At 31.9% G+C, this 66,959-nt stretch overlaps 6 protein-coding genes across 6 annotated transcripts; 3 read left to right on the plus strand and 3 right to left on the minus strand.

Annotated features, from left to right (window-relative positions):
• Positions 1-10,970: 10,970 nt before the first annotated feature.
• Positions 10,971-15,383, plus strand: LOC125077632 (TNF receptor-associated factor 4). The gene is made up of 7 exons (XM_047689613.1): positions 10,971-11,108; positions 11,382-11,533; positions 11,856-11,977; positions 12,814-13,007; positions 13,095-13,255; positions 13,850-14,104; positions 14,317-15,383. Exons 1-7 carry the CDS (start codon positions 11,067-11,069, stop codon positions 14,642-14,644), a joined length of 1,254 nt encoding a protein of 417 aa, XP_047545569.1. The 5' UTR covers positions 10,971-11,066; the 3' UTR covers positions 14,645-15,383.
• Positions 15,384-19,060: 3,677 nt separating this feature from the next.
• Positions 19,061-35,165, minus strand: LOC125063834. The gene is made up of 14 exons (XM_047670484.1): positions 34,885-35,165; positions 33,690-33,878; positions 33,296-33,599; positions 32,906-33,164; positions 29,707-29,891; positions 28,551-28,799; positions 28,217-28,414; positions 27,962-28,103; positions 27,235-27,405; positions 26,983-27,134; positions 26,706-26,836; positions 26,332-26,468; positions 25,444-25,572; positions 19,061-24,926 (listed from the first exon to the last, which is right to left on the minus strand). Exons 2-14 carry the CDS (start codon positions 33,854-33,856, stop codon positions 22,477-22,479), a joined length of 4,674 nt encoding a protein of 1,557 aa, XP_047526440.1. The 5' UTR covers positions 33,857-33,878; positions 34,885-35,165; the 3' UTR covers positions 19,061-22,476.
• Positions 35,166-35,553: 388 nt separating this feature from the next.
• On the plus strand, positions 35,554-39,379 carry LOC125078014 (iduronate 2-sulfatase). Its single transcript, XM_047690159.1, has 4 exons — positions 35,554-35,796; positions 35,885-36,362; positions 36,433-36,708; positions 38,636-39,379. Exons 1-4 carry the CDS (start codon positions 35,590-35,592, stop codon positions 39,202-39,204), a joined length of 1,530 nt encoding a protein of 509 aa, XP_047546115.1. The 5' UTR covers positions 35,554-35,589; the 3' UTR covers positions 39,205-39,379.
• Positions 39,380-40,648: 1,269 nt separating this feature from the next.
• On the minus strand, positions 40,649-45,243 carry LOC125078015 (GDP-fucose transporter 1). Its single transcript, XM_047690160.1, has 5 exons — positions 45,017-45,243; positions 44,574-44,775; positions 44,271-44,496; positions 43,552-43,844; positions 40,649-41,289 (listed from the first exon to the last, which is right to left on the minus strand). The coding sequence occupies exons 1-5, from the start codon at positions 45,082-45,084 to the stop codon at positions 41,071-41,073; spliced, it is 1,008 nt and encodes a 335-aa protein (XP_047546116.1). The 5' UTR covers positions 45,085-45,243; the 3' UTR covers positions 40,649-41,070.
• Positions 45,244-45,719: 476 nt separating this feature from the next.
• Positions 45,720-54,904, plus strand: LOC125078016 (membrane-associated progesterone receptor component 1). The gene is made up of 3 exons (XM_047690162.1): positions 45,720-46,152; positions 46,513-46,662; positions 51,175-54,904. The coding sequence occupies exons 1-3, from the start codon at positions 45,834-45,836 to the stop codon at positions 51,294-51,296; spliced, it is 591 nt and encodes a 196-aa protein (XP_047546118.1). The 5' UTR covers positions 45,720-45,833; the 3' UTR covers positions 51,297-54,904.
• A 6,739-nt stretch (positions 54,905-61,643) lies between these two features.
• Positions 61,644-62,643, minus strand: LOC125078017 (cytochrome b5-like). The gene has a single exon (XM_047690163.1). It carries the CDS (start codon positions 62,528-62,530, stop codon positions 62,141-62,143), a length of 390 nt encoding a protein of 129 aa, XP_047546119.1. The 5' UTR covers positions 62,531-62,643; the 3' UTR covers positions 61,644-62,140.
• Between the last annotated feature and the right edge of the window lie 4,316 nt (positions 62,644-66,959).

Genomic DNA, 66,959 nt, shown 5'->3' on the forward strand with positions numbered 1-66,959 from the left:
ACAAGAGTGTAGTTTCTATACTTTATAATAAATATTGAGATTTCGTGAAGCTACTATTATTGAATAGGTTTTATCGTAAAGGTAACACTTGGATGTTGTAAGTCTTAGCCCCAAGGTTAGGTTAAGGAATGAAAAGAGGATCGGATCCGTATTTATTCAGGGCACATCTACTATTAAATAACCCCTTTTACTATTCACGTTGTAACAAGTATCTAAATATGTTTTGGTTTTAAATATTACAATGAACTTAAAATATATTCAAGCAATTATAATTTCTGGGCTAAATTATTAAAACCATGTTACTGCGCCATGAGAATGCTTTAGGGTGCTTGTGCCCAAATCGCTTCCCGACTAATATATATTTACACGTACTAAAGCGTTCCGCATAATTTCCAATTGATTGATTCCCGCACCGGTCCTTGGGAAACATGTTAAACTCGATCCATTAACGTCTTATATCTATACTTAAAATTAAATATTTCTCAAAAAAGGTTGTTTAGCCTTTATAATTGCAATTCGATGAGAAAATACAACTATTATGCCTAACACATTCCTACGATATTGCTGCCCGCCATTATTTGTTCTAAATAATTAAAAAATTGTTGTTACATATTTCGTAATTATAAAATTCCATTATTAATATTGAAATTAAAATTCAAATATCCAGTAAATTGACAAAAAATATAATTAAAATAAATAACAAAAACATTATTGCAAGGTTACCTCGCACATATTTGAAATATTCCCAAAAGCATTTAGCAAGACTTATTGTGTGAAACAAAATATGCATAATTACATCAAAATATTTACTATTGTTTTAATTGAATTAAACTGGACTGCCATATTAATCCACTAACTTTATGATATTTTTTCGCATTATATTTTTTTCTATTTATAATTGCACTACCTATTCATCGTATTTTTATTTTTTATTTTAAATAGCATTTGTCCGTATTTAGTCATATTTTTAATTAAATATTTCAAGTATCACACATACTAAGATATACACGTGAATTTTTCGGTTACGCGAGACGTGAGTACGACCGGCGACGGTTACGTCTTAACTTATACTGAGGGCTTTGAGCTTTTGAGTGGAACGGTAAGCTTGTCTCTATTACGTATCACGGTAACTATCGTTAGAGATACCATCTGTCATTTATCCGTGCATATATAATTGTGTTTTCAATGTTTTATTTTATTAAACATTACTGATTATTAAACTTCGGAATTTTTTATTTGATATTATGTTATATATTTAACTAAATTTGTTTATAAACAATATTAGGGACGTTATTATATTATATTTAATAAATCAAAAAAAATATATAATAATAATGTTATCGTATTAATATTGTTTCTTTCTTCAACAGAATGTCTCAACTTAATGAAAAGGATTAAAGTTTACACACCACGCTATTTTAGTATGTGTCGGATACAAATGTAGCAAAAATTCATCCGACAGGTGAGATATATTATGAACACAAATTAAGCACATGAAAACAGCGCATTGTGTGTGGAATGGAATCCGTCTTGTTCGTTTAAAATTCACATATCACATTAAACTTTTATACCATATTAATGAATAATAGTAATTACTAATATCCCTAAAAGTTGGTGCTAGAAGCGGGGACGACAATATCCAAGGTTCAGAATCAAATCCGCAACTTTTATATGGCTAGATGGTATGTAATATTAAAAGGGCTTTATGTTAATATATTTAACATGTAATGGAACCCTTGCTTTAAACAATGTAAATATTCATTATCTCGCTGATGAATTGTTGACTCTACTTATTAACAAGCTTAAAATTTGCTTTTCCGTTTTTACTTACTTCTTCAAATAATAAACGAAATATTATTGTGGACATAATCATATTTTAAAAATTTATAAAAAAAATATAAAATCATAATTATACGAAGCCATTTTTTTAATTTAGTAATACATAATTTATATTATATCATTATTGTTTAATCAAAACTGTGAATAATTTTCTGTAATGCTTTTAGTTGGAAATAAATCATAAATGTTTATAAAAAAAAAATGAAATTTTAAACGCTACATTATTTCTTCGTTAAAGGAAGTCATAAAACGACGCATAATGTATTTATTATTAAGTAATTATCTACTAATTTTGTTACCACTTAACTTTCTAAGACAAAATTTCAAACACATACTTGAATAATTAACAAAATCTAAACAAATTCTATTATGTATTATTATAGTTGTATTTCTAAAATGATAATACAGTATAGTGCAGGTCCGTGTGCCTCCATTGTTCTAGAAAATGTAATTTATAAGACAATAAACTAAGCCTTAGAATAATTCAAGAACCGCTACTTCAAATCTCGTAATCAATAAGCGGTCTACTAACTTTGAATATAACCGTTATCGATGCTAAAGCCCCGACCACACTTACCGCACCTATCAGGGCATTACACGCTGTCGGTGACGCAAGATTGTCTATGCGAAGACGATACCGTTAAACGAGGTTGATCGACCCTGATCGTACGCTCTACAAAAAGTAACCGATACTTGTATTAAGGCACGCGTTACTACAAGCTATACAATTTGTTAAAAAAAAAATACATTCAGCTCTCATTAGTGTTGTTATTCTGTTCCATATTAGTCAGACATCTTGAACTCCTCAGAGAACTCGCTTGTAAGTCTTGTGCTGGTAAAAACAGATGAATACTTTTTAATTAAGAATCGATTTTTTTATGAGAATTCTTCATGCCATTCTTGGGTTTCGGTCGTAATTCACAACACGATACAAATATATCAAGTGTATGTTATGTTAAGTTTTATAGCATTAGTACCTGAACAGCTTAGATCGTATAATTAATTGATACATTTTATATAGTAGTATATAATTTATTTTTAATGGAGACAAGAGACAATATTACTTCACAGTACTTTCACATTGGCTTAAGCGTTGAATATATAAGTACCGACGCAAACAAAATAATAAAAAAAATACGAAACATTTGCATAACTTAGATAATAATGCTAATGTAAAATGTTCAACTTTAAAACTGTCACTTGATGGAGTTTTACAAGTATTATTACAAAACTTTAATATGAATGTAGTTTCGTAGAACCTTTGCTTGCGTAGATCTATTAACACACAAATACGCGCCCCTCCATGTTTAATTAATTAGTAACAACAAAACTTAATAACTACAAAATAATTTATATTTTTTTGCTGTCATTACCATTAGTCTCACGCACACTATGACATTGTAAGCACGAGAGTCACTCACTCAAACACACCGATAATAATTTACTGTGGAGGGGCGCGCCTTCGTGACTGAATAGATGTATAAACTATTTTGAATGGTCATTGTACAAGATCAATTGTTCATAAATCTGCAATCACTTATTAAATGTTATCTACCGCGAAGGCCTAGAAACTCTTTAGTTACACTTTCATATAACCTATACCTATATAGTAATTAATATTTAAGCAATGTATATCAGTTACACGGTTTTTTGTCATTATGTTATAATATAATTTTTCGTAAGACATGCCTTGTCTAATGAATCCGACATTAATTAATTATCTTTGAAAAATAGTATGTAATACCAATAATTCGTTTTATTAATATTAATAACAGTTCTTGAATTCACAATTTCATACAGAGGTAGGTACAAATTTATCTCATTACGTATCATCCTCTTTTGGATCTGATTAAAAATAACGAGCTTCAGTATCGAGTACGTCAGGATCAAGATCAACATCGATACGAGAACGAGAGACGTTTGCGATAAATCGTAAAATCGTTAGTCGCCACATCTCTAGCGTCGTCCCCGACTCGATTGTAAATGGCCCTTATTAGATGACTTGGTGTAATTTAACTTGTTCTGACCAGCCATCCATTTTTATCAGAACCTGGGTATCGATCTTAACAAGATTGGCTATCTCTGATTTTTATCTTAAATTAACTGCGTTTATACAGAGAATGTTTTTTTTTTCAAATCCGCGAATGTGTCACCTGAACCTAATGGCTAATTTAATCGTATTTGTATACTGTATTGAATGATAAAGTTACAATTTTTTGTAATTTCCATAGAGTTATAAAGTGATATATATGAGTCGAATTCATAGAATTTGTTTTTTTGCCTGAATATGTTAAGTCCTGTGTCTATAATTCTACTGGCTTACTCGTCAATTCTTATCTCGAGCAATTCTAAGTATTGCTGTTTGATACTAGAATAAATAATGACTGTTACTTATTCAACTATGTATGCTCATTATTTCTCATAAACAATGTTTAATCAAAGAAGTCTTACCAGTAAATTTCTTACTAAATTCTATAAAAAATAAGAAATTAATAATATCACAAATTGTAGTTTTCAACACTTTATTTTTAAGCCACAGCCACACTTTATTTCCATTTAATACCTTGTTAATCTATCGGCTCACTTGTAAGGTCAATCGATTAATAAAAATAACATGTCATACGGTCGTAGTCGACATCGATCAGGAAGACATAACGTATTAATCATAACATTTTTAAATTTCCACAAAAAGGTTACATATATACTTTTATTTTGTTAAATATAATTCCAAATCTTTTCGATTTAAAGATGTCAGAGATATTTTCATAAAAAGAAGTACCTAAATACCTATTAATATTAACTTAAGTAATAATTAATTACAAATATTTAAATGAAGATAAAATTAATATAGGTAATTTAATTTCCAGCGTAAAACCTAGGCTGGTGGGTTATTAATAAGATAGCATTTTACGGAGCTTTAAGCGTCTGCCGGTAGTTATAACTATTACATAATCACGTTAAACTATTCTCGTAGTAAATTACGCAAGTCACACGCGAGATTGCATTTAAATTGTAAATTTGTTGAAATGTGTTACAATGTTAAGTGTCTGTTTCAAAGTCGGTTACGATATGAGAATTATTTGACTGTATGTAAAGGTACTTCCTTTCTTTATAGATAATAGGTTTATCTCAATCAATCAATATATTTACAATTAAATTAGTTATTGTATACATAAACAAAATTAGTAATTTTATTGTAAATTAAATTATTATCTGTAAATGTCCTAAAAGTCTATAATATTATATTATTTTGAAAGGATTAAAAGCTTATTCCACAGCGGTCCTCAAATACGTGTTGATGTCTAGCGATATTTTCCTTGACTGTCAAACTTGGGAACTCTCAAGAAAAGAGCGTACTTATTTCTTAAAGGCCGGCAACGCACCTGTAACCCCCCTGGTGTTGCAGATGTCCATGGGCGGTGGTAGTCGCTTTCCATCAGGTGAGCCTCCTGCTCGTTTGCCCCCTATACCATAAAAAAAAAACAGGAAATTATTTATAAACTCAAATTTAGCATATTATACCAATTCATTCCAAACCAATTGTAAATAAAAAAAATGTTTTAGATTCAAATGTCCAAAAGGAATACAGATATACCGCATTATAATCCAAATCAAAAATGAACCCCTTAATTTTAAAAAATAAAGTCCAATAGCTCGTAATAGCCAGAACTACGTCATAGTATTAAGAGATTTTTTTTGCATGCACTTATTACCATAGGATACCTGCTGTGATCCTTACTGCGGGTGGTGTGCCTTTATCAGGTAACAGGTAGTTTTGTACACAGTTATGGTGCTCATATCAATACAATCTAGTGAGTTATTTTAGTACAAAGATTAAAAAAAAACTAGTACTCGCCCAGTAGTCGAAACTCGACTACAATAAATATTTATAATTTGAGAATAGCATATATTAATTTTCAAATTTCGAACATTTCTTTATTCTTATTTCCATTTTTTAATTATTATTAATACTAAAGCTCCAAAACAGGCAAACGAAAATAAAATTAAAATCTATTGACAAACATACGAGAAAAAGTATTGAATTGTTCTGTCTTTGCCTATGTATATATCCATTTTTTTAAAAGGTATTGACTCGATAGAGCTAGACAAAAAACGTCAGTACCATTCTCTCATTATATCTCCATATTCCATTTGCGAATGCACTAATCAACGTGTTAAGCTTATAAGATTATTTTAGCATAGAACTAGTTTTGAATTATAGAAAATATTTTAATATATTTTATATTTAAAGAAAGTAAAAGAAGTTTAGTTCATTAATTAAATCGATAGCGTATCCACCTAACATCTTTATATTACAAATTTTTATGTTTTTTTTTTTCATATTACACTGACTTCATCCATCAGAATAGATCAATAAATAACATTTGCATACAAAAGGCAAGTGTCAATAACACCGAACGTTTAATAAATAGGTAAGATTGACTATAATACTATGGTACTGAATGACGCATAAGATATTACACCGAAGCCTTGGTAAAATAATGATGCACGCGAAAATTGATACATGTTTATAAATATTCATTGATTTTTCGATTCATAATATTTCGTAATAATTCTTTCGACTATCTATAATTTGATTTGTTTCTGGGGTTTTATCCACGAATACTTTAACTGTGACGTTATCTTTAAAAACCCCTTGGAGAATTTCATCTACGAAATACGATCTATTTATTGATCAAGATAACGTATTATTATCACGCCTCAAAATCGGTTAAGCCTTAGAACAGTCAATCTTGGGCATGATATTGACAAATGTATTTAAAAAAATCTTCTTCTTTGATTTAAAAAAAATAATGTACATACTTAATATTGATTTAACTTTTTCATAACGCTAATTGGTCGCCCATTTCGCCAATGACCACTTTTTTTAAAGCATAATATTTAATTAATTTTTAGTTAATATATTTTAATGACAGCTTCATGTAAAAAGTACAAATAGTTTTTAAAACCCCTGACCGAATTATGTTTTCGTAACTTCTTGCGTGAGTATTTTTATTCATCGTGCAAATTGCAATTATTTGATTGCAAACAATGGTGTACTAACTTCATCATTGACATAAATGGTAAAGTAATCGCGAATAAGCAGTACGCATACTACTCACCTAAACTATGACATTATTAACGTACTCGTACATTAAAGTAGGCAAAGTAGCTACGTGTCAATTCTATTCTATTGTAGAGAAGGTTTGGAGTTTATTCAATCACGCCTGTCCAATGCGTGTTGATCGTTTCATCCGTTACACGCAGGTTTCCTCACGATATTCCTTTACCGCTAATAAGAAATCCCAGCGCTTATAAAAAAAAGACCCATTCATTCGGGATTACCATTACGACAAACTAACCGGTAACTTAATTAAGTTGCCAAAAATATGAAATCCAAAGATAGCATTTGGCACGTACTCGTAATGTATGTACCTCATTCCTATGCAAGCACTGACTGATGCAATAGGAACAATGCAAAAGATGTATGCTTAACCATTTGTTACGTCCGCGAAGTTGCTCAAGGATTTCGCTTATGAATCAACGGAACTTATACCTCAATTTGTTGGCATGATTTCTGCGCAAGAGTCGTGTTCGGACGGAATTATAAAATGGCGTTATCGGCTTATGTAAGCCGCTCAGCTCTATGGAAGGTTGCTTAACACGACCTACGCTGAATTTAATACTTGCAACAAATCCAATCAAAAATAACCCTTCTATATAAGATACTTAGAGTGAAATTCAGTTGGTACTTTCCTTTAGAAATGTGATTTAGTTCAGTTTTAAGGAAACAACGTGCCACACTGACTGACAGGTAAATGGACAGGTAATGTCTAGGTAAATCAAGTACAAGAACAGTGCGGCTTTATTTGAGAGATGAGCGGAATGATTTTAATACTCCCTGGAATATTTATGCTCTTACTAACTAAGTTATTTCAATTTTTTTAAACTTCCTTTTAAAAATAGACTCATTTAAATAATAGAATAAGTAATTCAGTGTTCTTTTATACAATTAAAATAAATATTACATATTTATTTATGATTTTTCTTTAACGAATTTAAAAAAATATACTTTATTAAAATAGGCTCTTATAAGTACTTTTGAATTGTCATATTACAAATATTCCTATGTCACCTATACAGTTCAGCAAATGTGTACCTACTACCAAAGAGATTCTACATTACAAGCTAAAAATGGCGATACATAAAAAATATGTCCCGATTATGGAGGGACTGGCCCATTACTGCCGAGAGCAGCTAAGACTAAGTGTAAGGCAAATAATTCCTTTTCAAGATCACATTCCACGTCAATGAAGAAATTGTCTAGACTCAATCCAATCCAATAGGTAATTATACCGACTGGACTGGTCCCCGTACACAATTCGGAAAATACTTCTAAGCAAAATAAACTTTTTAATTAAAAATCTATATACATATATTACGATATATTAGAAAATAGCTGCCAAGTTTAAAACCGATATGTAAGTTTTATTAATAATAAATCTTTGTTTTAAATATCGAGTTATTAGAAAAAATATGTTTTAGATACCTGTCTTTTTCGCTAAACCCTTTGAAAGCCAAGGAAACTTACAATGTACATGTCCAGGTCGTTTTCAAATTGAATCTTGCTGCTTTTATCAGAAACTAGTCATATTATACCACACCGACGAAAAACAGTCAATGGTGTTAATTAAAAAAAAAAAAAAAATTAAAAACCAGTTAGCAATTCTTAGTTTATATATTTATATTATTATTATTTTTAAGTAAAGTTATTGCGGCAGGGCGAGGAATATATATTTATAACTATTGAGAAGTGATCACTCCACGATACAAAGCGTATTTAAAGCGTATATAGGTGCATATTGTAATCGTAAAACAAAGTAACTTCCCGCAATCTGTACGCTTAGATCTTTTAAACTACGTAACAAATATTTCTTCAAAAATCTAAAAGTTTTACGTAGCCCCCTATTGTACTCGTATGAAGCCGGGATTATGAATACACACAGAAAATTATTAAGCAAACGAAAACTCAATGGTGCTTATTTTTACGGGCGTAATAATCAATTAAGATTAACGTTTTCTTGCCACTAATCATCTTTTCTGGCGCTTATTTACGCTAGTTTATCGTAAATAATTCTACCAATACCTCGTATAAACGCAAATATTTCACAGATTGAAGAGCTTAATGATAATGAGTAGAAACTAAGCAGCAGTATACTAAAACAACAAAATAATTAAATTAATTTAGAATAGAACGTTTAAATAAAACAAAAACAATTACAACTATTTTTTTTAATAATAATGTTCATAAATGTAGTTGAATATTTAACAAAAAGTGAGAAAAAACTAGAAATTTCATATTTATGGAACGTTGAATGCCAGGATATTTTCACAGAGACGTTTTTAAGCTTAGCACAATTTTTTTTTTTTTTTTCGGGAAACATGCAGCATAGGTTATAATACACAAACATTTGATACCAATATCAGTCTAACATAAGCCAACAAATTTTCCACTGTTACATTAAAACATAGAGTGAACCTACTAAGAACAAGTAGTTAGCAGACAATCAAAGTATATAAAATAAGGTTTTATTAAAAATTTATTAAAGTGTAACAAAACAAAAAAAAACATACAAAAACAATAAGATATTATTGACAAATATATTTTGAAGGCTCCTGAAAACTTAAGTAGTTTTACGTTAAAGATGTACATTACTGTAACATTTAGTATAATTGTCACAGCAAACAGCTATTTTTGGCATAGTTCGTTCTACATAATGGGACGTCAAAGTATGTTTTAATCCGGGAAAGATATATGGACACTTGATATAAATATTGTTCATTTAGTACACTGAATCGCCATACTTTTCAATTTTTGTTTTTGCTAATTGAACAAAGTACTGGTATGAGCCAAACGAAGCCGAAATATTGTTGAATTAATTTTACGATTCACGCAATAATAAGGACTGAACCATGTAATAATTATATTTTTTAGATAAATTAAAAAATGATTACGAATATGAGACAGAACAACTGTTAAGGTATACAATTGTTCAGCTATTTCATTGTGAGAAATATTAAAGGGGCTAGTTATCCATGTAAATTTAACTATTAATTTTTATGAGAAATATCTCTTTAATCTGTAGAATGATAGGAAATATAGATGAACTAGGACTGGAACTGGTTTTGAGCTATAGCTTGAAGACAGCTCAAACGGTCTGTAAAGATAATTAATTTTAGAATTTAGTTGGACTTGACAAATTAAATTAATACTAGTAAAGCTTTAGATTCCCCAGTGCAAACCTACGATTGAGAGTTAAAAATATTAGGAATTTTGTATTTAGGGATACAGCAAGAGTCACCAACACAACAGTAATCATAAAAGTATCTACATATTATATAATATAAAGAAATTATTTATAAGCTTAGATATATACATATATCTCTTATCACCACCCAAGGAAAGAATAAAGTTGGTATTACAAATAAGAGCACTAGATTTATAGAAAAAAAAAATGTTATAAGAGACTTAAATAGGGGAATTCGTATGGAATTGAGAAATTTAAGAAAGCTTTTTAGGATTCATGCAATGTTTTTATAACATAAATCTTAATAATAAACTTCAATAGCGTTGCTCATGGTACTGGCATACGTCAAATGAGGTCACACGGCGCACCATTTTAAAAGTTTAATAAAAATTTAAACGCTAAACAAAAATGTATGTGTTTCTATTGAGTAGTCAAATAACTTCAAACGGGAAAATGGACATTTCATATATACCTTCACTTTTATAAAATATTTCACATGCATACAATATACAATTCTTCACAATACATATAAAGTATGTTCGTAATAATATAAATGAATTTTCTGGAAATTTGATGCGCATTCTATTAATACAAGGAACAAACATAAACTTTTTTATGTGTTAGTAATTCTTTTGTGGGACAATTTATACGCTTTTACAACAAGATACCAGAAAACGTGCTATACGTCTATGTTAAATTCTAAATTTGAATATATATATTGTAACGACAGAGGACTTTGAATGAAACTTAGCACAGTAATCACTGTCCAGTACAATTCTCAGAAATATAATTACCTATTACCCTACTCTTTGACACTGACACTTGACAGTGACTCAACTTAGTCAGTATGACGTTTACATACTGTTTTGGATAAGTTGAAAAAAAAATACTCAAACTTAGTAAAATTGATGTAGTGAAATGGATCCAAATAAAATTAAAAATGCATCAGAAGGTATTGCCGTAAGTATAAAACATGATTTAGTTATAGCTCTTAAAACATAAAGTTTACTATATAAAGTTCGTTAGTTAAACACACCTTAAATTTAGAGGTCACAGAATTTAAGTTAGAGTTAAATATGTAAATGCAATAACTATATTGTGCCCGGTATAAGAATCTCAAAAAGTTGTTTTTTTATAAATAAAATTATGAACATTTTCTTAAATTAAAAAAAGACTCATGTTAAATACAATGTTTAATACATAATTATAATTCTAAATATTTATGAATTTCAGCCTATGGGTATAACAACTTTAAATGAAGCAGTGCTCAGTAACCAGCCTGAATCCAGGTATGAATGCCCAGTATGTCTGAACTGGTTACGGGATCCAGTTATAACCACTTGTGGACACAAATTTTGTAAAAGCTGTATTACTTCATGGTTACAGTGAGTATACCAAAGACTAACTTACCATATACTTATACTATATACTTCTCACCCTTCACAATAATAAGATTTTAATTTGCTACAACCTTATCTTAGAAGAATAATTAGACAATTGTTAATTTTATATACATATACATAAATATTGTATTATATATTATATATATATAAATAAATAAATAATATCTTTATATAGCACTAGTATAATTTTCTATTTTCCTTCATAAATGGAATTGTGGTGTGATGGAATAAGTGCATCGCTTATTCATATAGCATGAAGTCCCAACAATTTTCAATAATCATAATTGTTTGTATATCATTTCAGAAACAGTGGCCACTGTCCAATAGATAATATCAATCTCAGTATGAAAGTTGATATTTTTCCTGACAATTATACTAAAAGGGAAATTCAAGAACAAAGAATGTCATGTCCTTTTGCAGCTAAAGGTACTTTTATCTTCAGTTTTAATAAAAAATAAATAATAAGTAAACACATAGACTATAAAAATATCATGAATTTTAATAACTGAAATATATGTTTAACTATTTATAATGACTTCGGAAAAAAATTTATTTATACTTACATAAATAAAGAGCCAAATTGGTTATTTTTAACATAGCAGCCAATCTCAAGGTGTGCACAGGTTAATGGTGTAAAAAATTATGTTTAAACAATTGTACTGTTTTCTAACTCTTGTGGCAAGGTTTAACACAACATATCATTTTTATTCCTGTCAGAAATAGTATAATAATATCTGCCTCAAAATAAAAGACTTGCTAATTCAAAAATCTTTTCAATAAGCAGGTTACAATATTTACAGGTCTTAAAATTTATTATAATGAGAATGTAGTTCCAGCTCATATGTCTTATCTAAAAATAAAATAGTTTGTGATTTATACATTGCGTAGGTTATCATGTTTCTGATGACAGATCAATAAATTGTTCAGACATAATACACAACAAGCACCTGGGTACAAACAATGCACAGGCGATTTCCCCTCCCTCTCAATAACAATATTAAGAGACCTGTGGTGCCTCACCGTTTGAGCAAGACGACGATAGGCGAGTATTCTCCCGACGCGTGACACCCGGGTTCTTTAAACCGCCTGCTTGGATTTAGATGGAACTGAAGGTGTTGATGGATTTTTTTCTGAATTTATGTCCCATTACGAGTTAGGGAGTAGAAATGCGCTTTGTATTTGCGCACCAAATTATCAAGCGCTTAGTGTAGCAATATGTGCGCAGTTTATTTGTAATGCTTTATAGTAATTAATTATTTCAGGTTGTGCGGTCAAAGTGACCCCACTCGATCTAGATACACATATTGCTGTATGTGAGTTTAACCAACCCGAGGCTTCTTCTCAATCAAAAGTCAGGGTTCCATGCTCGTTCCAGGCCGTCGGTTGCAAGGAAACCTTTGATAGTCAAGAAGATATGAATGCCCATTTACATAATGACATTCAAAACCATATGAGTGTAAGCTTAGAAATATGAAAATTAATAAATTACAGATTGCTTTTTAACTTTTATTTACTTAACTTATCTTTCTCATTATATTTTTAGTTCCTAATGAATGCATATTCCAAGATTCAAATCGACAGTGACATATCTAATGCTAGTATTGATGCCAAGGAACAAGAGGCCATGTGTCTGTGGGAAGCACCGGACAAAAATGGGGAACAAAGCACCTCTGCCCCACTCAGTAATACTAGCGCTCTTATAAGGTAAACAAGATCTTAAATCAACTTAAAATACATTTTTATATAATTTTCAGGTCAAATGAAATCCATACAAGCCTTCAGCATTATCCAAATTTTCATTTTCTTATTTTGTGTTATTACGCATCGTAAGGAAACCTGCATGTGTCTGATAAAATCCAATATTAAAATTCACCCTCCCCAACCATCCCCTCTTGAGGGGATAGTACAATTTTGCCTAGTAGTAGGACATTTAAGGATTGTTACTCTGCGTAACTTTTTAACATAACATAATTTAAAATCTAATTTAGAAAATTATTTAAAAAAAATTTACCTTGTTGTTATTGCATTGGTCAATACTTACAGCTGTAATTGTGTTACAGCATGCTTGTAATTAATAAACAAATTGAAAAGAGACAGTTACTAAACGTAACTGACAATGTCTTCTATAAATTACCAAAAAGTCTGTACAGAAGGATTGTAATTTTATTTTAGAGTTATCCAAAACAAGTCATACATTTAAAAACTCTTGTGTTAATTCCCAATATCTTTCGGCCCAGGTAATAGACTCATGCCTTGCTTAATGCTTAATCCTTAAGAAATGTATTACTTAATCCCAAGGGCACTGTATGAGAGGGTTGTAGTATTGGAACAAAGAAATCGTGAGCAGGATATAGTAATAGCTAACATGTCGAAGCAGCTCTCTGCATTCGCGGTGGCGAAAATGAAACAAAACAATGACATGCTTCTCCGCTACTGTATGGGAAATTATATCTGGAAAATCGACAACTTCAAGACGAGATTAGACGCCATGTTGAAAGATCACTTCAAAATGTTGTACAGCCCTGGATTTTATACGTCACCAAATGGTTACAGGTATTTTTATGCATTTTTATATTGAATATATATCCAAAATGAATCCTTTTTTTCTGTAAAATATTATAGATTTTATCCTTATCAGTTTTCAAGAATATATATATATATACATATATATCAAAAACCTCTGTTTTAATATTATTGCTTATATGCAATTTGTGATCGTATTGTAATTTAATCATAGATGAATCACAAATATTTTTAAAATTCAGATTCTGCGTCCGTCTAAACATATCCCCACAAAATCCTCACTGCTTCGCGCTCCACGTGCATCTGATGAAGACTGAATACGACCACTGCTTGGAGTGGCCGTTCAACGGACGCATAACCTTCGCCATGATCAACCAATACGACCCCGACATGACGCAGAGGGACACCATGATGTCCAACTCCAGCCTGATAGCCTTCAAGAGGCCCACCGCTGAAATATGTGTTCGCGGCTTCGGTTACACCGAATATGCGGTTGTGAGTGATGTCATTAGGAACGGCTTTGTTAAAGATGACATGCTCATAATACGTGTTAATATCAGGTATGTATGACGTAAGGAGTAATTTTATGTTTGTTCTCAATTATTTTATTATATAATCTGCGTGCCATCAGAATAGGATGTCTTTTTGGAACGATACGCGGATACGCGCAGTCCGACCATCAGGGAGTAGCGTCGGCAAACTCTGCGAGACGTTTTTATTTATTTGTTTGTATGATATATTAGTATTTTTTCACGGGATTTGTTACTCAATTATTGTAAAGATTTAAAAAAAAACTATCATGCAAAATAATTCTGGCAGTTAAACATACATACCTACATAGAAATAAATTATAATCGTATAAAACCATGTGCCCTGATTGGTTTCCCAGAGTCGAATAGTTATTATTTAGAAATTCTTTGCTAACGCTCCTTCACTCGAGAACGGTCATTTTCGATAAACATACTTTGACAAAGTTCCATCACATTCTCATGGCGCGCAGATTACAACAGTCTTATGTATAGTCTTTAGTTATTTTTGTGCAAGAATGTAAGATGCAATATTTTGATCTGTTATTTTTATATTATAATGTTCTAAGACTTATAAAATGTATTAACCATTGTAACTATGTCCGTCCATTAAGACATTAATACAATAACTTTATAAAGTTTATTTAGCTTGTTGTAAATCATATTCATATTGTTAGTAATTAAAAATATATTGTTTAAGGAGATTAGACAAGATCTGTTAGAATATTCTTAACGTAACATTCCCATGTTTTTCTATTTATATAGTAAATCAATTTTAAGAATGGTGCACTATATATGTATATTTAAATATTATTAAAATAATATTTTCGTTTTATTTTTATTGAAATAAACGAATTACCGAACATTAATCAAGTTTTTATTTCATACTGGTGCTGTTAAGATTTACCAAGAAATAAATCGACACGAAATTGTTAGTTTTTTTTTTTATGTACTTGAATAAGATAATGGTTCGCTTTTTAACCGATTTTTAAAAGGGAAGGAGGTTATCAATTTGGTCGAGAGTTTTTGTGTCTGTTAACCCAGATTTAAATTTGGAGTTTGATATAATATTTTTTTGTAGAATTTTATATTATTTTAAATTAAGCACATACACTCTAACACACTTAAAGTTAAATTGCGTGTAATTAATTTATCTATGTATTATAAAACGTTTTCTTGACATCAGGTTGACTGTATTTGATATTATTAAAGGCACAAATTAAAACACATAATATTTTTTAAATCACATTTATTGTTATGCAAGAATTACAAAACATTAACATACAGCTAATCCTTAATAAAATATAGGAATATCGCTTACAATATAAACGAATGTATCGTCCAAATCCATATCACATTCAACCATCACATTTTTCGTCTGAAAACATTCATTAAGTAGCAACACCAAATAGTCTTTTGAAACTTATAACACCAAAGATATAGCGAATTTAAATAAAAATATATATACTCAAATTTGTTATAAATATATAATAAAAAAAAATCAATCATTCACAACCAAATAATATATAAATCAAAATAATTATATTTTTTCACACAAATAGCAAGAACTTAATAAATACAAACAGATTATTCCATTGTATAGTATAACATGATAATACTACTACTGAGTCGAAAGAATTCATTTTATTAATAACTATACCGATTTATCTCACTTTATTTATCGAGAAATGGTTGACATGTTTTTCAAAGACGATTCGATCCACACGACTGTCAAAAAGTATTCCCAATACAATAGCAATCTTCGTCGAAAATAACATAAGATAAACAGGAATAGTTTTTAATGATGTTATAATTAATTAATTTAAATTAAAAATGCTTAAATCGAAAAAACGACATACTCGTTCGAAATAAAAGAAAAATAGCAAGACTAGTAAAATGCAAAACAATTTATTTTAATAACTTTTTATTATAATTAATTTATTACTCCGAATATATTTAATAATTTATAATAATGGCAACTTTGAGAGCCATTACATTATAACTGTAAATTTCGACACATTATTTAAATATCAAACCTTGTCACTTCTTTCCATACATTTTACATTACAATATATTTTAACGCTGTAAAAGTTTTTTAAATACCTTATATAAAAAGACTAACTCATCCAAAATAGCTACAAATAATTATGTATCAATGTATCTTAAAATACCTTAATATTTTTTTATTATGTAATTTATCCGATTTGGCGATATTCATGGGAACCTCTTACTTCCCATCGGTGGTTATTTAATATTATTTGAATGCAAAAATATTTTTTTCTTCATCTCTCATTCTCAGTTACAAATCTAGCGTCCAATAAATAAATAATGACTTAATTTAGTTTAACACTTAAAACATGGAATTCAGGAAGACATAGGGGGATCAAATTGTATTATAATTGCATATTAACTGATAATAAAATGTCTCTTTTATACGGAATGTTTGATAAACCAATACACGGATAATAACTGAAAGTACAGCGTCAAATAAACCATATAAAAATAAACGGATCCATATTAAAACTAAATCTAAACGTATCACAGTTACGGTAAATAAAATGCGCGTATCTAACACTCAAAAAACATTGATTATATTGAAGCTGTATGTCTTATGGTCACTGGTACAGGGCCGGATCTACCGTATGGCTTTTTGGGCTTCAGTCCACGGCCCCGTGGATTCAAGGGGCCCCAGCTAAGTCAAAGTCAAAAATAGACCATTATGCGATAGAATCCATCGTTTTATTAAATTAAGCAGATCGTATGGTTTGCGAATCCTGCAATTAATCATACCCATTCAATTAATTTAATTCAAGTCTACGTGGGGTAGGTGTGTCTTAAGTGGGGCCCCTAAGTAGTATTAGCCCAGGGCCCATTAAACTCACGGTCCGGCCCTGCTATTGTATTATTTATATTTATATATTATAAGTGCCACAAGTTAAAACGATTAGTGTCGATTACAAATGTATAAAATATACTAAATCGCAATGTATCACTAAGAAAGTTATTAATATAATTATTATCAAATACTTAATTCATATTGAGAAACAATTAAGACGATTAAAAACATACGGCATTATTTATATATCTCATTAAACATACTTTAACTATTTTACCGTCGCTATTATATCAAATTTGAAAGTACATGTTTATTAAGCGGCGGTTACACGATGAGAAAATTTTCGTGCGGACGCCGTGGTTGTCGCGTAAAACAAATTATCGCCTCATGCGTTCCAGTCAGTACAAAGTTTCGGTAAGTTATTTCGGCCGCGCAGTGACCATGGCAGCTCGCACGGTTAGGTGATTCAGAGGAATTTAAATGTTGTTAAAGTATATAGAATTCAGCTATCACACAGTCGCCGGAGACAATTTTGGTATTGTGTAACCGCAGCTTTATAATACGCTTAAAAACATTACGATTTATATCCATGAGAAGAAAGCACACATATAGATTATAGAGATATTCCTTCTCCTTCACTAGTCTTAGCCACATTAAAGAGCAAATATGTAGAAAATCTTAGCCAACTATTCGCCGTATAAAAATAACTGTTCTAATCTTATTGTACTATTTGATTAATTGATATTTCTTAAAAACTATATTTTAAGATACATTCAATGTTTGTTTTACTGATATCCATATATATATATATATATTTTATATAGGTACTGCACAGATTACGTTTTTTTAAATTCTCAATGGATCTAAATTTGTGATCAGTCAAATTCAGAATTATGTACTTTAATATAGCTTGATATTAGGGCATCAATTGTCATATATTGTTTTGTCTTTTTTATAACTAACTTGAGATAAATAACGACAAATGTAATCGTTAATATAAACTAGTAATATAATGTCCACGTCCATATAACTACAAAACTACTGAGACCGATGCGAAATTGTTTATAAACTCAACCCCCATAAATTATTTAAACATTTTGCTGCCGCCAACATCTATACGCCTGACACTAACAAAACCTATATCTCATCACTTAAAGTCACCACAAATCATAGACAAACGTCTGTAACGTAAAACCAGATCTTAACTTCGATGCTTATTGACTGTGGCTCCTACCTTCACACTTCACGCGGTACGGTGCAACTGGGTTCCGAAGAGGCAGCAAATGTTAACAAATCCTCAGAGGGAGCTGCTAGAGTCCCCCGGGAAGTGCATGAGGTTGTCGCCGCTGCAGCTCGGGGTGGGCGAGGAGGGCGGGTCGAGGGAGGCGCGGGAGGCCGAACTAAAGCTGCTCGAGCTGAGTTCTTCTGGCTCCGCTTCAAATCTCCCGGCTATTCCTGGAATTTGTAATGGATTTTTGCTTAAATTTTGTATACAATACAATCATAAGTTACTTTATTGCTTTTAAAGTTACACGTGTTTTTGTTACAACGTTGTTAATATGTTATAAGATAACATCAAATATTTGGAAAAAAAAAATTGACATTAAATTTTACAAAAAAAAAAAAAGTTTATTCTTTAGTGTTTAATATTAAAACATTCACGAAGGTCTAAAATAACTAACAAAATTACGAATATTTTCTAATGCTTGTGTGTAGTCTGAGGTAATCTTCAAAACTACAGATATAATCATTATCAGAGGGAGGGAATATTCCAAGGTAGCATGTAATCTTTAATTTATCAAAATCGGTACACTCTATCAATATTTATAAAATCTTTAAGTTATTTGTGAACCGCTATATTAGACACTAACAATATTTTCAGGACTTTTTGAAATTACCCTAGAAGAGAAAACGTAGTCTTCCTTCCGTTAATAAGGAATAATACAAATTTAAGGAGGGTAACACCAAACACGGCTAGTGGTAAATAAAACGGCAACGTTGGTTGTTGAAATATTGTTTTTAATTTATCTAAATATCTTTAAACACTCCATAACATTATCAACATACAGTTACAGTGCTGCCAAATCTAAAAATTACATGTAAAATTTTTCTACATCAGAATTCCGAATGCATTACATTATGGAGATAAAATATTTCAAGAACAATAAATTTTGACTTAAAACATTATTGTAAAATTTCAAAAATAAATCTTAATTTTTAGGATTAATAATTCTCAAAAATTTCTAATTAATAATAATCTTAAGCGGTGATTTTAAAATTTTTTTTTTTATTTATTTATTTATCGATTGGACTGTCTTTCATTTTATAACGATGTGGTAGTTGTTTTAGTAATGTTACATTAACACTTACAAGCGAAATATTTCGTGTACTTGAGAAGCGAAAAACTAATAAACGAAAAAAAAATTGTCTATATCACAATTTAAATAAATTAAGGAATCGACTTCAAATTTGGAACTCCTCTAGTTTTGTTTACATGTACGTAATAAATGAGGGACAATCCACTATGATATAAAATGTTGTATATAAAATTGCACTACTGTAAGTTCAATAGATCTTATAATATACGAAAACTATTTCCAAATTTAAAAATACAAGTATAAGTTTATATTATTTATATCATACATATATTAATCAAAAAAATATTTACCATAAAAACAAAAAACAAAAAATAAATTTTAATATTACATAAATTAAGACAATACATAACTGAAAAGAATACTTTTATATAGAACCTTTTGCACTTACAGTAGAGATGGGATTGTAAATTGAATGGATAATTTTACTCACCCGATATTTACTAAAACATTCTTCCAAATATTTCAAGAATTATATCAAGAAGTAAAACCATTAAGGAATTAAGAAGGATATACATATTATCTGTATTAGTTGAAGTCAGTTAAAATATCAAATATTAAGCTATTTTTTTAACAGAATTACTAATGAATATATAATATATTAATAAATACATTACATTTAGTACAAATTGTATTTTATTTTATTAACGGTTTTTTTTAATGTGAAATAGTATTTTCGACTCATCATAACGCAAAAACCTAAACGCCTAATAAGGTATGATGAAGATCATATTGTTTGAAGATTAAATGTAAGGGTCAGCAAAATAATGATTATTTAATGACCTTGATTGTAATAAGGACATTAATGTTATGTTTCTTATTATTGTAACTATTTTATAATATTCTACTAAATTCCATGAGACCATTTATCATATTTTATTTATCCTTAAAGTGTATTTAATTAGATATTAGTTGGGAAACTTAGAAGCTTTATAATATGTTAATAATTTCACCGTCACATTTAGACTTTAATACTTTAAACTAAATACCCATATGAGTCATGGTGTTTTATATTGTACATTATTATTATATAAAATGTGTAAGAATTTATTTATCTTATAAGTACACAAAATCCGAAATAAATTATAGTTTGTAAAATTATTTTTATATTTTTAAACTACGATTTCTTCGAAAATTGGTTTTTGATTTTATACGGATTTATTTTCTGTACAACGAGATTGACATGATGAGGTATAAGCCGTAGATCTAAAATACTAAAAACTAAAATTAGTATTAAACTCGGTGTACAGTGCCTATGATATGTTTTTTAAACAATTATAAAAAGTGCACCTGGTTACCACAAAAAATATGTTACAAATTTCACAATTTTTGGTCATTCATATATTTTTTTTATATAAATAAAATAATAATATAAATTAAACTATATCAATTCAAATAAAATAAATATATACAATGCACCTAAATGTGTTCTAGTAGTAAAAAAATACCCAAAAATAGGTACATAGGTACTTGTCGTCAACTAAATTACATAGAAAAATAAATATTTGTCATGATTCAACATAATATCAAATATATGAATAAAAACATATTAAATAATACTAGTTGCGAACTATTATACAAAAAATTTGTACATCTAGACAGCAAAAGTAATACGGTATTATATACCCAAATAATCGACTTAGTCGTTCGGAACTCTCGACCCAACATTTGATAATAATACTGCAGGTATTGCAGATATTCTGAAAGAAATTCGATTTATCGTGTTTAACATACTTCCGAAAATTGCTGGAAGGACTTGTAAGAATAAAAAATTAATTGTTGCTAAGCTAACTATAAATTAATTTATTGACGGCTCTCCGGCTCTGTACACTCACTCCATGAGTTTAAGTGTCTCGGCAAGTGTGAGCAGCCGGTGTAAGGAGTTTACTTCACTTATTAGTGTGCCTGCACCTTTATTTAAGAACCTCTATTATACTTTATAAATAATAACTAAAATAGAAGAAGACGAATACGTATCGTGAATATATTGTCCCAATAGTGAATATCGTTACATACTCTAGAGATTCTATGCGCATAAAAAATCATGGACAGCAATTATTTGCTAGGTAGCGTAGTTTTTGTCTTTACTGGCCTCGATGTTTCAGTGAGAACGCACCGCTCCACGAAGAAAAAGATTTGACTAAAACTAAATTATCTAAATAAATTAATCAAAATAAGTACTAAAAGAGCACTGAACTGAAGTTAATAAAGTCGATTTCTTTATAAGACGAATTTATTTAAAACAACATTTTAATAAACACCCATGTCAAAGTGAGTTATTGAAATTTTCTAATATTATTCTACAACCTTTTTATGTTTAAAATAAATAAATTCATCTTAAAAAGATATCTTTTCGATAAGATTTTTTATAATTTTTCCTACATTTTTTTATTTTTTATTTTAATTTTTTATTCATAGAATGGTTACATCACACCGCTAATTCTTGACAATAATAAAGAAGCGACTTAATGCAAGAACTATCAGTAATGTAAACCACACATTTCATAATCACGTAAAGATTTTTTTTTGTATTTTATCTGTGCTTATCCACTTCAAATTTGCTTTGCTTAACTACAATCACAACAGCTGTGAAAAATTCATCTAATAACTTTATAAACATAGCCTATTTTAATAATGAAGCTCAAATTATGAACACTTTTCGAATTATTTCTTCTTTCTACGTGCTTTTTTAGACTTAGATTGCTTTGTCAATTGCAAACTAGCATTAGAAGCTTCGAAATTTTTCTTTTCCTCTTTGTCGCTATCAGTAGATAATACGGGAGAGGCGATATCATCGTCAGACGATTTTTCTAGGTCATCTTTATCTATCTTCGCTTCATCTTCTAATTTAACTTCCTGTGAAGTTATCTTGTCGCTTTCAACAACACTGAATCCTTTCTCTTTTCGAATGGGGACTTTTTCTATATCTATTAAGTTAAATGAACTAGATTCAATAGCTCTAGTCGTGGTTTCTTTAATGGATGACAATATATCGTCTATATTGATTTTGCATATAGGGCTAGTTATTTTCGGATCATTAACTTCTAGAAGACTATCTTGCATTACTTCGAGTTTAAAATTATCTAAGCCAAAATCCAAGGTTTCTAAAGGAGGTAGATCATGAGAAACTGCATGGTGTTCTTCAACAAAATTAAGTTCAGAAGGTGCATCACATTCTGCTACCATTATATCCGTTCGTTTACACAGCTCGATCAACTTCTCTTGTAATGATACTTCTGATTTTTTATTTTGTTCTAAAATCGTTGCTTCATCCTTCGGATAATCTTTTTCCACACATTCCAGATTAATTTTAACTTCTTCGATCTTTCGTGTAGTTTTAGAAGCAGCTATAGAACTCCATGACTTTATGGGTTTTTCAACTTTCTCGATATCATGACTTTTCTTTTCTGATAGTTGAGGAGATTTCTTATTCGGTTTATTTGCTCTGGTTATTTGAATTTCAGGAAAATCATCTTCAGTTGTGTTAATCACATAAACTTCTTTTTCTTCATTTTCATTTTTTTCTTTTTTACGACCATCTAGTTTTGGTGAAGATGACTTACTTTTGACGGATTTTGATGACTCTGTAGACAGTGATGTACCGGGTTTGGGTTCACAAACTTGTATCTTTTCTGGTAACAATATTTCCTTGTTTTTAGAATCCTTAACAATTTCTTTTGTTTTACTATTAGAAACTGACTGCAGGCAAAGTGTAGTATCAGATACTAAGTCATCGGTACTTTCACTGCTTCTGTTTTTGGTAGCAATGGCAAGAGAAGCATCTTTCTCAAATTGATTTTCAGTTGATTTAATTTCTTCAAAATTATCTTTTCTTTCAGGAGTTCGGCTTTTGGATGACCTTTGCTTCCTGAGCTTTGATGAATAAGATAATTCAACGTCTTCTATAGGCGCAGAAATTGAGACTAAATCATCACTTGCTATCTGTTGTTTGTCTTCGATCGCATGTATTTCAATAAAACTATCCTCGTCTTCCTTAGCTAGTTGTTCTTCAGTCTTCTTCGCTTTACGACTTCGCTTTGATTTCGCTTTTACTTCATCTATTTTACTGTCGCTTGCTAAACGTGGTCTGTCTTTGCTCGAAGCCCCTTTCTTATCCGGCTCACTTAAAAGCATATCCCACGCTTGTTCCTCTGTCTTTATTTCATTTACATCCGAATCAAGAATTGCATGTTTAGACGATTCTTTGCTAGTATTTTTAGTTATTGCAGAAAAATTTAACTTTTCTTTCTCTTCAGCAGCATAATTTTTAATACTTTCGTTTATTGGTTTCGGATCTTTCATGTCTTTACGTGGTTTAATATCTTTTGACATAGAAAGTTCTCTAGGTTTCTGATCAAGTTTCAGAGGTTCTTTTTCTTTTTTAGGCAAATCAATATCTCTATCTCCTAAGCTTCCAGCCGATTTAATATCATCCGATATTTTATTCTTAAGACTAATTTCACTAGCGGCACTATCGTTATCTTTAACATTAACCGATTTGGTGGGGGGAGATTTCTTAACTCTAGGTCGAGCCGCCGGCTGAATATCATCCGACGGTCGACTCGGTTTTGGCAGTGATTTATTTTTATCCTTTCTCTCCGTCTCGACAGCAGCCGAGGCACTATCACACGCACTATCACACTTCACATTCCCTCCACACTCAAGATCTCTATTTACAAGTATTTCCTTAAAGTCTAAATTAGGTCTATCCGATTCGACGGCGTCCAGCTCCGGCTCGCTGGTCACCGGGACCTCATCGTAGGAGTCGCGGCCGAGGGAGACGGTCAACTGTGCCGGGATGACGACGTCCGTGTTGAGCGGCAAGGGCTCGTCGTCGGGGGACAGCTCGCGCGGCGACACGGTCTCCACGGGGATGGTGGTGGAGCGCGGCAGCGGGCGCGCGGCGAGGTGCGTCGCGAGCGGCAGCGGCGCGGGCGCGCGCAGCACGGGGCGGAACGCGGCCTCGTCGTCGTTGCAGCGCGTGTGCGCGTCGGCGTCCAGCGGCGGCGCGCGCGGCGTGCGAGGCGGCGCCACCACCGTGCCCTGCGGCGCCACGGCGCGCTCCACGGCGCCTCCCCCCGCAAGCGACTCCGAGCGCCCCTCTCGCGGCAGCCCTATACCAAACCGAAGGCGACCACGTTAGTCTACGGATTTAGAAATAAGCGATGTAGTGGACGAGTTAATTCGAAAGCCAAGAGGGGGTGTCGCCGGGCGCCTTTGGCTTCGGTATAGAGCTGGCCGTGCCGGGGAGAGGACGCGTGCCGGTGGGGACGCGTCCTCTCGATTCGAATGTTAATTAAGCGTTCTTCGGTCACCTCTCCACTTGCGATGCTTCACTCTTGTGCACTACACCATTTTTTCACAAATGTGATGTGATGACGTGGCAGACGGATACGCAAAGAAAAACCCGTCAGAATTAGCGCGTTTTAATATATTTTAAGCAGTTGTTATAACATTAAAAAATTACGGAACATTATTAATTGATGAAACTTATTTATGTATATAATACATACTTACCTGAACTCAAACAATATTTTATTTTGAATAATCCCGTCACCGACCAATAAAACGAATTCGATTATAAACTTCAGATAAAAACATTCATGCAAGGAAATGACAACATTTACATACCATGGTCCTCTTTCATAGCCTCTGCGAGATCTTCTTTGAGCTGGACATCGCAAACGGAAGTAGTACGCCCGGTTTCCGCTAAAAGGGACTTGCGACGAAAACTATCGGAAGGGGAGTGTTCGAGTGAACCTACAAACATACATTGCTAATTTTAATAACGTTTATATTTCAATTTAAACGGCCACATTTAGATTTCAAATAAAATAATGTATTTGAACTATTAGTTTAACGAATAGTAGAGTTTAGAAAGCAGTGAACTGAACAAGCATTACTAATTAATAGCTATATTCATTCACTATATATCTTAGGACTAAAACCAAAAACACTCAGTTTACTTTAAAGCAACGCCAATGATATATCTGCAATTTTTTTTCTATAATCACGAAAACATACTTTAAGTATTTGTAGCAATGTTTAATAAACTAAGACATTCTCCCGACTGACTGATAATTCTTACAAGTTTTAGCCATTACTCAGACAGAAAAAGTACAGTCATACTAAAGTGTACTAACACGACGCAGCGAGCCACCGTGGTATACTCACTTGAGACTAAATTAAGACCAAGACAACACGCCGCGTGCGCAGCGACGACAGTATCCTCGCGCACGTCGTGACGCTACAGCTAAAGCTTACTTACTCGACTTTAGGGTAAGAACGACTCATAGCGAGATGCGTGCGCAGTAACTATAGTTGTGTTTATATCTCGCTGCCCACAAGGTAATAAAACATGGATACCATAGACATATCGTGCGGTCCGCGAGCTATCGATAAATGTGTGTGTGACCGATAGCAAATGACATCATAAAAAGGCATCACTAAGGCGTTAAATGACCCTGCGGGCGCGAGCGTCCGGCCCTACTCGAGACATACAGGCGGGGAGGTACTGACTGGCGGAGCCGGAGTCGATGAGCACGGGCACGACGGGGCGCACGCCGGGCATGTTGACGGGGTTGGAGCGCGCCGCGCCGCGCGCCGCGCTCGTGTCCACCTCCACCGCCTCCGCCTCCGACAGCGACGAGTTCGACCTGAGCGACACATCGAATTCTCATTGATTGTTCCTCTGTCGTTCATCTCAAAACCTGGCATTTATTATTTTAATTTTCTCGACGGTGGCAAAGTTACAGCCACATAGCGAACATAGGGACTTAAGATTTCGTAGATTAGGAAATTACGTTGCGACCAAGGTAACCGAGCCAAAGAAGGTATAGATATAGAATAGGTATAGGGAAGGAATGAGTACATATTACTTTAAAAATAATTACCCAGTGCTGTTGTAAGTTTTGAAAACGAACTGAGGCCCCATCCACAGGCGGCGGTGCGGGCCCGCGTGCGTCACGATCTCCACTTGCGACAGCCAGCGCTCCTCCTCGCTCATGCACATGTCCGCGCATCTCTGAAGGCAAAGGACGCGACATTAATATAAATTACCTCATACGTTATTATTTGCGTAGGTTCACTTAATTTTAGAATACTATTGGAGTGCGTTATTAATAATTATTAATGTATATGAAAACTTTGAATTCAGAGCTACATCCTTACCCGACAGCTCAATGGCTGTAGCAGAGGATTAGAAGGCGGCAAAGGCGCTAACAAGTCGGCGGCGGCGGGTGGTCGTTGAAGCGGCCACTGAGCCACCGGCTCCACTTCCAATTCAATGGGAGACTCATCGCATATCTTCTCTTTCGGGACACCTGATTGAAGTAACTCACATTTAAAGATTACTGCTTTATTTAAAATTCAAGTTACACATTCCGATGCTGAAGGAATCGGTAAGTGTCGGCATGTGCTCACCGCGCGCGGGGCGGGGGTGCAGCGCGAGGTGCAGCAGCGCGCCGCTGGCCGCCACGAGGTAGAGCGGCACGGACGCGGCGCGGCCCGCGGCGCCGCTCACGCCGAAGCACGCGCGCGCCAGCAGCGGCGCCGCGCCGCTCTCCTCCGACAGCGACGACAGCCGCTGGCGACCTGCGACCAACGCGCACAATCACTCCAGTGACCGGCCTTAATGTTGTGGTTTGAACGGCTCCGACCAATTAAAGTATATTTAGGTTTACACACGAACTTGTCCACAATTATATCATATCTCCTGCCACCACCCCAGCCACCTTTATACAAAGTTACGATAATTATTGCCATAATATAATAAGTTATGATAAGATTTTTTTATATTAAATTTAATTCACCAAATGGTTTGATACATGGCACACACTTTTCGTGCTAGTAATAATAAAATGTAGTAAACAACCTTTTTTTGTTTTAATTAATAGACTGAAATACAAGCTCCTTAAAAAAAATTATTTTAAATTCAACATCCTTTGTAGAAATATTCTATACCACAGATATTCTGTTAGTATTAGCAGTTAACTGGTTCAGTTTTATTATGTGTATTAAACAAAAGCGACTCTAATTATTTGGTTCTTATGGCCCACAAAATTGATTAAATCTTATGGACCTTTTTGTTTAATCTGATTATAACGATCAAACCATAACAATTATATTTATTGAATTAGAGACCACTCACCGGAGCTGGTACGTGTGATGGTGTGTGTGGGCAGGTTGTGTGTGGGTCGCAGCTGCGCAAGCGGGGTGCTGGTGTACGGCAGCGGGTAGGGAGGCAGGCGCGGGTTGGGGAACCAAGCTCCCGGGCCGGAACCCTCGCACACCTGAGAGACAGACGTCGCTTTATATTACCTGCCCACTTAATACTACATTACATTCAAACTCGACAATTTGATGCGTGTGTGTGCGCACGTGAGGCGCGCCGGGCGGCACTCACCGGGCTGTGCGCGCAGGGCGCGGCGTGTATGGGCAGGCCGGCGGAGCGGTGGAAGCGCGACAGGCGGTTGACGACGCGCGGCTGTGTGTGTGTGCGCACGCCGCACGCGCCGCCGTACGGGCTCACGGCGAACACGTGCGTGGTGCCGCGCAGGGTGGACACCGCCGCCCAGCGGGAGTCGCCCGATATCGCTATGTCCTAAGTTAAAGACGATACAAATAACATTAAATCTCTTATTTTCTTATTCATTTCTAATATAATTTTCAAATTATCATTTTTAGGAAAATAATTCGCTTAATCAATCTTAATAAAAAAAATTCGCTTAAATACTGACCTGCACTTTAGCCGTTGTGTCACCCCTGTGCAAAATATATAAATGATGCACAGACGCAAGACTGGGTCCACACGGATGGGGATTGATACGGAACACGTGGAAGTCGTGCCCGCGACGATCGGCGGTCACCAAAAGCATGCCACTCGGATCAAACTTTAGTGCTATTATGGCTTCCGAGTGAGCTATGAAGTGAGCAACGATGGGGTCGCAGGGATCCTCGCAGTCTTGGCTATCTTCATCTTCATTGCCCTAAATCATTGGTATAAATATTAAAACCTTATGACAGATATTATTTTTTATTGTACAAAACAATGTATAAAAAAATATGTAATAAATAAATAAAACTGACACACTGAATTTACTGAAATTAAGGTAATAATAGTAATTAAGTTCAGTCAATAGCAATTTATTTCAGACAAACTTAGAATTAGACAGAATATAATAAGAATAGAAGTACTGTAATTAACATAAACGTTAATTAATTTGGAATTATTACTCGACTTAACGATTATTATTTAGGATGATGTATGATCTATCTATGGCTGAGGGATTTCGATACTCATATTATGATTATTTTATTCATAACACATGGTTTGTTATTAATTAAAAGGACTTTAATAACTAAATTAAATACAATTGATAAATTCATACCAATATGATTTATACTTAAAAAAAAATTACACAGGCAGCCAAAGACTTCTTACGTTAAGGAGAAACTTTTGGAACATATTTCAGATAATATAATCCTCCACTAATGCGTTGCTAAATTGCGGACTTTATTACTTAATTTTTATCCAATTACAACATATGGCCTTCTTAAATTTCAAACCAATATTCAAATAATCGCAATGAGCTGCAGTCGCACTTCCGACACGAATCAATAGCAGTTACCTAGTGTTCTATTATCACCAGAATAAGAGATCCAGTAATATTTCTTTTTTGTCATGTACCAAAATATGCTATACAAGTTTTATGACAAAACTAGTAATAAAATAGATGTAAAAAAGCGTAAAATATGAATACCTAATAATAATGAGTATAGTTAATCTGAAGAGAAGTTGTATTTTAAAATAAGCTGGTCGCTAACGCCCGCGAGCACGTGACCGCGCGGAGCAGCCAGTCCCCAATAATGTAAAGTTAAGCATAGAGCTGGCACCTCGATATCGAGTATAGTGACGACGCCCGGCTGCTGCAGGTCTGCGTGCGGCGGCGACGGCGACTGCGACGTGCTGCGGCCGCCGGCCAGGCTGTGCGCCACGCTCTCGCCGAGCCCCCGCAGGCCCTTGCTCAGGGATTTTGCCGCGTGCAGAACCGTCGCCGTGTAACTTGTCACACCTTCACCTGGATATGACGTTTACTGTTTAACATATTATGCAAACTAAAGAGATTTTAAATAATGTAGCAACTGTAATAACTTAACAACAAACAAGGCTCCACAGAACCCTTATAAATTGTTGAGGCGATTTCATTTCAATTAAGCGGCTTTAGTCGTTCTACACACGTCGAAATAACGGATTCTAAAAGAAATTAAATCAATAAGCTACCACAAATTCATAATGTGGATTCATATTAGACGACACGAAGTGGGCAAATACATGTCATATAGAAATTTTAATAAAATAACTATTTTTTTTTTGCTGCCTTTACTTTTAATCATCTCACCCACACTATGACGTCTTGTAAGCACGAGCGTCACTCTTGCTAATGCACGCCAATAATTCGAAAAAGTGGGGGGGGCGCGTCTTCCCGAGTCAATGAATGAATGCTTGAGGCTTAGGGATATATGAAATATGTTAAGGTAACCTTTAAAAAGACATCGAAATAATGAGAGACAAACGAAATTTCCTAATGAAACTTACAATACAAAGGCAATAGTATTTATACAACACAATACAAAGACAATATAATACATAATTATACAATATAACATAATATTCTTAGTTACATGTTCCCAGTAGTAATATACCATTTTAAATATTTATATTTTATTAATAAGTTATAAAACGTCGAAGTTAATTAAATTTATTGCATTGTAACAAAAAATGCAGCGCAATGCAATCAGTTTAAGGTCATACGAAGCTATTAGCCTCTATACACAATCGATAAAGACAAAGGAAACGTGTTTGTATAAATATATTTTCTGTGAAATGCAACGGATTAATTTAATAAATATTGTCTATTTTTTTTTTGTGATATGATCGCCGTAACTGACAAACTTGCTATAACAATCGCAGGTTCAATTCGCGCTCATAATGATATACCATAATGACTCTCGTCCAAGTGTCCAAAAAGGAAGTAGCTTATATAATTATTATTATTATAAAATATGACAACGAAACAGTTTTTTATACATTATCTATAATGATTATACAAAACATGATACGAAAAAAGAGATATTGCATTATGCAACAATGTCTGTATTTATTATTTAATATATTATAACACTTTCTAGAACAACAGACTATAGGCGTCATAGCAATTACGTAGCGTACTGTCTCTCAAAGTGTTCGTATCATTAAAACGTTTATTATTGACGCTTGAAACAGTTTTTAACATAATTATTAAAATCGGAAAGTATAAGGATATGACTTATTCAATTAATTTCGTTCAGATTCGATTGGTTGGGTTGCAAACAACAATAAATAATCTGCATTTCTTTGTTTCAGTTTGAAATATGAGTGGACAAGTGAACATCTTAACACCAATGGTTCGCAGTACGGTGTTCTTTGACGTTGGTTTATATTTCTTGCAATACCAATGTGTATGGGTTAAGATTCATATAAACATTTGATCATGAGATATCTCTATGCAAAATATTATGTCATTTCTTTGAAATTAAAACTTTAACTTCTATAATATAAAATAGGGTAACCACTATTAATTTAATTTTAAAAAATACATCTCGTTACAAATTATTGCATGTACAATATACAAGGGACAGTCAAATCAAGATTTCGGAATTAAATTGCAATTTCATCACAAATGATTCAACGTTTTGAACAATTTAACCTTTAAATGTTAAAATGTACCCGACCAGAAAAACAAAAACACTACGGTGCAAAATTGTAGTCGTTTAATCATGAACAACTACTGCAGGTAAGGCGGTTGTTATAAATGAGACAAAACTTAATTTATTCTGTACATGTGTATCGAAAAAATATATTGCAGGTAACAGGTGAGTTAACAACATTAAAACGTGCAGGTCCACGAATAAATCTCGTCTTGTCATATCATTGAACGCTTGACTGACCCATCTAAACAAATTAACGACGTCAACACGAGCATTGAACGGATTTGACATAAGTTTTTCGAATAAAGACGAAAAAATATTTAACGGTTAGAACGGTGCCCAATATTTGAAATAAGAAGTAATAAATTTACTTCTTATTGTTGACTATGATTATATATGATTATTATATCAAACGACTTGATACATCGATCACACACACCAAGAAATCTTGTCTGATCTATCTCGGGTTGTAATTAGTATATTAAAGAAAGGTCAGCTTACCAATATAACCGAGTCAATGTTATAATGACAATATCCTTCAACTAGTTTATACAACCAATCGTATAAATGCTGATGCTGTTTATTACTGTTAATAAGTTCATAAAATAATTTCACATACAAAAAAAAACACTAATCAGTTTACATGTACATAAAAATTTAATCTCATCATGTTTATTACTAGTTTAGAAAATCTCACGAATTTGTAACTTTTTCCGAGTCATGATAAATAATTCATTATATTTAGTGAATATTATTTAATCGTTTTTTCCTTACTGACTGTCTACGCACAGCCAATAAGACTTAGTCTAGAAAGCTGAAATTTGCGACATAGGTTATATTTATAATAGCCCGTCACAATTTTTGTTTAATAAATTTCAATGTTAAGAGAAGGAAATGTACAGGGATTTTTTTATGAATTTTACTCATCTTACTTAAATTATCATTAATTTAAATGATGAATGTACTTACTTAATTAGCTAATTAAGAATTAATAGTTTTTTAAGATGACCAAGTCATAAATGGAGTCTAGAAATTTGTTCAAGTTGTTAACTAAGTGACAATAATGTGTATTCATTAACTGAATTGTATTATATTGTAAATGAGTGCTGACTGCTCGTCTTGATATATTTTTTTATGTTTATAAATGTAGTATAATTAAATTTTATGTAAAAGGTTTGTGTACTTTTTCTTTTGCTTCTGTCATACTTATGAACAAATATCATTACAAAAAGTAATTTTATTTGTTAATAATTTTATTTGTAAGGATAACAACTTACTTGAAATTGATCTATGTATGTGAATAAATATAAATAAAAGTTTAAGTGGACTACAACTCAAAACTTACTTTCACACCCCCCACTGCTGCGCTTGGAAGGGTTGAGCTTCTTGTCGGCGTAGGCCAACCAGCGGTCGCCCAGAGCCAGTGGGTTGTTGGGCGCGGTGCCGCCCAGCGGGCACGGGCACGGGTAACACGTGGTCACGGCCAGCCGGTCCTCCAGCGTCGCCGCGTCGAACACCGCGAAGCGCTCCGAGAACGACACCACAACGGAGCGCTTGTTGGCCAGCACATCCAGTATGGGGTTTTTGAATTTTATGCTCTTCACCTGTTGAAGTTATACAAAATTAATGTACATGTCATTATACGAAAGTCGATTGGTTGATGTGGTAAGTACACATTAATATTTAATTTAAAGAATTATTTGCTTTTATGTACACGGTTAGAATATCAATATACCTGCTCTCCTCCTCTTATAGAAATGAAGCTCAAGGAGCAAAACGCAGGTCCCGGGCTAGCGGAGTCACATAATGCAATAAGGGGCCGTTTCGACGCGAAGCAGTCGCCGTGCTGCGGAGTGGGCAGTATACGGAGCACCCTCACTGTGCCTTGCCTCCATGACAAAACCTCTTGAGCCTCCCCAGTGGGAGGTATCAGCCACACTTGTACCCCAGACCCATAGCCAAGAATTAAGAGTAACGGTGGCACATCATTGTCACTGTCTCCTTCGGGTGTAGGCTCATTTATATCTGCTGTTTCGAACCTGTGTTTATAAAATAAAATATTTATAAAATAAAATATACATGAAAAAAGGTTTTTCAGTCACTAAAAACATGGTAAATTAATTATTTACCTCGCCCACTGTATAACGTCCTTAGGATCAACAGTGGATGAAGAAGAAAGTGTAACGTCATTAATGAAGCCGGACACTGCATCAATGATGCTACGATCACTCGGAGGCTGCGAGGGCACGGTTAGCGGCCCGCCAGAGCGAGCGTGCCGCGGCGACTCCGCTGACATGATGTTTTTTTAAAATTGACTTCTAAAAAAAAAATTTCACAAACAAATTTAACATGACTGTACTACCTAACATTTAATAGAAATTATATATTTATGTCACATCAATTTATATGAAAAAGTATTTATGTAAAACATAGTAAATGTAGTCAACACGTGAAAATCATTATCTATTATATTTGTTGTTTTTATCAGTAACTATATCAAGTTAAAGATAAATAAATGTAAACAACTAATTTGTGAGATAAGAACTAAATAACAAACCCTTTTTTTTGTTAACAGTCAAAGGAAAAATATTGTGAGTAATAATCAATACTTTTATTCATTTGCATATGTATTAATTATATATATGAATTTTCATATCCCTATTTATTGAAGAAATAAAAAAAAATACAATCTGATTATAATCACACTAGCATTTACAACATCAAATATCAAAGTACAAGGATAATAGAATAAAATAAAAATATTAGTTATTTATAATATAATACTTAACTTGGAATACACTTTTAATTACTGCTATAACTTTGATAGAAATTAATTGTATATAAAGGTAGTCCAAAATTATATTATTATAGAATTAATAAGGTAGTTGTGTAAAATGTATAGTTGTGTCAAAAAAACAATATACAGCACAAGAATCTCTTCTATTTTCAAAATTAGGATCATTATAGCCCAAGTAAATAAATAAATTATCCATTTATTACATAATATAACAAAAACAAAACACTGTCAAATTTGTATTGATTACATAATTTGAGAAAATAAACAATGTCATTACAATCATTTTCATATTTTGAATTCATTTCGCAAAGATATTGAGACAGCTGTTAATGTTGTAATAGATTTGCTATGCACGTATGTAGGCGTATGCTGAATGCTCAATACAAAATAATTTGTGTGCAAACCTTAGGGACCGAGGACAAAGGAAATCGATGCAAGTCGAACCTTTAAAAACTAAAATAAATGGCCTTATTCGTAAGATTGGATTGTTAGTTACTATTTCTACGTATATAAAATACAAAACTTACCTGGATTATAAAAATAATTCTCATTTTAATTCCATATCTGAAAATGGTGCAATTGCGTCGTTTTTACTGGCAGTCGAAAACAATGACGTCACAACGATTTAAAAAATTAAAGTAGCACTCACTCAAACACTCTTTTTAATTCGTTTTACAAAATGCTTTTTAGTAAAATTATGATTCGAAAATAAAAATATAATTAAAATACGAAACACAACAACATACAACAGATGTTTTGAACTTTTGAATGACAATTACACGCACAATGAACATCTACTGGTTTAGTTACATGTGTGTGTAAAATATATAAAGAAATCAAGAAGAAATAGAAATCGAACGATATAATTGTGACTGTGTGCGCAGTATACCAATAGATAGTCAAAACATAAAACATTAGTGTATTTATAGCACACTTACACAAGTATTCAATGTCATTCGATAATTCAATATTGCCACTACAATATATTCTACAACAAAAAGGCACTGCATGCAATATTATTATTTAATAAAATTATAATATAACATATCATACGTATTAAAATATGTTTTTTTTTTGTTTGAGTTTTGTCTCAATTTTATTTACTATCTGTGAAGAGTTGTGATTATGATTAAACTGTCACTGCATAAATCATAATAGAAACTTCTTGGTGCAACTAAGCCCAGTTTTAGATTTTGTTTACTTTACCCAAGAAACAACAACTAACAAAAACTATGAACATATCTTTGTTTGTATATATATTTTATATTGGACTTAATAATGTATTATCACATGATTTTGGAATGAAAACTCACTTAAAAAGAAATGTACTGATAATTCTCATCGACGACATGCGACATCTGACGGATAAAAATATTTTGTTGCCTAATATTCAAAGATTGGCGGTAAAAAGCATCGTTTTTCGTAACGCTTTTGCTCAGGTATTTTATTTTTTAATGCTCACTATATTTTAAGACACGTTAGTTTTTATTAAAATATTAATAAGGTTTTAATTTTGATTTGTTCCAGCAATCATTGTGCGCACCAAGTAGAAATTCTATATTAACAGGTCGCAGACCTGATATACTGCATTTGTATGACTTTTATAGTTACTGGCGTGACACCGTCGGCAATTATTCTACATTTCCCCAGCTGTTTAAGCAAAATGGATATGATTCATTTTCAGTTGGTAAAATCTTTCACCCAGGTATCAGTTCCAATTTCACTGACGACTTTCCATACAGTTGGAATGAAAAACCCTACCATCCATCATCGGAGAAATACAAAGACGCTGCAGTTTGTAAAAACAAACAGACTAATGAGCTACAAAAAGACCTTTTATGTCCTATTTCTGTTAATATGCAACCCGATGGAGTTTTACCTGATAAGGAAACTATCAATTACGCCATAGACTTAATAAAAAATAGGAACACGAGTAAACCTTATTTATTGGCAGTTGGATTTCATAAGCCTCATATTCCTTTGAAATATCCCCACAGATATCTAAGTATGTTTTTTATTTCAAAAACGTGTATAAGCGATTTTTTCGTGTTGTTTATTGATTTATTTTATTTTAGAAAAAGTACCCATTGGCGAAGTGCAGCCACCTCGTATGCCAGACATACCAAAAAATATGCCAATCGTTGCTTGGCACCCGTGGACTGACGTTCGTCATAGAGACGATATAAGGAGTCTAAACATTTCTTTTCCCTTTGGAACGATGCCTCCTAAATGGACACTGAAAATCAGACAAAATTACTTCGCAGCATCACTTTATGTAGATGATTTAATAGGAAAACTAATGAGACATGTTGATCTAAGTAACACTATCGTAGCCTTAACGAGTGATCATGGTAACTAAAAATGAATTAAAAGTATTTCCATATAATCGATATTCACTGCATGACCGTTAATAGGCTAGTTGACAAAATTTGGAAATTAGTTTAAAACTATAGCTTAGCATCTATTTCACCCCAAAAATATACTATTTTAAGAAAAATAGGTTTTTTATGTTAGTATTTTGAGTTTTTAGAAATGAACTTGAAATTGACCGCGAAAAAGGCCAAGACTGTCATGGCGTCTTGAATGACGTCACACCTCGCGAAACAGACGTGTTTGTGTATGACAGTCAATTGTGTTTTTTAATAAATAATGAATTCCTCGTATTATAAATACTGTATGGTGTCCCAATGTGAAAGTACAACGATAAAAACGCCAGACAAATTATTCATATACGTACCAAACAATAAATAAATACGAATAAAGTGGTTAAATGGCATGGAAGCAAGATGCTCTTATTTTGTCAACTAATTCCACAATTTATTTCTGTGAAGATCATTTCGATGTAAGTATTAAATACAACTTGATATATCTATTTATAAATGTATAGTAAAAGAAATGAATTTAGCAAATATAATATATCACACATAACCTATAAAATGTTAGGACTAGAATAGGATTTTATGATTTCTTTGAGTTAAAATATTATTTTCGTTTTATAAAATGTAATAATTCAATCTCTTTTTATTTTTTTAGTTGCCAAATGATATGACTAATTATACAGAGTATCATATTATGGGTAAAGACACAAGTGCGCATGAAACCAGGTTGTATACCAACGAAGTTCGAATGCCAAGAAGATATATGTTGAAAAAACAAAGTTTGACAATAATCGCAGAGTGTTTGAAAGATCCAGAACCAAGTAGTACCTCCAGTTTATCTTCCATAATGATAATTGATAGCAACAACGTAGCGTTCCGCGCTTGTTTCGCGAGGTGTGACGTCACGCGACTCTGATTGGTGTTTAATGTCACGTGATTAAATGCCTCATTTTGTCGATTTTATTTTCCAAAAATATAATTAATCTTTTATTATTTTTGTAGAAAAGTTGTTTTTTTATTTACTAATTATCATGATTTATCATTAGAAACTCAAAGCCATCCGATTTATTATTACTGGAAACAAGCCTAATAGGCTTGTTTCCAGTAATAATAAATCGGATGGCCATAGTAAAGTATTGTACTCAGTGGCGGACTAAGAGGGGGGGCAGAAGGGGCGGCTCGCCCCGGGCCTCCAGTCTTTGGGGGGCCCAAATGCATCCGCATTCCCCTGATCAAATCCTAAACAAGACTTTAAAATGTGCTGAGTACCTACATAATTTCATCAAGATCAAATCACTTGTACGCCTGTCTATATTTACATTCACTATTCTTTTTACCTCTAAAAATAAATTTGCCTCATTTAAAATATATTAAATGTCATTACGTTGATATTTAATAGTTTATTAGTGTGTACTAATATTGTCACAAGCGGATAAGACTTTTTTGTAATTCTTATTTATCATACAAATGTAAACTGAACAAAAAGCTTGTAAATATATATATTTTTTTTAAATGGGGCCGATTTAGGCTTTTCCGGGCCTTTGATGGGCTTAGTCCGCCACTGATTGTACTCACAATTAAATTTTGTTAATACTCATAACTTTTAGTTGTAGGGCTTTGAGTAAGCCTTTCTGGGTAGCTACCACCCACTCATCATATATTGTACCGCCAAGGAGCAGTACTTAATATTGTGTTACAGTTTGAAGGTTGAGTGAGCCAGTGTATCTACAGGCACAAGAGACATACAATTTAGTTCCTTTCCATTTGTGATGTTAGGAATGGTTTAAATTCCTTGCGGTCCCAATGTCTATGGCCAGTGGTTACCACTTACCGGCAGGTGGCCCATTTGATAACCAATTTTATAAAAATGAACATAATCGATTTAAAAAATTATTTACAGGTTGGTCATTGGGAGAAAATGGTCTCTGGGCAAAGTATAGCAATTTTGACGTGGCTTTAAAGGTGCCTTTATTATTTAAAATTCCAAATAAACCACCAAAATCTATTTCGACACCTGTTGAACTAGTTGATATATTTCCAACTTTACTCGAACTTGCGGGATTAGAGCCTCTCAATAGTTGCAAAGATTATAAATCAAATCAATGTTTGGATGGTAAAAGTTTGGTACCTTTAATGAGTAATAAACCAAACAAACATCAATCAACAAACTTTGCTATATCTCAATACCCACGACCTTCTGAACACACTGTGAACAACTCAGACAAGCCACGTTTGAAGGATATCAGAATTATGGGTTACAGTATACGGACGAAAAGATACCGATACACGGAATGGATATCATTTAATCATACCACATTTTCTAGGAATTGGAACAAGGTGTACGGAATCGAACTTTACGACCACACTGTGGATGACGACGAATCGAACAATGTATATAACGTACATAAATATAAAAATGTTAGGATAAAATTATCTAAACTATTAAGAACACAAGTGGACTTACAATAAGGACAGATTTATGTTTAAGCCTATTTTAAAGAAACTTTTTTTTTCAATCATAAATCACAGTCATCCAAGATAATTCAATAATTAAATTAAACAATACATAAATGTTATGGGCGGGTCAATACCTGAATATGATGACTGATATGAATTTGTGATTCTTTACTGAGAGTTATAAATATATAATAGATAAAGTGGGTGTAACATTTGCCTAACAGTTTATAAAAACAACAAATTTTATAAGATATTGACTTTCTTTAGCAGATATAGTTTGATTCACTACTTTCTAGACTTTTTAGGGGAGGAAACATCATAATACAAATGATGCTTAGTCTGATCGCTTTAAAACTTAAATGAAAAAAATAGTCAAAAGGAAAGGTTTTGCATCGTTAAGCTTTATAATAATTAAAATCGAGCGTGCAAATTTGTATAATCATGTTTAGAAGAAAACTAATTGAAGTCAATTATTATTCACTTATAACATTTATGTTCACGAATTCCTACCAAAAATTATACACAGGGTCGGGGCAACTAGCATAGGCAATAAATAACTCCAACTGAGTTTTTCTTTTAAAAATATGAATATATTATAAAATAATATTTATATATACATAAAATAATATAAAAACTAAGTAGATATCATTAATAAATAGCCAAGTAACGATCTCTATCTGTTCTTCGTAGCCAATGCTAATTTGATTAAGTATATAATAACATATCCTAAACATATTTTTAATAGCACTTTATCTCTGAAGCATACAACTAGTTTTAATATCTATAATTTATTTTTGATATGTATTTTTACATTAAAAATGATGCTTTAGGTGTCATATTATCATACTATATATAATTTAAAATTAATATTTGGACTTATCTATCTATAAAAGATATAATGTACACTTTATTTATTTTTGTAACATCCAGTAAGACGTCGTTTTGCATAGTTTAGTGAACGCCTAAATGCAAAGAAAATTCATGTTTAAGTTGGATAAAGATTTACATAATCTAAGGGCAAAAATGATGACATTCCCATTTCTATGAGTAACTTAATACAGAAATAATATATAAATAAACAACATACCTTTACAATACATAAGAACGAAAACGATTCCTTTTCATATTTTAAATTTTAACTGTTCTGTTCGCGCATAGGCGATATAAGATACTTTGACTACCCTACCCTCCCGTAAAATAAATAAGGTGAGGACCTACGATTCACGATTAAGACTACTATTCCCATTAAATATAATGATTATAATACTTTGGACGTAAAACTATGAAAAGTGTGAAAAGTGAAAAACAGTATGAAAAGTGTTAGCAACCGTACGAAAATTATACACAAAGTGTTTATTTCACATATAATGTGTATATATACAATATATTTAAATGCCGTTTTTTAAAGTAAAAAAATTAAAAAAATATATATAAAAATACATATGTAAATAATTTTCAAAGGGAATGTATTAATATTTTAAGGGCCAGTATTTTATTGCGTCAATAATAAAAGTTACTTAATAATAAATAAGTATTGTATATACTCTACCTTTTTAGGTAATTTATATATACTTGAAAACAATAAAAGGACGATAATGCGATCAGATCGGCCTTTGTTGGTCGATAACAATGTTCGGAAAACAATTAAACAAGAATAACTCTACGACATTTATGCAGAATCGATCGGTATATATATTTTACATTTTTGTGACTAATACTATAATATATTTAATTATACTTAAAGTAATTTGTAGCATAACAATATATTTAATTTAATTGAGACTTTGGTATGTCTATAATTAATTAATATATAAATATAATAAATTAATGTCTATAGTTAAATTCGTTATATTTTTACTAACATCATAATTTATCCAATTATATTAAGCTCTTTTCTTCTTCAGGAATGGGTTTTCTAGAATTTTTCTCCATTTCAACTTGCTTAAACCTTGCATACAATGCACTACTCGCCAAAACTATGATGTTTGACATCCACCAGAGACAATTCTTGCTTTCATTATACCACTGAGTCGCTATCACTGTTTGAGCACACGCCTTCGCTGTTCCCGATATATTATGAGTTAAGGGTGATGTGACCTAGAAGAAAAACATATATGGAATAAGCTTAAATTATCGCCAAGGTGTTATAAATATTTTACATCTCGAAGACAGCCTCTTTACCACTTAAGAAGAAAGTTTGAAGGTATTTACCAAACTGATTCGACGCAAATTGGCGCATTAATACAATACGATAAGAGTATACCAACCATCAACTGCAGTTTTCCTCACGAGATTTTCTTTCAACGCTTATAACAATGTTCATACATAAATCAAATTGAGTAACATATCTTTAAGAGTGTAGTTTGTAAGCGTGGGAATTTATTTTAGAACACACAGGTACTTTCCGATAATACAGTTGCATTGTGCAGTGTATCGTACGTATCCCCGGAGACAATTAGTTGCTTGTTTTAGGTGCAACGAATAAATTAAATTTTCATTGCGCGTTCATAACGTAGGATTTATTAAAATACATTTAATTACGAGTGATGTATTAGCTATAAGGTTGTCACTCGCAAACACAATTATAAATTATTTGTTAGCATAGGGTGCGGTCAGAGTGCATTAAGATGCTTAATATACATTATGATTTTTATTGTTTCAACCATAAGTATTTTTATGAAATAATTCAATTAAAATTATTTTATATTACACAAAAATCAGGGGGTGGGCCGTTGACGGTATCTGGTCATGAAAGGTACTAACTAAGTATAGCAACAATACACAATGGAATGTATATATATCAACCGTTTTATCTTAGCACTATGCACTATTTTAATAAAGCATTTAAATAATTAGAAATTAACCAGACGAACTAAACGACATGAGTAATGGTATGAGTTGGCGTTTGTTTTAAATTTCGAATTTAGAGAAAAAAATAAGCAGGATAGTGCAAACATTACTTTACATTCAGATATATTCAGGTATTCACTATGTTCATCCTTACAATTTTGTACTTTTAATTCGACATTAGAGGAAAGAGGTTACCCTTCGTACACTTTTTAGATTTGATTTTCTTACTATGTGATTAATTGTCGTATTTACCTAGTTTATGTACTTAAGTGTATCAAATATATTATAGTTTGTTACAAAAAAGTGCAAAACTATTATAAAAAGTAAAAATTAACAATTGCATCAAACGACACTCGCGCCCCACCCTTATGCTAACTTATCTATGTGTGCGTAGACGTTTCGCGAAATTATAAGACTCGGCTCGAAATAAAAACTGACGTGCTCTCACCTTGGGCTCTGGGGAGGGACTGAAAATTTATTGACAAAAATGTCGAATAATAAGTCAAAACCGTCAAATTATTTTCTCCATACTAAAAATTATGGACGACGAATGCCAAAAAGTAAGCAATATTTAAATAAAAATTACTATAATATTGTGTGATATAATAGAAATTGAACATGGTGAATTTATTATTTACATTTTTGTGTCCTCATTTAACCAAAAATACATGTATAAACTAGCCGCTAAACAGCTTAAAAAATGTTAATAGAAAAAGTCGATTTCAGTATTTGGAGTGAAGTTGACGATGAATTTACTATGTTATTGATATATATTTTATAAATATGATCCGGTGAAACTTGAGATATATCTATTCAGACACTGAATGTATTTTTTTATCCATAATCAACGCTCCAGTTTTAAGATATTTTGAAAATAGTAAGCGCTATTTTAGCGTTCTGCAAGGACTGTCCTCTTAAATGTGTATCTTTTCCTGATTGGCCTCAAGCCGTGCAATCCTCTCAGGAAACGTGGTAACTGCCTGATCTTAAACTAGCAAACTATCAAAACTTTCCTAAAGTTTAGGTTCATCATCCATCTTTTAGCCAATGTTAAGTAAGTACTATAGGTGTCAAAGGAGCTATATGGAATAACTGTTACCGAAAAATTGAAAGAGACATGGCATGTCAGAAAGTTTTGAATATTGAAAAATATTAAGTAAAATATCTGCCCTAGCCTCTAACCTTAATTTTCCTCATTTCCATAAACTAGAGGCAGTTTTTTTACTGCCTTCATTTGAACCATTATGCTTCTATATCAAATGTAATATTATATGTTAAATGTATTTGTTAATTTTATACATTAACAAAATTAAAATATACATATAAATTAACAATTTAAACTCAATTTTTCACTTATCATCATATTAGAAGATGGCACAAAAATAAATAAATAGTGCACCAGTACAATAGTGTACACACACTTGTGTACTGAAATATTTTCTATGCTGTTGGCAAGTAGTCAGCCTGAAGGATGATTGCTAATTTCTTTATCTTAATATAATGTCTTACCTTAATTTGCATTGATGTAACATAGCCAATAGCAAATCCACAGAATCCACCAATAACCATTTGTACCCAGAAGTAATTGCTATTAAAATTATTATAATTCAACAATACATCTACTTCTCCGTTTAAAACTATTAGTGGTAAAAATAAGATAATTGAGTATGCATTATTATAATAGGATAATAGCCATACTTCTTGATTAACAATTGGAAGGATTTTTTTCGTGTAAATGGAGTAAAGTGACAACATAAGAGAGCCCACAACTCCATATATTGTTCCAATCAATGAAAATGAACCTGAAATTGAAAATTTAATTGATTTAATAAAGCATTCGTAATAAACATAAAACAAAAGACATCACAAAAATAACATATACAGATCAGTAACAAATATATCTTCAATTAAAATACTTTTAACTGACCATATTTTAAGCATTTTAAAACTTATCAGTTGATTTGTAATCTTGTAGATTATAGTGATAATTATAAAGTTTAACACTTGTGGATGGGACATTTTTGACATAATTAACTAACCAATAAAAAAATACACCTTTAATTAATTAAGTGTAAGTATTATGCTCTAATGGAGTTTAAAACAGTATATACCATAAATGAAATTGTATTAAGATTTTGGCATGTAATCTAGTAATAATACAATCAGTTAGGGTAGCTTGGATACTTTATAATCTTTTTATCGATAATGAGGTTAAAAAAATTCATTACCAAGTAAGTGCTCCTGATCCACACCGAGGTAGAATCCAAATATGATGAAACCACAACAAAGTACACATCTGTGTGATGTAACTTGCCTCAATAAAATCCAACTAAATATTACATTAAATACTGTTGTCAGAGATCTTCCTATATAGTAAAATGATACTCCAACATATTTCAAGCAGAGATTATTTGTTGCTATCATCAATGTAAACATTATAGATAATGGAATAACCTGCAAATACATGAATGAATAATTTTTTGGTCTTTTGTTTTTTTTAAAGGTTTTTATAGGGCTGTGATTCCACTTACTTTTCCAACAATATCTTTAGACCATGGAGTACCTATTGGAAAATTGAATATACCAGGAATACCTCCTGTTTTGCTCAATGTGAAACATATTGTGAATGAAACTACACATTGAAACCATGTTATAAACAATGGAGCTTCCAAATTTACAGATTGACTGCTTAACAGACTTTTATTGACAAATACTGTTGCTATTGATACTATCCTGTAATTACAAGAAAATGTATTAATATATTTAGATACTACCAAATTATCATTGTATACTCAGAAATAAATATAAACCGACAATACCAATTATTTTCGATTATCAGTCTATTGATAATAGATAACGACACTTACATAGTTTATCATATTAAAAATTCAAATATCTATGTATGGAAGACACGAAGAATTGTGTTATATTATTAAAGAAACTATATTTTTTTTAAATAAAATATTAAACTTACCAGTAACAAGAAACAACAATAAAGATTTTTATATATTTTGAACACAAATCTGATTGACGATCTTTCATGTTTATTAATATATTTTATTTATATATATTTATTATATTAAGTAAAATATAGTTTGTATATAGTTCACGTTCACTTCAATTTTATTGTCAATAATTTAAACCACATCACCACCGCACCGCTTAATTACAATAATTACCTATGTTGTGTATAGCGACTACAGCGACAATTCACAAGTGTCAAGTAAAGTCAAAAATATCTACCTATTCGTCAAAATGACATAACAGATAATTAATTTTCTACTTTTATTTCAGGAGAGAAAAGAATAAATACTTCAATTATTTTTCATTTATATCATATTTACAGGGACTTTAAAGCGCTATCACTCACCCACGTCCGTTTAGCTGAAAAAAAGTAGTTTCAAAATTATCTTATAATTAGTAGGATTACAAAATATGTAACTTATTTAGCACTCATGGCGAAATATAATAATAAGTTGGTTTCATTGATTTCAATTGATATAAAAAATGGTTATAAAAAATGATTTTTCTTTACATATTTCATAATTTAGTCTAGTATAAGGGCAAAACCTGCAAATAAATTCAATTTTTTTTTTTAAATAGATTATTATAGGTATATGTGGTAACATTTTATAATTGTCGCATTTGTCGCTGTCTGAACGAACGCTGACGTCAGTGACTTGATTATTTTTCAGACAAAATCAACTAAGCGGCGAGCTAGTTTTATATAATTTGTACATAAATAAAATAACTAGTGTTTCATAATATAAGTTTTTTGATTCTTTGTTAAAATGGCATCGGCGCCTGAGACTAAAACGATAGAAACGGAGACTGCTACACCTAATTCTAGTTTCATATATGAAATTTTATATAGTCCGGTAAATTTGCTGTTAACTGTGATTATTGTTATATTGGTGTATAAAATATTTAGAAGCAAGTTCGGAAAAGTGTACGTGGAACCACCGACGCCGGAGCTTCCAAAAATTAGAAAAGACATGACAGTAGCAGAACTTCGGCAATACGACGGCACACAGACCGATGGTCGGGTTCTGGTGGCGGTAAACGGGTGGATATTCGATGTGACGCGAGGACGCCGCTTCTACGGACCCGGTGAGTGCATCTGTTTATTAATAGCGTCGACTTTGTGACTCAGTGTTTATGTATTCGTGATGTTGTGATGCATTACACATGAACCATTTTGTTATAGCACTAGCATTGGCGCAGTTGGTTAAATTATTTATTATTCTAAATAATGCATATTGATGAACTGCTTCTTGATTCACTCAATAAAATTATTTTAGCAAACCTTAAGAATTTTAATGAGTTATGTAACATAATACCTTATTAAGCATAACAAAAAATATATAGTAAAGATAATGTTTATAATATTTAAAATATAGTTTTAAAAGTTATACTTTTATTTTATAGCTTCATGCCATTTTAATTATTTAATGTTCATATATGCTTTAGGTGGTCCATATGCAGTTTTTGGGGGGAAAGATGCATCACGAGGCTTAGCTACATTCTCTGTGACATCAACAGATAAAGAGTATGATGACCTCAGTGACCTTAATTCTATGCAGATGGAATCTGTTAAGGAGTGGGAAGCTCAATTTAGAGGTGAGATTAAGAACATTATACCACATGATACTACTAGAATTTCAACACATTTTGAAATAAATGTGTTTTAATTTTATTATTTGTTATTGGCAACTTAATTCAATTGAAACAAATCAGATTATATTAATTTCAATAAGTTTATTTGGATCAGGTAAGGACAAGGTAAGAAATCAAAGCAAATAATGCTCTGTTTTAATGTATATAAATGATAATTTTGATAAAGTATCAAGTTTAATATTATACATTATCATTATCAATTTATTGTAGTATAAATACAGCTCTATATTATATAGATTGTAGTTTGTAGACCGGACAAATAGCACATAATTAGAACCAAAATCATGAACAGATTATGTTACTTGATAAAATGTTTGATAAAGTTTTATTTACCTGTTAAATCTTTACACTGCATTGGTGCACTTCAAGATAAGATTGTCAACCAAGGGCATCAACATTTTTGTATAAAATATCGATATTATTTATACTTTTAAAAATACATATCAATCTTAAACACAAGATATTTTGTCAATAGAAAATGACCTTTTTTACGGAAATAAGATAGTGCAGATTTAGTTGTCGCGTATAAAGCGCCGCAGCTGGCCCGTTACCGAACCGCAATATTGTGTGTATAATACACAAATATCAAACCGCATAGAAGCCGCGTCGAGATCGCGTTTATACCGCAAATCCTGCACCAAGTAGTTAACTGAGTATCACTGTAGTGTCAGTGTAGTAGGACAGTATGACTATGGCTGTGTGCGAAAATGTGCTTTTAACCAATAATAAATAATAATTTAGTACGCAATGCATCACTTTGTAGAAAAACGTGCTAACTGACCTTACCAGACCGTACCGACCACAACGGCGAAAACAAGGTAACGAACCATTCCATACCATAAGGGTAAGCGGGGCACATGTCCAGGGCCCCAATAGGCTTCTACTGTAAAAAAATTTTTCTTGCTAATTTTACTGGTGGTCTGAAGCATTGGCACCCCGTGAGAAAACGGGAGGGGACCCCAAAGATATGTTATTAACATATCTATTGATATGTTATTGAAAGGCAGGTAAAAAAAAAAAAATGGATTTTCCCCCAGAGCCCATATCCTGTGGGCCATACGGCCCTGAACATAGCAGGTGATATTTTGTGTGTCTTGTTTAAATATAGACAAAATTGAATTTTTTCACTAAAGTGTTAATATATATTTATTTTATTTTAAAATTAATAAATGAGTAAAAAAATTTTTTACACGTAATGCCCATTTGATCAACTGTCCAAACGTCAATATACACACCGTAACGCAGCCCGAACACCTTTATGAATTATACACCTAAACCTCAATCGTTCAATAGTTCTTGAGTTTATCGCTTTCAGACACATATAACTGTTTATTAATCATAGTTCATACTAATATTATAAATACGAAAGTAACTCTCTCTGTCCGTCTGTTCACGGCCAAATAACTAAACCGAATTTGATAAAATTTTCTATGAAGCAAACTTGAACTCTGGGGCAGGGCACAGGGCACACACACATAACACCTGACCAACCAACCAAAATTTGAGTGAAGGTGATTTCTTATTAGTTTAGTATATTTGTATTGTTGCTTATGATAATAATATTCTAAACAATTTTGCAAATAATTATGATTGCATCGATTGTAACAAAATCTTCGCCATTATTTTTTATCTTAACATGGAAAGTATCAAATATTTATAACTAAAAGTGGCATATGTAATATCTTAACTAGGTCTCAGTTTCACACGTATAGTTGGATTTAAATTTGTATGATATTTCGTGAAAGTTGAGCTGTCACGGCCAACTGCGTGTACTTTAAACAATATGCGTAAAGGTACTCGTTTTTCAACTTTTCTCATATTTTTTTCGAAAGACAACTTAAAATATACGTTTGAATAAGGCATAAGTACCTTTTTTAGGCCAAGAACTCACGTGTGTCAGAATACCTATTAAAATAAACAACAAACAAACCTTAGATTTACATATTCCATTCGGTTTGCTAATAGCTCTGCTTTGTGATGTATCTTTAGTTATAAAACAAAACGATTCCACTATGGAAGTATTTGCATTAACTTATATTTTACTTCCATAGTCCGATTAAAAGTTCTGAACAATATTATTCATAACGCCATTTTTTCACTGATCCATAATTAATACCATAGATTATTCACGTCGTCAAGATCTCGATATATTTTCAAATTCATGAAAAAAGTATTTTATTTTTTATTTTTCTTGAATCCTATTGTGATTGCTATAGGGTTATAAGTATATACATTGACATCGAATCAAAACAAAAACTGAACAAAAAATAACATCATGAATATACTGATTATAAGACGTGGCATAATATAGATTTAGTTGAATATACGTAGTTGACTACGTATTTAATTTAAGAAGAAAGAAATAGAGTATAGTGTAGTCTTAGTAGTGTATTTGCGATTTTAGCTTTTGAATTTAATCAATCCTGTATCATGACTATTCTAAACGCTTGCATGTTCACATTTTAATGTTTGTTTATCGATCTTAACCCAATGCGACTTAAAATATATAATATAGAAAGATATGCCTCGAATTTATCAAAACCTAAATCCACATGTCATACCTTTATCACCTTCATTAAAAAAGCATCCAGCTAGTTGATAATATATGTATCGATTTCTGACACTGTGTGCGTACGTATATATATGTAGTTGTGTAATGTGGTTTAAGATTAACAGTTTACGATGGAATCTACAATAAATAATCAGATTTGTTAGAAATATGAACCTTAAAACTATAGCATATTTAATTTTCGTATGAATTAAGAACATTAAATCTTATACGACTCTTCACGTGTACCCTTGTTTTATTGGACCTTCGAAGGCTTACGTAAATTAATTCGCCAAGTTTCATCACAATCGAATGAATGACAACAAAACTTAAAATAATATAGTCATATTTATTTTTTAACCTTATATAAATAACGAAGTTTATTATATCCTTATAGAATAAGAAGACATATAAACATATTCTGTAATTGAAATGGTGAAAGAAAGTGATTACTGAATTTCTTGCCGGTTCTTCTCCTAACATTAAATTCAAACTCCACATACAAAACATAAAACCACTCAAAAATGCTTTTATGCACACACTTGATTAAAGAATATTTTGATTTTGAGAAAATTAACTTGGAATGATCTCGTACGCGTTAATTTGGTACACGTACAAATGTACGCGAGCGAAAATTGTTACTTAATCACCGCAGCTCGCTACTGGTCCTTGAGTGGATATTCCATACAAGGAATACCTATGTTGAACTGTAACGTACGCTCCATTCCGATACATTTCGTACTGTACGTATGACAGCGAGGTTATCGTGTAATTTATTGCTGTAAATAAGTTTAATGTCTCTTGATAATTTCTTAATTGTATTTTTTTTTTACCTTAGCATTAAACTTTTATCTCTTGTTTCATTGATTATCTCTTCCAAAAAACTTAATTGTTTTATGGTTCATCTTCGTATTTTTTCTTCTTTTTATCTTAATTGAATTGAGAATAATGATATCTATAATCATTTTTCTCTGTTTTTTTGGTATGTTTAATATGCTTAATATATTTTAGTAATTATTTGTATTACATACATTAGCATTCCGTCATAATATACACATTTTATGACGGAATTTTTGGATACGAACTATTTCTATTGAAACAATTTTCTAGTACAATAGTACAATGTATCTCCTAAGTTTTAGACACCGATAGCCATGTCAACGTACTGAGACATTATTTTATTCATAAAGCAGTGTCATAGTTTACCTATTTTGGACATGAGCCATTTACCACTACTACAATAAGTGGACATTGCATTAGCAGCCTGTAAATTTTCCACTGCTGGGCTAAAGGCCTCCTCCCTTGAGGAGAAGGTTTGGAGCATATTCCACCACGCTGCTCCAATGCGGGTTGGTGGAATACACATATGGCAGAATTTCGTTGAAATTAGACACATGCAGGTTTCCTCACGATGTTTTCCTTCACCGCCGAGCCCGAGATAAATTATAAACACAAATTAAGCACATGAAAATTCAGTGGTTCCTGCCTGGGTTTGAACCCGAAATCATCGATTAAGGTGAACGCGTTCTAACCACTGGGCCATCTCGGCTATCGGGGGACATTGACGCCATAAGAAATATGAACCATTCTACACAACACCTGCGCTATCAACTTTGGTAACTAAGATGTTATGCCATGTTCCTGTCGTTGCACTGGCTAACTCACCGTTCAACCTGGAACAACAATCTATTGTTGTTTGGCGGTAGGATATGTGAAGAGCCTTGTCAAAGCCCGAAGTAAATTATTAGTAACAGATAATAACTTTAGTAATAAAATTGGTTGAATATTTTAATAACTTATATTACATAACATTTTTATATCATTGAAGTGAAAGTGAAGTGAATATTAAATGAAAAAAAGATTTAAAAAAATTATACAATGTTTAAAATTATCTCTTTGAATTTCAGAGAAATATGACCTCGTGGGTAGATTACTTAAGCCTGGAGAAGAGCCGACGAACTATTCAGACGAGGAGCCAGAGGAAACCGACAATTCGACCAGCAGTCCCGACGACAAGAAAGACCAATAAACTTAACCGGCAGTGACTATCGATGGGTTAACCAAACAAATATGACTGTTATTGCAATTTGTTAATCGTACAATTTTTACTTACAAGATTTCAAAGTTACATTCATTGAGAGCAATACATCTTGATAGTAGTACATCTTCTTCTTACAGCTGTACGGAGAGTGCTATTTAGTCACGATACAAGTGACCATTGACCGCGCTAATCAAGCTCCTTCAGTGTACTATATATCACGCGTGTCCAATAGCAAAAGTAAGTTTTTTATTGATTAAATTCTTAATAGGTGAAGTCTGGAAGTAAGCAATATTTTCACTCGTACCTCGCATGTGAAGCTGTTGACACGGCGACTGAAATACGTTAAAACTGCTTGAATTATTTAGAATTAATTTCATACATTTTCTATTATTATTATTATCAGGGATTACTTAGAAGACTTGATGGGTGTAAGTTTAAGTCAGAGGTTATTGTGATTTGAATCGTGATTGCAACAAAATTTCATAGAAAACAAACAGTTGCTTTAGTAGGACCGTAATAGTCCCATTGAAATCTCCAACGCAAACTATATTGCGAGATGTTCTCACCCTGTTTACTCGTGATAATTTAAACAACATTACATTTGTTTGGTTAATCTAGTAAGGTACTACTTAATTTTATTTTCACAGAATAAAACAAGTATTTTACACTTGTTCCGTCCTGCTAGGATACAAACGGTAATTCAAAAATTGTAAAAAAAAAAGAATGCTTCTTATTTTAAATATAAAAATTACACATTAAATACTAATCACATTTCCAAGCTTCATATATATCGTACCACGTATACTAAATATATAAAGTGTATAGTTGATTGAATACTCTATATTTCAACCGTATAATAGCATTTCTATATGAAATAAAACATCACGAAGAAGATCTTTAAGCATATATTTTAATACTTATGATTTAAGAAGTGAGGTACAAAATGTACGTAATAAAAATAACATCATTTTTGTATATACATGAATGGTACAAATGTCGAAATAAAAAGGTATTTTTGTAAAATTTCACTTTTGTAGTCAATTCTCAGCTATAATGAAAAATACTTTAGCTTCACCTTTGCCTTAAATGGGTTTAAGTGACAAAAGTCGTATGAATACAATCGAACTCGTTTAATTAAAAAAAATGACCTCGACCTGTTCCCAATGAGAAACAATCGTATGTACTGCAAGTGCATTGTTTCAAAATCGCGTTTGCGTAAGGCCCCGAACAAACAGAAAAACATTCTATCTTTTGAAACGTACACGTGGTAAGATGAGTCTGCTTTTTGTTCGAGCCATTAACATCTCATCGCTATGTTAGGTCATTTTAAGGTTATGTCAGATGAATAAACAAAAATACAAGCACATTAAACGTAAATTAAAAACTACTACGAAACAAAACTTCAGGGTAATCAAAAATATAAAATATTTCTTGGACTTTTTTAAATAGCCAAGCACAATGGATAACGATTAAAATCGAGACAAACCAAAAAAACGCCATTATCTTTATCGTCATTAAGTCGCGCCATTATTTTTAAATAATCGAGGAACGTTACAAAATGAAACATTTTTGGTAATTAAATACTTTAGAATACCAAAAAAGAAGAAATACACATTTTTCTTGTACAACTTGTTATATAAAAAAGCAATACAATCTAATTGTACTTATAATTTTGCTTAATAATAACAAATTATTTTTAATAAAATAACAATTTTTGATTTGCCGCTTTGTTCACACAGCAGGTTATATTACGCTTTATTTAACATTAAAAATACATACATATAAATATATATATATAATTATACTCTGCCTTGTATAGACGTCGGTTGCTAAGGTTTCATGTTTAAATTATATTATGTATACAACATAAGATCTTTTTAAACATGTGATATAAATAACCGATAAAGCTGTATATATATAATTGTTAGAAAATTATTTTTACACTTTACATACTGTATACGTAATTGATGTCGTGAAAAGTAATATAAATGAATTGATTTTGTTATTATTTTGTAAAATAACGCGCCTTTAAAAATAAAACTCTAAACGTTTTATAGGTAAACGTATTGTTTAGTTAAACCTTCTAAATGAAATCGTCAAATGTAATGGAAGAGATGTATATGATGCCTTAAGTCGTGTTTTAAGTTCACATATGTATGTATATTTATTTATTGACATTTTTTTTTTATAGTCAAACTGTCTTCGAAAGATTTAGTTGATCGTGTTTTGTCTTTAAAGGAGCGATAATGAATACATTAAACACCAATGAAGACATGAGGCCTCAGTGACCATTTTAAATGAGATGTATTATACTAAAAAAAGTTGTTGCAAATTTAAAATTAAAAAATAAATTAACTATATATTATGTATACTGCGAATATGTATTTACAAATATATATAAATTGAAAGACTGAAATGGCAAATTAGGTTGATAACATCGAGGGATATGAACAAAATTTGTTAATTGCACATTCCTAGTTCAATCGGTAAATAAAGAAAGTTGTATCAACTAATAAACATCTGCCTGTTGTGTTGATGCCGGCGGATTACTTGTACACGATGTCTTAACTTAATTGACGGGACTCTTTCAATTCCAATCATACTTATAAAGCCGTATAACCTTTTCAAAAACAAACATTTAATTAAGCAATTTATTAAAATTAATACTATTTGGTTTACTGGTACAAATTAGTGTGCAGTGTTACCAGCCACAAAAACATGTATTCAATAATTTCAAGATTGACACGTGAAATAAATGTCTGTACAAAGAAGAGCGAGTCTTTAATGTCAAATAAGTTAAGATATATTTTACAAAAGAATTCGCCCCAATGTTTCGCATTTATTGTTTTTTTTTTTTTTGTATATCACGTTTACATTCAGCCCACTTACACTGATAGTTCACATAAACATTCGTGGTCTCCCCTCTGTCTACCCCCTCTTCTATTGCCGTGTAACTGGGTTAAATGTTAATAATGTTGATATTAAATATAATGTTGCTGGAAATCGAATATTGAATGAACTTTATCTACTAAGATTCACACGATTATCTTACGGTACTTAAATGTTTTTATTTTTAACACTTTCTGGGACAATAAACGCCTATAGACGTCATAACAATGACTTATAAGCTATAGCGGTCGTGTGTAATGTCCCTGAAAATGTTAAACGTCTGATTTAAATCTGACAAGACGTAAAAACAGCAATAACAAAATGTGCATAATAAAATAATGTTTTTTGTTGATAATTAAGTTAAAAAAGACCACCACGCTCAGTCGTGTGATTTTTATACAATTTTGTTTTTCCCTTGAATTGTGTACAATGTATGAAGCAAATTATAGGTTTTTCATGGATTTGTTTTCATCATTTTGTATACAATAAGATTTGTTCAATGTTGTAGTTTGTATTTATTGTTTTTTTTTAAGCGTTAAGATGTGTCGTGTGTGATGAGGTTGCGTTTGGGGTTATGAAAATTAACTTTTGTTATTTGTAGCTATTTATATAAGCTTTGTTTTAAGTTTGGGAAACTCTCTTAATATACGTTTTTAACACTAGACGATCGCTTTTATTGGAATTAATAAATTCAATTTGAATATTTATTTAATTATTTTCTATCGAAGCATATTTGCCATATTATGAAAAATAAAGGTTTATGTGTGTTTTTTAGTATCGATCGTGAAGATTACAAATAGACTTATTTAAAACAAATTCAGCCAATCTGAATTTTTAATAATAGCAATATTTAAAACGTCTTTTTCGTTTGTTCGTCTTCAGTCTGATATCACCTTATAATACAATTTGTTTAATATTTTACGAGAAAGAAATAAAAAACCGAAGATCTTTTATTTAATAATAAAGCCATGCAAATCGATACCCATTTATACGTCTTTAAAAATTCCAAATAATAAGTGGCTTACTTTAACCAAAATTTTATACCTTAGCTTGGCACAACTGCTAACTTAATTAAATATAACTTGTATCAGATTTATGCTAAAATTGAATCAGCATATATAATAATAATTGTATGTATATGACGTTGCAACATAAATTATCACGTTAATATAGTTTTTTTTTCTTAAATGATTTGTTTTATTTTTACCATATATTTTTATTTGAGGCATTTTTTTTGTACAGCAAAAGACTTTTTATAGAAAAGATGTAACTATTTTTAAATATTTATTATTTATATAATTTATTTATGACAAACATGTTAGGCAGACAGGCAGGCAGGCAGTGATTGAAGGATTAAACAAAATTATGTGACTACCAAATCATTGTTGGTAAAAAAAAAAATATAAAACCAAGAAATAATAATAAGATGAATATAGGTAATATTATAAATACTATTAGCCTGCACAGTATCGACACTGAAGGTAATTGTTTTTTTAAGAAGATTGTTTCTTACAATATCTATTCGAATAACATTATAGTTAATTATGAAAGCGACAAGGTTAAATTCAGCAGCAGATTTATTCTGTTTAAGACCTTGAAGTTCAATTAAAAATTAATTTCATTCATTGGCCATATTTTGTTTTACAGTTTAAATACTTTATTACTAACACTTACGGAATAAATCTTTGTGGATTGATTTGGTAGTAAAATGTTTCGTTGTTTTTCTGCATATCCAAATGCCAAATGCTTGAAATGATTATGTTCTTTTTAAAGTTGAGTATATGTTTTGTACATACTATAAATATTATATACTACCATATTTTGTTCATTTCAGTGAAAAAAATATTAAAAAAATAAATCTAATGATGTGCCTACACTGAATTTTATAGTTAATGTTAGTAAACCAAATATTTAAGCCTTACACTGGAACTTGGGTGAGAGTATTCAGGGTTGGATTTAGAGGAGCCGTATCTGGGTTAGAGCTCCGGGGCCTGTACATAATTTCAGAGGCGACTCTACCTATAGTGCAGGGTGTACGGCGCACACGGCATCGGATCTATAGGGGCGCCGAACGCCCTCTAATGCGACACCTCCAAAGATGGGTCGCTCGCGGCATTGGCGCTCTCAAAGACCCTGCGCACGTGTGACAGCCGATGCCGGGCGCGCGGTGGCAAAGCAAGGCGCGGCCACCACAAGCTGCGTCTTTACCTACTCGACACAATAACTTTTTCGTCATACGCTTACGAAATGTTCACTTTTCCGCCTTCTCCCGATTGGATTAAATTGAATTTTTCGCACAGGTATGACGAAAATACAATTCAGCTCTAAGGAGGGTAATTAGACCATCTTAAACCCCTTCCAAAAAAACACTTGCTGTCCGACATTATTTAAAATTGCATTGTTTGCACCCGACTTTCCGTTTAAAAATATAACTTAAGTAATAATTAATATAAATAAACTTAATCCATTTTGACCCCGCTTCTACTAGAAGGCGGCAGGGAACTGATTGCACACTCTGCAGGAATGGGTTCCAACAATACAGATTTCTAAAATAAGTAACTTCCTGATTCTGACAAGAAAAAACAACTGTAATGTAATATATATATCTTGTAATTTACATATGTTTTTAATCGACATATGTTTTTTTTTAATAATTTAATTTCCGCATTCAAATATTATTCAAACAAGGCAATTCAGATTAGCGTAAAAATGTTATGAAACTTATATTTTTAATAATTATATTTAATTTTCTTGTAATCTGTATTTAATATTCAACTTATTAATCTGTGGTAATGGATTTTTGTACGAGGCGGGCCCAATTATACAGCAGCAAATTTAATGTTTATGAAAGATTTATTATTATGGAAAATAAATATTCTCCTATGAATATAATTTGATGGAACTCTTTCATTTTAAAATTAGTCATAATTATAAATAAAATTTACTTTTGTTTTGCGTACAAAATATATATATCTCTATGAAGTTTAAAGGCACTAAAATTGTTAATCCAGCTCTTTGGAAGTAGGTACGAATCAGATTCAATTCTGATGAGTACTTACCCTATTGGTGAAACAGACCAGAATTGTAGAGTAAGCTGCACGTCTTAACTGAGTCCTATAGTATATTTATACTATATATATATACTTGTGGTATATTCTGTATGGTATCTAATAAATTATCATTTAATAAATAATAATCTTAGGATTTTCTAACAAAAACAAACACTCAACTTCAGTATTATCTGATGATTCTGTAAGAGCGCGACGAAAAAGCAACTTTTCGCTTGTTTCTCTCTCACTATATATGCATACGTAATGAAGTACTTATTTTGTTTGACTTAAGTACTCATAGCGCTTCTCTGGACATCGTCATCGATGGTCGTATGAAATTATTATGTCAATCAATCAACTTATTATGAATAGAAAAAACTTTTTTTACAAAATTTGTATTATTGTTTGCGGTACAATAGCTTCTGAACCTTGAGTAATTAACTCACCTAATTAACTAATTATGTACGTTACAACATAGTTAACTAGCCGATATAGATCCGTCCCATACATAGTCTTCTGGCGTACTGTCAAATATAATAGTAGATACAACTTCAGCTACTACTGAAGTAATCAAAGACAGTAAGATTTAGACATAGATAATTTGACATGTTTTTAATGATTTGACATAAGTATATTGCTAACAGAAAACTCATAATAACTCAAGCCTGAAAATACAAATAGATAACAATCTTCGAAATTTAGTTATTCGCGAAGTACTTCAACTCTTCAACAATATTTATCTCAGACATCATTAAGTTGATCGTTTGCTAGTCTTATGACCGCTAGCTTGTACGACTGCCGATTCAGAGACCTTGGAGTCAAAAACAAATCAATAGCGTCCCGGTTTTAGGGAGCTGTTAATGTAACACTAATGAAATCTCAATAGCGTCCCTGTTTTAGGAAACTGTCTTGTCGTGTACGTTACGAAATTAATTATTCATCCACCCTCTCCGGTCTCATTGAATTGCTGTCTCATCAGACTATGAATGTGCGTGATTAGAGCTCGCATCGGGTATTGCGCTAACTGCATACACTAGAGCATCATAATATCTTCTACGAGCTATACAGATGCTACGTCCTCATAGTCTGTTTGATGACCAGGAAAGAAATATAAATTTTGGTCAAGCGGCTAATATTGTACCTCTACATTGTAATTGATTTTAATACGACAGCAAATGTCTAATACCTACCTCGCTGAAATAGAACTGAATCTCAAAAAGACAAACATAAAGATAAGTTATCTGTTACCTATAATTGAGTGCTATTAAGAAATGTGTTTTGCACGAGGTATTATTCTTATCTGACAGGTAAGTAACATAAGCGGACTTTTAATAGCCTTAACCTTCGTGTACGTTATACGTATTTTGCAAGAGTATTTATGAAATATGTAAAAAACAATACGACAAACATAGATAACCTTGATAACGAAGAGCATTGATAAGATAAATACCTTTTTTTAGATTAACGCGACGTTTTATAAGTATCTTTGTTGTATTTAGTTCCGGCTTGTTACTTTTTGTAATTACCAGTAATGTTAAGTACTACTGCAAAACATTTTTAGGTATCATACAAAAAAAGGTAAATCATAATCAGTTAATCAAATGGTAAGATTTATTTGTTTTTTTTTTCAGATTCCAATCTGAATTTTATGAAACTGTCATGTTATTTTCGTTTAAAGTTTCAGGTCATAACATACATTGATAGAGAGAAGCTCATCACTCCCGGCGACGTTTACACGCAGCGGAGAAAGCGCGGGACAGTGTTCTATCGTAATAAATTAAAAATAACAATTGACGCGAAATAAGCGATAACTCTTACCGAGACTTTTGCCTTGCATTCATTTGTTTTCTTAATAAGAGAGTGAAGTGTAGGTCTTTTGGTAAATAAACATCAAGTTCAACATTTCGCAAAATAATGGCTACTCTAATGCAAAGCAAGGGCGCCCTGGCTAAATGAAAACTAATAAGAATGAAATATTACGGTTTTGTTTTTTTTTTATGTTATAGTTTGCAAACGAGCAGGAGGCTCACCTGAAGTGATTTTGCTGATGCCCATGGACATCTGCAACACCGGGGTGCTTGCAGGTGCGTTGCCGGCCTTTTAGGAAGGAGGACGCTCTTTTCTTGAAGGTTCCCAAGTTGTATCGGTTCGAAAAAACCGCCGGCGAAAGCTGGTTCCACAGAGTGGTTGTGCGAGGCAGAAAATGTCTCAAAAATCGTGCTGTTGTGGATTTTCGGACATCTAAATGGCGTGGGTGATTGTGTTTTTTGTGTTTTTTTTTGTTTCTGTCTGTTTTTTGATAGTATTCGATTTAGCCGCATAATATCGAAAATCCTAATAAGGTTCATCATAGTCTTTTATCGTCCTGTTAACAAGAAGGTTTTAAGGGAAGACTGATTAGATATTTAATACTTGGTAGTAGGGTTTTCCAAACTCGTCTGTTTTGGTACCACCCATTCAACAGATATTCGACCGCCAAACAATACAATAAGCAATATAAGTATTGTTTTTTGGCGGAAGTAGTAAGTTGGGTTCCAGTTTGAAGGGTGAGTGACCCAGCATAACTACAGGCTCAAGAAACTTAACATATTTTCTACTCGAGGAAAACACTTTAGAGGATAAATCAATTCCATCACTAATTATAAATCCGTGAAATTGTGCATTTTGAGCATTGGCGTAGTTGTTATCGGAATTTTGGGAATAAAATTATATAGGACGTAAGTAGTGCAATGGAATGGCGTTGCATCATAAATAAATATATGTTAAGAACTGTCTCTGAACAAATCGCGTGGAATATGTTAATTTAAAATTTGTTTACCTTCACTCCTTCGATTGGAATAATGTATAGTTATATATAGGTATACCATATTATTATTTTGAGCTTATATATATCGAATAATTTCCTAAATTATCTCCTTGAGAAAAGAGGGAACTTAAGCCCTTGTTTGGAATTTTAAGTAACATTTGATGTATGTACTAGCCTATTCGCTAACAAAATTCTCCTTGAGTGTATAGTAGAAGTAAAATAATAATAATAAATGAATAATGAAACCTTGCGGTCCCACTCTTTATTGTTTGGTGATGATAGTACCCTTCTGACCAATTTCGGTCGCCGACGACAGTTATATTTACCTATAAGTTTATATCACGAATTTACTTTGTAATGATAAAACCGTGTACGGCCTCGCCAAAATACACTTAAACTTCGACACAGTTAATATTATATTACATTGCTGCTGAACTGTGATCTCTGATATATTCGCCTGTACTGTATGCACAGTACACTATTTTGGATTTATTGTTAGACGATACATTATTGGCAGTCAAAGAAAAATCGGTCCGGTAGATTATAGTTTTTTGGACTTTCTCTTGTTACTTTAAGTAAAGTTCTTGGCACTATTTAATTAATGTGATAACGTTATTTTTGTGTGAGAAAAGGCAATGGAACGCGCGAGACTTTATAGTAAAGCAGCAAAAACGAATACAAAATCAAAACTGACAAGAAATCTAGAAAAACAAGCTGTCGTAGCTGAACCCTATAAGGGTAAGTTATAGTTCTCAACATAAATATAAAATATTGTATATTATAAGCTATTGTATAAATACAAAAAATTATATAAAAAATGCAGGTCGTACAATATTAATTAAATGTTAGTATTGAGTGGCAGACAATTATTACAATGACGGGCAATTAACTTGGTGCCGGGTACAATAATTGCACTTATAAATTTCATATTTTGTGTTCGCCTCGTGTTCGAAATTAGACCTTAATTATTCTGATATTTTTTTTATTAAAGTATATATGTTAAATTGTATGGTTCGAACATTTTTTTACACTTTGATTTTCAAGTTTTTAGTCAAACAGTTATCAAACAGAAAAAAAATAAAGGCACTAAACTCTTCGACAAAGACAATGACAATGAAAATGTGTAATTATAGCTGACATCACCTTTATTACACATATGCAGATTTTTAAAAAGAGCTGATTTTTGTCAGTGTTTATATGAATCAATTTTAACGATTATTTAATATATTCAATAAAGAAATCGATATATTTATTTAAATATTCTACTCCTACGGATGGATAAGTGTGGGAAATAGAAGCATCTTAGGACAATTTTAATTTTTTTCAATATTATATATTCCTAACAATAACAAGCACAATTATTTACCGTTAAAATTGACAAGTAGGCACTTACTTATTAAAATAAACAAGTCCATGCAGTATATTTTATAAGCATTGAATACGAATTAATTGAACAGGTGTAAATATTTAAATTACAATAGTTATTTATTTATTAGTTTAATTTAAATACCAGTATAATTTTAAACCCATTATTGAAATATATTTTTTGAAGTGAAGACAACAAAGTCAATACAAATTCAAAAGCAAATATAAAGTGTGCAATAAAAAATGTATTAAAAAATATAAAATTTTAAACAATATTTAGTATAATAAATATTTGTATTTTATATGTAATTTGAAATTATTATGAATTATACAATATTAAACATCTGTATATTACATTACTGATAGTGCAAAGTCCAACAGACATGTCACCTTGTCATCCAATATCGATTAAAAACTATATATAAGTTATATCATATGACATAATATATATTTATAATAGATTACATACCTATTAAAGAATGCTTAAAAAAGTGGATACAATAGAATCAACAAATATAAATATATTACTCAACGCCCTTTTTTATGTACCACGGTTGACTAAAAAACTAATTTGCCTTAAACCCGATTCTCTTAACATACAAAATTAACACGCACTACAAGTCTTTATTTTAGTAACGAGCCTTTAATTTGTTCAGCTTGGAAAGTTCTCGATGATCACTGAGATAATGTCGATAACTTGTTATTGTGTTGTGTAATGTTTGTTAACCGAACAGATACGTGTAAAGCACAGTCATTACCAGACCGAGAACTACGGGGAACTTCCACGAGCTTAAGAAACTGACATTGGAATCTTCTTTACTATGATCTTCCCAGTTGTATTGACGTCTTTTTAATTCGACTTTGTCTTCGTCGACGAGTTCACCGATTTTATATTTCTTCATCATATCTTTAGCATCACTACTGTGACCTACATCATCGAAATCCTCACTGGCGTCTTTGCCGGCTACATTTAATAATACCTCATGTCCTCCGGGATGGTCGTCTAAAAATGGTGTGACATCATACACTTCGTTATCTATGACAAACACTGCATCCTGCTTCGTGTTTCGGCTTAGGATTTCCTTTCGCGTGAATCGCTTCAATTCGGACATTTTTTTTTGCGTAGTTAAACAGTTCGTGTCGTGCTGATTTACAACGGTACTGCCGACTGCGTCTCAAGCGCCTTGAGCTCGAGGTCGATTGAAGTTGAATGAGACAAGTGCCTTCCCCCTCTCTCGTTTCGTTATCATCGTATTCATTTATTTATCAAATAATATACTCGGTGCAATGCTATACAACAATCGCGCTATTAAGCTAATTATCAATAATCATAGCATAATTCTGGAATTTTTACGTCAAAACTCCTACAGGAAAAAATCAGAAGGCTTTACTTTTAAAAACTTTAAATAAAATATTTAAATACAATAGATATTTCAAAGACACAAATATTCAAAAAAGAAACAGAATTAGAATTTTGTTTACTTATAAGTAGTACTTAGGTAACTACTAAGTAGGGATATATTCAATATTTTTTTATTCCTGAGTCAGCTTTAATCTCGTATTCGACCTTGAGCTATCCGAATCGGTTGTCAAGGTCAATAAAATTGACAGACACTATAATTTTATTCGGCAATTTGGGGCCTTCTGACGAGTCAACTTCGTATCATTTTATTCTATTCGATTTAATTACAACAGGAAAGAACGTCCGATGCGTTGTTACTCGTTGGTAAGACAGGTTTTTTAAAATAAGGCCTAAAGACTCGATCGTGCCATTTTAGACTATAACGCGATTTTATGAAACGGCACTATACTTGCTTAGATTTAAATCGAGAATTTTTTTATAATATTTTAATCTACACTAATATTATAAATGCGAAATTTATTATGTCTGACTGTCTGTTTGTTATTCTTTCATGGTCAAGCTACTGAACTAAATTGGCTTGAACCCAAAAGGAGTACTATATGCTTTTCATGCCTAGCACCTGAGGATCAACCCTTAAAACTCTAAGCGATTCCGCGTGCGACAACTGGTATCATAATATGGTCATAGTGGTCCATAAGTTTTAGCGTCGGCAACTACAGCTGTTATATTAATTTTATCAACAAGATCGACCGTTGATCGAACCTTCCTTCTTCAAAAATAGTGTAAGTAAGTAGGTACATACTTGTTTATACCTTTGAACTGATAATTAGTAAGAATTAAGTCAATAACTTAAAAACTATCTTAAGTAAGTGACTTATTAATTCGTATAAAAAAAATACACGAAAATAAGTCAAATATACTGTCTTATTTTAAAATGTACCTAAGTATAACATCAACAGTAATTGCATAAGATTTTCTATAAAAAATTGATTCTGGTATAATTTTAAAAATGGTGCGGTTCCTTCAAAATCTGGTGTGGCAGCAACAAGCCGTAATGACTTTACGACTTTCTTGTTACTTTTTTTTATTCGTAGCCGGATGATTAAGCAATCAAGAAACATTTTTATTGTCATTCCCCTTTTATAATTTCATGCCCTTCCCAAGCATTAAAATTAAATGTCCTGTAACTTCCGGAATGACCAAGTCAATCAATGAATAATAAGATTGAAGGGCCTTTTACACAAACGTATTTATCAATTAAGATGGCCAATAAGATTAAAATATTAAAATCATTCAAATCATATTTTAACTTTTTTGTATGATACGATAATCACTCTTGTGTATATGAAACCAAAACTTTGCCAAGTAACCGTTGAGTCGAAACTCAAGCATGTACAATTCATATGCAGAGAATGTTATATTTCCGCATACGAAAAAAATTAAAATTGAATTAACCAATAATATAATTACAGTGTATATTTACAATTTGTTCGTCCAAAGAAAACGCTTACATTTCTACTACTAAAAACTAATACTATTAAAAATTAAATATTCAGGCAATTAAAAGTTTTACATTAAAGTTGAAAATATTTCAGAAATATTAGGTTTTTCAACCAATGACGAAGACTCAGTATCGTATCGTAATTTCGTATGATTTGTAAGAGCGCGACGGGTGAGCGCCATATACGTTTGCCCGTTCTCGCGTGATATACACGGAATGCTTAATGCAGTATGTATTTAGTTTTACTTACTAGGAGGCCGGAGCGCATCTCTGGACGTCGACGGTCGTATGTAATTATAATGTAAACCCTACATGCTTAACATTAGAAATGTCCTAACCCTTTTTTAATACTCACGTTTAAGATGACGAATTCCTTTGCAAAATTTCGTTCTGTTAGAGGCAGTGGTGTAGATTGTATTTCAGTAGATTTAAATTTTTATTAAGTATATGCAATTGTTTGAAATAATATGTCTACATTTATTAAAGCTTGATATTTATAACAATGGTGAGGACAGAAATATATCTAACGTTTGTTAAAATTGTTGCATACTTGACTCATGATCGATGTTGACTTGCCACTTGTTACGAAGTGTAAAAGTGGTGCCATAGCAGGAAAATCGATTTAAAATGTTACAATTTTGTTGTTGACATTGTATGTACTTAAGTCATTACTCAAGTATGGCACTTTAGTTTATATTTCTGATAATACGCAAAGATGATATGTAACTGGTACTTACATAAAATTTTATGGTGTATCATAACGCTTTAAATATTATATAAATGTATTTTGGACAAAATAGCGGCTATTTGGAACATTAATTACTGAATCCGGTCGTTGATATCGGAAGATATAAATATTATACATAATATGAGTGCATTAATAGTAAGATCAAGTTGTATGTATGTACGACATGTATGTATCCATAACATGACGCCTGACATAACTACATGAGTAATTCGTTCTGATACACAAAAAAGAAAATTATAAGCAGGATCTAATTAAATTTTAACATCTAGACGAATATGTTTTTTCTAGTATTTGAGAGCAAAAACAGAATTAAAATCCATAAGAGCGTATAAGCCGCCTCGGTACAGTAATTGTCTGTCTGTTGACATAAAATAAATTGCACTGGCTTTGGTTAGTTTTCATCTCATATATTTTACAGTATGACAGAAGGCTACGTTGTATACTGGAGGTCTCTGTAGCAATAATTAGTAGTTAAACAATACTTTATAGTAGTAATAATACATTTACCTCATCAGCAAAGCTACTCTACAAGAAATCATGTAAAACTAGATTTTCGATGAGCTCATAGATTACAGTAAATTTTGTCATCAATCAATTTGATCAATCATTAAAATGTAATAAAATTAAGGTCCTAGTTTAGACCCTTGTGGTACACTTTAATGGATATGCTATTGTTTGTGATCGATTTATTTATTTACCATTGTGCACAATCAAATGAACCCTGAAAAGATTGTTATACATCTATAATTTCAACTGACACATATATTTTCTTCTAACGTTTTATTGACAAATGAACATGTCAAAAATCAGCCATGTTTTCCCAGAAATCGCTAATTCGTAATTGTGCGGTTAATTTAATTAAGTATACCTATTTTTTTTTTGTACAAAAATCCTTATATCTACCTTCGTGTATGCGAAAAAAGTCGCCTTTTCGCCGCGTTTTCACAACGGTTTAAGTCGGCAGGTAATCTTCTTAATACGAAATATCAAGACTGCTAATACTCAAGGTTCATATAAATCAGAAATAATTTATTCCTTTCGGATGTTGACCATAATTTAGTTTACTAATGAAAAATGAAAGATGTAATAATTACTTAGTAAAAAAAATATCATTTCGTAACGTTCATCACGATATTTTGTTTTCAAATTATTATTATAATTATATTTTTAGAACAACAATGATTGTACCAAAAATGAATATTGCCGACGTATGATAGCTGTAGGCGTCGGTTTTAGGGTGTTCAAACACCCATTTTTTGGATAAAGAAAACAGGTGAATAACGCCCTTTTGTGATTTAGAGTTGACGCAGGATAGGAAGCACTGAAGTCGCAGCAAAAATATTCAATACACCAGAGCCTCTGTGCAAAATGAAATTAGAAATATCTGGGAGGATATCTCCAGTTCAGTTCAGTTTTGGGGAAAGTCAGTTTTTTCAGTAGGTACTGTCGAAACAATAGACACTAGCAGTGAACATTGCAATTTACTTTACGTTTTACTTTAGAACTTTCTAAATTTTTTCCTTATTTCTGATAATTCTGAGGAAGGCATCATTAGGTAATCTGTTGAAAATCAATAGGGTACATCAGCGATGAGTGGAAGTTTCAATGGTGCTCAAACTGTAATAAGAAGAAAATTTCCACGAGCACTTTACATGCATTATAATGCTCATTCACCTAATTTGCAAAATGCGGATCCTATTTAAGGGTTTAGGTAAATTAACTTCTGTCGGGGTTTTTTCACTACTGCACTCACAGAATCATTCACGTCTTATGCCAGATTCTTGACACAAGATATTAATAGCAATGTGCGAAACTGCGTTTTGATTAAAATATTTTGCGTGCATGCTTTGAAAACATTGAGCATAAGGATAAAGACTCTACTTCTATAGAAACTTCTAAAGAAGTCTACTTTTATAACCCTAAATTTTG

This window comes from Vanessa atalanta, chromosome 4, assembly GCF_905147765.1.
Source record: "Vanessa atalanta chromosome 4, ilVanAtal1.2, whole genome shotgun sequence".
Taxonomy (NCBI): domain Eukaryota; kingdom Metazoa; phylum Arthropoda; class Insecta; order Lepidoptera; family Nymphalidae; genus Vanessa; species Vanessa atalanta.

Coding starts and splice junctions, on each gene's coding strand:
- LOC125078015 (XM_047690160.1), bottom strand. CDS start 45,084: ATGAAAGATCGTCAATCAGATTTGTGTTCAAAATATATAAAAATCTTT. Junction 43,845..44,270: donor GGATCAGGAGCACTTACTTG/GTAATGAATTTT, acceptor TTTCAATTTCAG/GTTCATTTTCATTGATTGGA. Junction 41,290..43,551: donor TTACATCAATGCAAATTAAG/GTAAGACATTAT, acceptor TTTTTCTTCTAG/GTCACATCACCCTTAACTCA.
- LOC125077632 (XM_047689613.1), top strand. CDS start 11,067: ATGGATCCAAATAAAATTAAAAATGCATCAGAAGGTATTGCC. Junction 11,978..12,813: donor ATGTCCTTTTGCAGCTAAAG/GTACTTTTATCT, acceptor TAATTATTTCAG/GTTGTGCGGTCAAAGTGACC. Junction 13,008..13,094: donor ACATTCAAAACCATATGAGT/GTAAGCTTAGAA, acceptor TTATATTTTTAG/TTCCTAATGAATGCATATTC.
- LOC125078017 (XM_047690163.1), bottom strand. CDS start 62,530: ATGTCCGAATTGAAGCGATTCACGCGAAAGGAAATCCTAAGCCGAAAC.
- LOC125063834 (XM_047670484.1), bottom strand. CDS start 33,856: ATGTCAGCGGAGTCGCCGCGGCACGCTCGCTCTGGCGGGCCGCTAACC. Junction 33,600..33,689: donor GACGTTATACAGTGGGCGAG/GTAAATAATTAA, acceptor TTATAAACACAG/GTTCGAAACAGCAGATATAA. Junction 28,415..28,550: donor ACACAACGGCTAAAGTGCAG/GTCAGTATTTAA, acceptor TCTTTAACTTAG/GACATAGCGATATCGGGCGA.
- LOC125078016 (XM_047690162.1), top strand. CDS start 45,834: ATGGCATCGGCGCCTGAGACTAAAACGATAGAAACGGAGACTGCTACA. Junction 46,153..46,512: donor ACGCCGCTTCTACGGACCCG/GTGAGTGCATCT, acceptor TATATGCTTTAG/GTGGTCCATATGCAGTTTTT. Junction 46,663..51,174: donor GTGGGAAGCTCAATTTAGAG/GTGAGATTAAGA, acceptor TTTGAATTTCAG/AGAAATATGACCTCGTGGGT.
- LOC125078014 (XM_047690159.1), top strand. CDS start 35,590: ATGAACATATCTTTGTTTGTATATATATTTTATATTGGACTTAATAAT. Junction 35,797..35,884: donor TTCGTAACGCTTTTGCTCAG/GTATTTTATTTT, acceptor GATTTGTTCCAG/CAATCATTGTGCGCACCAAG. Junction 36,363..36,432: donor ATATCCCCACAGATATCTAA/GTATGTTTTTTA, acceptor ATTTTATTTTAG/AAAAAGTACCCATTGGCGAA.